A 72,089-nucleotide genomic window follows, 5' to 3' on the forward strand; every position below is an offset into this window, starting at 1 on the left:
TTCAGCTACACATTTAAGTGTATTTAGCAACTAAATCCAACCAAATTGATACAAACTCAACAAAAACTACTTTCATCACATCAGTGTGTATCACACGCACGTTTCAATAACACAACTTCTTTGTCTTTGTCTTTTCATTCTATTTCTCCGGTTCCTCCTCCTTTTTCTCATCCTCCTTTTCCTCCTCTTCTTCCTCCTTCTTTCAAATTCACGTATGTAGGTTCACGCACGCAGATTTTCTTTCGTTATTGTAATCACCAACAACACCAATATTTTGCTAACAAAAACTAACATTTTGAATTAAATTTGAATTTATATAATGGACAATATTCAGTTCATTTAATATTATACAGTGGTTTCGCTTTGATAATATTTTCGGTTCATTCTAGACGCAGGTGTTTCTGAATTCGAATTTATATAATGTACAAATGTTCTATTCATGTGGTATTATACAATGGTTTTGTTTTGATAATATTTTCGGTTCATTTTAGACGTAGGTGTTTCTTTATTCGAATTTATATAATGAACAAATGTTCAGTTCATTTGGTATTATACAATGGTTTCGCTTTAATAATATTTTCCGTTCATTTATTTGCAGCCTATGTGTGTTGTCGATGAATAATTTGTCCCAATTGTTGGAATAGCTTTTAAGACAAATTAAATGGAATGGAATGAAATCTAATACAATTGAATAAATTGATAATAAATAATTTCATTCTTTTTTGCTAGAAAAAAGACTCAATCATTAACAAAAACACATCAAATTTATTTTTGAATCCAAATGAATCTCAATTAAACTAAGAAATAAACCAAAATTACTTAAGAAATAAAATCAGTAGTATCAAGTGAACATCAATTAATACACAAATAAATCGAAATAAATTAAAAAATAAACCAAAATAAATTAAGAAATGAACCGAAATTATTTAATGATGGCAGCAGAAAAAATCAGAACTAATAAGGATGTTTGCAAAATATTGGTATTATTGGTAATGAAGATAAAGAAGAAGAAGAAGAATCGTGTGCGAATTTAGAATAAGAAGAAAGAGAAGGGGAAGGAGAAAGAAACAGAGAAGGAGTACGTGATTTGAAAAATTGTTATAACAACTTGATTAGACTTGGTTAAATATTTTGCTTGAATGTAGAATTTTATTCTTTTTAGAAGTCCTCGTTTATTACTCCCATCATATATAGATTGGTACCTCCGTCCTTTATTTTAAAAGAATCTAATTTATCTTAGAGTGTATTTTTTAGAAATTTAACTATTTTATTAAAGATTTATTTGTTCAACAAACATATTAAAATTTTAATTGAAAATAACAAAAAATCAATTTATTATTTAAATTTTTTGAAATCTTATTTATTATTCATATCTTTTAAGATTAATTTTGTCTACGATGTAAAATTTAGGATCTTATTTTATAATTTATTCTAAAACATAAATTGGATGAATGAGATGCTCAAACAAATTATGATATTTATTACTAAAATATAATTATGTGTAATTTATAAAAGAAGTTGTTAGAAATAAAAAAAAATCTGGTTTGCGTGTTATATTTAATTTTTTGTAAGAAAATTATTATTATTATTGTTAATGTTATTTTAATTATTGTTATACTATTATTACAATAATTATAATTAATGAAAATGATAACTATAAATTAAAATGTTTATGTTATTTTTAAATGTTTAAATAATATATTTTTTTTTTATAAAAAAAAGTTTATAAATGGACTAATCAATTTTTGTTTAGAAAAATAAATTACAACTTTTAGAAGAGAATGAATAATTAATAAGCTTTTTTTAATAAATTTTTCAATGCTTATTGAAAAAGAGGCCAGTCACACTAGTTTATCACAATCTCAGTTCATCCAACACGATAATACAAATTAGCTATAGATCAAATAATATTGTAATTTTATCTGTCTCTTGGTGGGTGAAGAAAAGGACAAATCTCTTCTTCACCACCATGCTCATTGGTGGATTCCATCATTTGAGTTTTGAGATTTTATACGTATTAAAATTAAAATTAGAAATAGAATTAAAATTGAATGGGTTAAACCAAATTTAATTTAAAAAATGAGTTTATAAAGTGAGAAATACATTTTGGAGTGTGAAAATTTGTAGGTGAATAGCTTAATAATATTAAATCAAAAAAATTTATTTGAAGTATAAATATTTGTTCTAACAACATTAGATTAGATAATTATAATACTATATTGGAATTAAAATTAAATAAGTCTAATTCAATTCTAAAATCTAATATATATATATATATATATATATATATATATATATATATATATAAAAGTAATGATGTGTCACATTTATAAATTATCTACAAACATGTAATATTATGAGCATGTTAGTTAGCATTAGTATTTTGTGGTGATTTTAATTAGGTAAATGTTATGGTATTTAAAAAATTGTGTTTATTTATTAAAAAAAATTAAAAATTAATATTTAATTTAAAAATATAAAAATAAATAATTTTTAAAAAATTAAAATTTACTATAAAAAATAGGTATGACAAAATTTAAATACCAACTCATAATTATAGTAAAATTGGCCTTTTAATTACTCATCCGTTATGTAATAAGAGGGTACCGGTGCCAAGTTGGAGCATAGGCTCTCAGTTTGAGAATTTCTTCTTATTGTTGGATAACTTTTGGGTTTTTTCCCCTTAAAAATAAACTTGACTGTCCCTCGTGTATGTACGTTTTGGACCAAGCAATTAACACAACAAAATAAGTTTATGTGATATTGATTGACATATAAAACATTATACAACAGTATATTGCAATTAGAGATTGTCAGAAGACTCTAATTGCATGAACCGAAACATGACTATTCCAAGATTATTGTGCCAAACAACTTACCTTTATTGGATTTAATAAAGTGCTCTTATTTCTTCCATTTCCCTAACAACACTAGCCATGGATGGTATTTCTTTCCGTTGAAACGTACATTTCTCTGCCACTTCCCTCATCTTCCTGGCATACTTTTTATAAATTTGACTAATTGCACTATCATACACAGGAAAGCCGTCAATAGCAAGATCCTTAACATGTTTTGGTAGATCATTATACTCTGATGGCACTCTTCCAGTTAGCATCTCAAAAAGAAGTACACCAAAGCTATACACATCACATTTTTGGGACAGTTCTTCCTTCATTGCTTCCAACCACCAGCCTTCGTTTTGTTGGTAACCTGTTTTTCTAAATTGGTCGAAGGAGTTACTTAGTGAATACGCCATTGAGAGATCTGATATGCAACCTTGATGATCATTTGTGACAAGCACATTTGATGATCTTACATTGCCGTGGACATAAGTTCCTCCTTCAAGAGAGTGGATGTGAGCAAGACCCTTGGCAACTCCAAGTGAAATCTTCATTCTTGAATTCCAATCTAATGGGACATCTCTATCTTCGGATGTTTCTGTCATCAAGTTTCATAGTAGGTCCAATAAGAAAAATAACCAAAAAGTTTCAGAAATTCTCAATATTTTCCTTCAAACGAATATTCAAAATGATAATAACAAGCATCAGATTTACCATGCAATAGCTTCGAAAAGCTGCCTGTTGGCATGTATTCATAAATCAGTAGATTTTCATCATTGGAACAATAGCAGCCAAGAGGAGACAGAACATTTGGGTGCTGAGAAATTCTTTGCACAATCTTTATCTTCTCTTCAAATTCTTGCTTGTCTACCACCACATCTTTTAATCTCTTTATAACTAGTGTTACGCCATTCTTCATCTTTGGGGTTTTGTAGGTAGTTGCATAACTTGTATGTCCAAGAACTTCAGCAGAACCTCTCAACAAATCCTCAATATCAAATTTATAAGGACACCCTTCAACAAAAGTGAATTTTCCACCACTTTTCTTACGTCGAATTGGTGTTATAGGCAGACATATACCCATGAATCTCTTCTGATCTGTATATGATTGATCATAGGATTTGACAGTCGTGAACTGCTTTTCTTCTTGACTATTATTTGCTTCTTCTTTAGTCTATATACATAAGGAAACAAAAAATGAATGATGAAGAAAGTTAAGTAATGTTCTGAAAAAAGTATTCGTAATGAAATAGAAAACCAACATTGTTTAGTCAAAACTTAGTGGAACTATTTCAAATTAATAAAATATTTCTATGTCTAGAGAGGCGTACAACTTTTTTACAGCAATGGTAAAGGGTGAAGTTGTGGTGTTGGAAGGAGGAAGAAGAAATGTGAGAAGAGGTAAAAGAATAATTTAAAAAAGCTTTAGTGATGTTGGTCGAAAAATAAGTTACTAGTTGGATTGTTGGTATAAATTTATTTAAAATTACACGATGTTCAATGATTTTTCACACCTAATTCTTTATACATAGTGTTGCACTCTACTGTCTTAAGAGTTTTAGTGTAGTTTTCATCACTCACCCAATCCTTCTTTCCACTTTTTGATAGAATTTGCTCGGTGCCTACTATCAAGTGCATAAATATACAATTCTGGTAATAACTATCTTTTGACCTAAATCTCAATCCAGTTTTTACTATTTTAGTATTTTAAATCCAAAATTTATTATACTAGTATTCGAGATTTAGATATGAATATCATATTGGCTCTTGAATTTTTTCTAACAATAAACGAAGTGCTAATCTGGCTCTGACTTATCACGATGTGTTTTAGTGCTTAAACAAGATAAAAACAAGAAGACAAAGAAGACTTTATATAATATACAAATCATTTTATCTTCTTTTATTTTTCAAACAAAACGTCATTTAGGCGTGTGTCTAGTGTGACAAGTCAAAGTTAATTCAGCATTCCATTCGTTCACTTAACACTAGAAAAAGTCTAGAGATCAATATAGTGCCAGAAGCTAGATTTCGGAAACCCGTATAATGAATTTTAAATTTGAGAGACTAAAATAACAAAAGACATAAATTTTAGAAGCCATTATCGAGATTAATCATTTGTTTTTGTCCTATGTTAAATCTAACAATGTTTTATCCAACAATGTCCTCTAATAATTTAAAAAAATGGCATGATTACGAGAATTACAGTAGTTAGCTTTGGCATACGCAATTATTTTCAAATTTAACTTTAGCATCCAAGTAAATAGTAAACAGTAAATACACTTACTTGGCTAGCAATGTGTAAGAGTCTAGTGACATCTTCCATGACTTGCTCAACAGAATCATTCCGAAGGGTCTCCAACTGGACTGTGATTTCCGGAACAGAGTTAGTTATTTCCGTTACATTCTCATCATTTTCCTGCTGAATTGTGGCTGTAGTCTCATCATTTACATCTATCTGATTCAACTCCACAGGTACATTAGCAGAACCAGAACCAGAATCAGATTCAGAAACTGAACCACCACCACCAGCAGTTTCTTCATTGCTATTTGATTGCATCTTATTAACCGCACTGTGTATTCTTCTAACCTTCATCAACGTCTCTTTCAAATCTCTTGCGTTCTGAGCCTGCATATCAATGATAAAGAACCTCACCAGAGACTCCACCAGTGCTACCAATTGTTCTTGGTACCGAATCCTAGCTGGAAAATTCAGCTTGTGGATTTTGGAACACTTGTAAACAAGCTTTGTGCCTTCTTCCATTTCCTTGATCAACAACTCTAGCTCGGCGTTCGCGCGACCCAGTTCGTTGTTTTGTTGTTCTATCTCCTTGATCACCGGATCAATCGCCGTTAACGTTGTTCTGAGGTATGCTAAGGTTGGTTTGAACATAACAGCTCTGTCTTTCATATCTATAACTGCTTTCAGGAGTTCTCCAAACACAGCTCCTATGGCAGCTCCTCCTACCAATGATGCCGCCATAACTCGCTCTACCGATCAGTCTCAACGAAGTGCAGAAGTTATGCTAGGTCGCTTTACTCGGTCAACGCGTCTGAGACATGACTACTCGGTTTACTCATTTATGGTCTTCGTTCCTCCATGCCTAGTTGTCATGTGTGATACGATGGTAACTAAACTATTTCTAAAAAAATTGAATTAACGATTAGAAAAAAGTTAAAAACAATTAATTTTGGGATTTGTAATCATTAATTAATTATTATTAATATTTTTAATAATATAAAATAATATAAAATAATATAAAATTACTTTTTTTTTATTAGTTAAATATTAGTTAAAATTTTAATAAATATATTAACATCTAAACTTCATCTAATGATTAAATAATAACAAAAACAATAAATAAATTCTGATACAGACAACATTTCTCTTTTCTTATAGGCTATAGCTACAACCTTTGACATTTCAATATCTTGGTTGGAGATGGATCTCTACTAGACAGCTTTAATGAGCATTTGCTTTAAATTAAAAAGTATATCAGTAATCTTAGGAAGAGAGTGAAATAAAGTTATTTTATTTAATTTAATATTTATAATTATATATAATATTAAAAATTATATATTTTTATATCTATGATTATGTATTTATTTTAAAAATAATTAATATATATAAAATAAAATAATTTTGAGCTAATTTAGATTCATTTTTATTGTCTTTTAAATATTTTTAAAATACATTCTAAACAACTATATTTTAGAACTATTATATATTTAACGCTATAATTTTTTTCTTAAAAACCAAATTTTAAAATTTTAGACAAATATTGAAATAATATATTTTCATAAACAATTCTCATAAATAAATTAAAAATGTTTAAAATAAACTCTCACTAACTAACTTTGACCATTATAATAAATTAACTCTCTTTTAGCATAATTTTATAATCACATAGAAAAATGTGCAATTACTTGAGAAATAAAAAAAAAAAAACAAGTTCAGCGCAAGTCAGAAATTAATTTTTATATGGAGCAAATTGATTATTAGAATTTATTATATTAGAATTGAGTTGATAATTAATTAATGATTAAAAATAATAAATTTTAATGATTTGTATTTCGTGTATCAAAAATATTTTTAATATGTCAAAATTAATTATTAAAATTAACTATTAATATATTTATATATAAGTATATTTATAATTTAATTGATTTTTAATATGTATTTATATTTTAATATATATTTTATATTAATTAATTACTTCAGTAACAAATTTAGTATATAAGTAACATAGTTGTTTATGTATAAGACTATGGCTCATTCTTAAACGCTCCTTGTTAAGTATGGAGTGCTGCACATCTTTTGAATTCGTTAAATCTAAATTCTTCATTTGTTATATTTTATTTGAATGGTCTGGATTTAAAAAGGTAACATATTAATCAGGTTAATCATTTTTTACGAGTTTTAGAATTTTTTTATAAATCTCAAATATTGGGCTGAAATTTAAAATAAAAAAATAGTATATAAATATTAAAAACAACATGTCTGTAAAAAAATTGTTGGACTTTAGAATTAAAATAAATAATATATAAAAAATAAGTTAAAAATTTATGTACTAAATCTAAAAAAAATTTAAATAATATTAAAATTTAAATAAATTTTATTTTGTGTGAAATAAAATTCTAATATTGAATATAAATACAATGATAAAAAATTGTGTTATATATATATTTTATGTATATAATATTAAAATTTAAATAAATTTTGTTTTATGTGAAATAAAATTATAATATTAAATATAAACACAATGATAAAAATTTTTGTGTTATATATATATATATATATATATATAATTTTATTTTGTGAGAAACAAAATTAAAACATTAAATATGAATAGAATAATAAAAAATTTTGTATTATATTAATTTAATTGAAAAAACCATATATATAACATAAAAAGCAAACAAACATATAATAATTTTATTTTGTGCGAAACAAAAATTCATATAATTTTTTATTAACAATTTTTTTATTGAAATATGTCATTTTACTATATTTATAATATATTATTTGGGATAATTATATTATTTTAGTTAATATATATTATTTAAAAAAATATTTAAAATTTATTATTTTGTATTAAAAATATTATTAAAAATATATTGTTAGTTTTTCTTAAAATAATACTTTCTTTTCTTTGGTTCAAATACTATGATAATAAATTTTTTTTACGTAACTGTGTCTACTCAATAAATATTATATTTATTTATTTTTATATAATATGTAAAATAAATAATTAATGTTTAAAAAAGTTAATAAAAAAAGAAGTATTCTTTTTTTTCACCAACTTTTAGGTGAATATAGAGACTATGTCATTTGAATTATAACTCGTCGACATAGAAAGAAATATTTTTAATTATATTTAAATAGAATAATTATTTATTAGGCTCATTCTTATACAAATAAAAATTTTTCTTAGTTTTATATCTGTAATATTTTATACCAATTAGCTTCAAAATTTAATTATTTTTTAAATAAATTAATAAAAAATAATACAAATAATTGTTTAAATAAAATTATATTTTAATTTTTCATTCTATTACGTACAAGTTGAGGATAATTTGAAATAAAAGATAATAGACTTGTTATTTTGTGCTTTGACTGCGTCATCGTCTGAGAATCATGACGCCTTCATGGAGACCGGTTCTTCTACAGAAGCAGTTTGGAGTTAGCCAACTAGCAACAGCGACAGACAGCGTCTTCCTTTTCTATGGCAACAATTTTTTCGGCTTTGAAGGTCCATTTATGGTAGAGGTGGAATGGAGTGGGTTCAAGAGCGTCAAAATCTGTGGTTAGACAGAACAATAATAAAAACACCTGCTAGTAAACAAAACAGTGAAAATGCTTGAAGACATCACATCAGCAATAACAGAGTAACGGAAGAATTCGATTAAATTTTTCTAAGTATTTTTTTAGTGTAAAGATAGTCCTCCGTTAAACGAGCGAATTAGTTTTTTTTGTTAGTGTCAGTTTATTTGTTCACTCATAACAAAAAAAATAATAATAAATAAATTTAATTAACCTGATCACTTTTGATAGTAAATTAACTTTTAAAGAGTGCTACACTTCCTATTTCACCTAGAGTGCACTAGCTTTCGCCATAAGACTATTAGTCCGATTATGAAAATACTGATTTCCCGCATGGTGCGAGAAGCTGACCACATGTATGGAAAGACGAGATGCGTATGGAACCCGTTGTACTGTCTGCTGTCACTATTCGCCAACTTGTAACTTCGGTTTGAATTTCAAACCGTACTAGACCCGCACGGGTCCACGGTGCACCCGTGCACTGCCGTTCCATGCTAAGAGAGCCCGTCTAATATTCTCCAAAAATGAGTGCAGGGAGGATTGAAGTAACCATAATACGCACATCCTCTATTGCCACTGGGCCAATTTGCTTTTCAAAATCTTAGTTGACAAAAATTAAATTTATAATAAACTATAAATGAATTTTTATTTTTTTTATTCTTTTAAGCATGATTGATATGGATACCAAATAAGTAACCACACATAGTATATAAATATATTGATATATTTATATTAATTGTGTTATCTTTTATTTTTTCTCTTATTCATTTAAAATGAGAAAGTATTTTGTACTAGTGACTAATTTATTATCTCTTTTTACACCATAAATTATATTTACGAATTGATATTTGATTGTTATTAATATATTTTTGAAAATATGTATTTGATTTTTAATTTTATTTCTATAATTTTATATTTTTATTTAATTATAACCGGGTCAACCGGGTAAATCAATGACCCACCGGTTGAACCAGTAACCCAGTTACCCAGTTGTATGACCGGGTTTACCGGTTCGGTTCTGATAACTATACCTCAATATTTTTAGCTGTCTAGAAAGTAACAAAAAATTTTTTTTGATTGGGCCGTTACAAATCCAATATCGTAAATCGATATAATCATTCATAACTCGACATTATTCACGTTATTATTTAGAAAGTTGGCGTTATAATTCGGCATTACAGTTATTAATCGACAATAACGTCATTAATTGGCCACTTACGTTATAACTCGGCTCAATGGACTGCTTTCCAAATATGAAACGTCCAACCTAATTATTGCTCTTTAATATAGGCAATAAAGCAGGAGCATAACCGACTTGTACAGAGCCACCCATAAAAGGTATGATCTTCCATCCTAAAAGGTACACTGAATTCTCAGTATTAACTTAATCTTCGAAGTGCCTTTGTAGGTAACTCTCCCCCTGTTTCTTACTCAAAGCTCTACGCGATTGGACAACCTCTTGGAGTAAAGATCGGATTACCACAAAACTCAAAGGTCAGCACCGAAGATAACAACTTGGCGTCGATTCCCAGAGACTGAGCTCTCCCTCCAGGTATCCATACAAGAACAATAGGCGCCCACCGTGGGCCGAGAATATAATCCCTTCCATATATCATCGGCCTCGAGGTTCTCACCTGAGTCATGGCTGAACAACTTCCACCCACACCATCTGAACTCTTCCAGATGGTGACCGAATTACGGCAAGCCAACCAGCGCATGATCGAGGAAAACCAAAGAATGGCACAGCAAATTGTCAACTTGAATAACACCCGAACCGAAAACAACAATGATTGGCAAGAACGGACAGAGGAAGCCTAGCTGCAGTCAGAGCCAACACACGTCTCTGACACTGCTCAACAAGAAGAGGAGCAACCCGAGCATAATGAGGAAGCTCGGCCAGACGACGAGGATGACAATCAGGAAAGCTCCCCTGGACCATTCACGGCCGAGGTGATGAACTTCGTGCTACTCAGGAGGTTCACTCTGCCGACCACCCTAACTCCCTATGATGGGTTAGGTGATCCGAAGAAATACATCAAGAAGTTCACCTCCATAATGATAGTAAACGGTGCATCTGATAAAGTTTTATGCCGTTGCTTTCCATCTTACTTAGACGGTCATGCACTTGATTGGTTTTGTTCTTTGCCTGCATGTTCTATTTTCCGATTTTGAGACATATCAAAACCCTTTGAGGAACACTTTGCTGGATCGGCCATCTACCTACACGACTCCGACTACCTGAACACAATCAAGCAAGGCCAGCAAGAAAGCCTTAGGGACTACATGACGCGCTTCACAAAGATAGCCATGAGTATACCCGACCTCCATCTTGAGGTGGAACAGCACGCAATAAAAAGTGGACTACGACCAAGAAAATTCCAGAAAACTATTGCCGTAGCCAAACCTAAGACTATGGCCGAGTTTCGTGAAAAGGCCAAATGTCAGATCGACATTGAGAAACTCCGACAAGCTCGGAAAACAGAAAAATCACACTACCGAGACAACGACAGAACGCGAGACAACAGGAAGAACTCCAAACCAGCTTTGCGATATGAGTCTTACACTCAATTCAACACCAAGCGCGACGATATCATCAAGGAGATATTGAATTCGAAGTTGATCAAACCACCAAGAAAAGCTGACAGTTACCCAGATTCAAAAGGCACGGACAGATCAAAATACTGCTCCTTCCACCAAAAGCACGGGCACACTACCGACGAGTGTGTCATCGTCAAAGACCTTCTGGAGCGATTAGCTTGGCAAGGTCATTTGGACAAGTACATCGGTGGCTATATACAGCCACGAACAAATTCCTCTGGTGAACAAAACTCAGCGACACAGCATTGCCGAGATAAAGATCGGCCAGACACCAGCCATCCCGACAAACTAAGACGTATCATTAACTGTATTTTCGGAGGTTTTGCAGGTGAAGGAACCACAAGCTCAGCAAGAAAGCGATCTTACCGAGCCATGCTTTCCATAGAAGCCAATCAAACTCAACAACAGACACTTCCGCAGTTTTTGCAGATAACATTCCAGACAGCTGACCACAACACTAATGTGGCAAATCTAGATGACCCGGTCGTAATCACCCTGCAGCTCGGAGATCTCCTAGTAAAAAAGGTATTACTAGACCCAGGAAGCAGCGCCGACGTTTTATTTTACTCCACATTCCAGAAAATGAAACTAAGCAGCAACATCCTCCAACCTTCCACTGGAAACCTAGTAGGTTTCTCAAGTGAGAGAGTCCCAGTTATGGGCTCACTTGGTGAGTTTCCATCATCCAAAACTTCTGATATTCAATACTTGGTGGTTGACTGTTTTAGTCCTTACAACTTAATACTTGGCCGACCTTTCTTAAATAAGTTCGGTACTATAGTATCTACAATTCATCTTCTTAAGTTCCCTTTGCAGGATAAGACAATTGCAACCATTCACAGTGACGCCCGAGAAGCCAGGGAATGCTACAACAATAGTCTCAAAAGACCTAACCGAAACACAAAAGCCCATGTTCACAACATCGGCAACATGAACGACCAACCAATGCTGGCCGACCTTAATCCCAGAGCGGGAACACTTGAAAGGCCAACCCCAACAGAAGACCTACATAAAATCTATTTCACAGAAAGCACGGACAAATTCACATACGTCGGTTCAACATTATCCTCAGAAGAAAAATCCTCATTCTGAGCATTCTTACAGTAAAATGCCGACCTGTTTGCTTGGACCGCAGCTGATATGCCAGGCATCGATCCATCCATCATATCGCACAAGTTGGCATTAGACCCAGCTGTCCGACCAGTAGCACAGAAAAAGAGAAATCTCGGCCATGACCGAAAACAAGCCTCCCTGGAAGAAACCAAAAAGCTCATCAACGCGGGTTTCATCCGAGAAATAAGATTCACAACATGGCTGGCGAATATCGTCATGGTTAAAAAACATAACGGTAAATGGCGCATGTGTGTTGATTTCACCGATCTCAACAAAGCATGCCCCAAAGATTCCTACCCTTTGCCTTCTATTGATTGCTTAGTTGATAATGCCTCTGGTTATGAAAAACTCAGCTTTATGGATGCATATTCTGGCTATAACCAGATTCAAATGCATCCATCCGATCAAAATAAGACAACCTTTATTACTGAATATGGAAACTGTTCATACCCTGGGTCAAAGCTGTCTGACCCGGGATGTTCCACAGACAAAGCGACCGATCTCTTCAGGTCAGGATGACCCGACCTCTTCTCAAAGAGCTCGGCCAAGTCACAGGAAAGCCCAATAAAAGGGCCCAAACAGAGGAACACGTCCCGAAATCCAAGGGCAGCCCAAAGCCCGTAGAGATAAAGGCGGTTCCCTTGAAGATAAGATGACCTCACTTGAAGATAAGATAAAGATAAGATAAGATAACTAACTTATCTTATCTAAGAAGGTCACTCTACGACATTATAAATATACTGGAGCACCCATGTATAACTCATACTCTGATTCTACTCAATACCTGCTTAATACCCTTGCTAACTTAAGTATCGGAGTCCCTTGCAGGTACCCCCTACCCTCCGAGGACGAAGGAATCAGCACCGCCACCCAGTCCAACAAGTCGGACACAACAACTTCGACAAGTACAGAAGATCTCATCCGAGATCGACCTATAGTTTCAGGTAACCCTCGGAACATTGGCGCCGTTGCCGGGGAACCTGGAAGTCATCCCATCACCATGGCAGACGACCATGACAACGACCACACCTCAGATCTAGAGGAAAGAACACCGCATAAAAATGCGGACACCACACCAAAAGATACTTCCCAAATCAACAACAAGAAGAACTCCCCAAACAAGAGAGCCATGGATGCATTTCAAGACCGGTTAAAACAACTTGAAGAAGAAGCCCTACGTCAACGAGAGGCCAAAAAAGACCTACAAAGAGAAATAAGGTGACGCCGGAAATTGGAGAACAAACTCCTAAAACTTGAAGTCGATGTCAAGACTAAAGCCAGCCGATCCACTCCCGAAGATAGCTCCTGCAAAGAAAATAGTGGATGAATAAATATTAAAGGAAGGAAAAAATAAATTTAAAGAAAAAAAATATTGCCTGATTGTTGGGTGAAAAAAGTTGGTTCTCTATTTTTCAATCAAATATTCAAAATGATACTAATAAGCATGAAATTTACCATGCAATAGCTCGAAAAAGCTTCCTTTTGTCATGTAGTCATAAACCAGTAGATTTTCACCATTGGAACAATAATAGCAGGCAAGAGGAGACAGAACATTTGGATGCTGAGAAATTCTTTGCACAATCTCTATCTTCTCTTCAAATATTTTCTTCTTTACCATCACATCTTTTAATCTCTTTACAACTAATGTTACGCCATTTTCCAAGAGGATTTTGCAGGTAATTGCATAACTTGTATTTCCAAGAACTTCAGCAGAAGCTCTCAACAATTCCTTAATATCAAATTTATAAGGACACCCTTCATAAAAAATCATTTTCCGACCAATATGATCATCATAGCATCGATTACAATATAAATATGTCTCAATATCTTCCGTGTGTGAGGTAGTATTTTTCTGAATGATACTATCACATGACATGCAATGAACAGAGGGCAGTTCTAAGGGGTTAAATCCACCACTTATCTTATGTAGAATTGGTGTTATAGGCAGACATATACCCATGAATCTTTTCCTATCTGGATATGATTGATCATAGGATTTGATAGTCGTCAAATGCTTTTCTTCTTGACTATTATTTGCTTTTTCCTTATTCTATATACACAAGGAAACAAAACATGAATGATGAAGAAAGTTAAGTAATGTTCTGAAAAAAGTATTCATAATGAAATATAGTGAACCTAGCTTCATTAAGAATAGGTAATGCAGAAATCATTTCTTTCATTCTCAAATAATAGATGTAAGAAATTAACAAAAATACTATTTATACTAGTGACCCATTTTGGTGGTTGATTTTAATGTATACCTATCATAGTTGAAAAATTAATTATTTTTGTTAATACAAAAATACTTGTTTATGTAAAATCCTTTTCAAAAATATTACTTGTATATTAAAATCTGTCACTATATATTTATGCATAAATATATGTGTTGTTTTATTTATTTTTAATATATATTTTATATTTCAACATATATTTTATACTAATAACTAATTTTTGTGATTATTTTTAGTATACATCTAATATAATTAAACTCTTTTATATTGAAATTCTATATTAAAAATTAAATGTTTACAAAAATAAATATTGACATGACTAAGACCGTGTTTAGTGTAAAATATATTGGATTGAATTGTGTTTAAGTATTATGTTTGGTTTAAAATAAAAAATATATTAAAAGATTATCAAAATTTATTATTTTTTACCAACAATATTTAAAAGTGTAGGTTAAAGTATATTGTTTAGTTATTAAACTAAAAAAATTAGTTTAATGATTAAAAATATAAAAATAATGACAAAAATAATAAATTTTGATGATCTTTTAATATTTCTCTTAAAATTTAAAATAAAAAATTAAATAAAAATATTTTTAAAAAATTATTATTAAAATTTTAGTTTTCAATTCTAAAATTACAATCTCATTTGTTTTTACTTTTTAAAAATATTAAAAAAATTTGAATATTATATTCTAAAATTAAAATTTTAATTTCAGTATCTGTAAACAAGCACAGACAAAGAATTACATTACTTAGCTTCTACATACACAATTGTTTGTTAAATTTAACTTCGGCATTCAAGTAAATAATAAATGAAAAAGTATAGGGATTGATAGTAAATACACTTACTTGGCTAACAACGTGGAAGAGATCTTCCATGACATGCTCCAAGGAATCATTCCGAAGGATCTCTGACTCGACGGCTATTTCTGGAACAGAGTTAGCTATTACTGGAACGGAATTAGTTATTTCCGTGACACTCTCATCATTTTGCTGAATTGTGACAGTAGTCTATCTCATCAGTTAAGTCCATCTGATTCGCCTCCACAGCTACATTAGCAGAACCAGAATCAGAATCTTCAGAAACTATACCACCACCACCAGTTTCTTCATCATTGCTATTCGATTGCATCTTATTAACCGCGCTATGTATTCGTCTAACCTTCATCAGCGTCTCTTTCAAATCTCTGGCGGTCTGAGCCTGCATATCAATGATAAAGAACCTCACCAGAGACTCCACCAGTGCTACCAATTGTTCTTGGTACCGAATCCTAGCTGGAAAATTCAGCTTGTGGATTTTGGAACACTTGTAAACAAGCTTTGTGCCTTCTTCCATTTCCTTGATCAACAACTCTACCTCGGTCTTCGCGCGACCCAGTTCATTGTTTTGTTGTTCTATCTCCTTGATCACAGGATCTATTGCTGTTAACGTTGTTGTGAGGTAAGCTAAGGTTGGTTTGAACATAACAGCTCTGTCTCTCATATCTATGACTGCTTTCAAGAGTTCTCCAAAAAACAGCTCCTATGGCAGCTCCTCCTACCAATGATGCCGCCATAACTCACTCTACCTCTCAGCCTCAACGAAGCGCAGAAATTGAGTTAACTCGCTTTACTCAGTCAACGCGTCTGAGACATGATTATTCTACGATGGCTGTTTCTTGGAAACTGGAACATCGTTGTTTTTCTAGTGCTTTTCTAGCAAAAATAGTGTACTCAACTATCGTCCTCGGTTTTCATTCCGTGCCTAGTTGCGATGTGTGATTGTGACTAAATTATTTCTAGAGTAAATGATAAATAAATTTTTAAAGATTTATATTTTTAAAAAAATAATAAAAGTTTTAGAATAAGTGTAGATATATTATTTTTAAATTAATTTTTGTAATTAAAATAAATATTTTAATTTTAATTTATTTATTTATTTTATTAATTATTTTTTAAAATTAATTTATTTAAAATATAAATTTTTAGAGATTTATTTATTATTTTATATTTATTTTTAATTTTTTATGGTTACTTTATTTGACCTTTGACTTTTCAATATCTTGGATGGTGATGGATCTCTACTAGACAGCTTTAGTGAGCATTTGTTTTAAATTTTTAAAAATATATTCAAAACAGTTATACTTTTAAAAATATTACATATTTAATGCTATAAATTACAATGCATTTACTTTATTATACATATTTATAGAAATAAATTCTTAATTTCTAAAATAATCTTAATATCAATAAATAAATAGATTCTCTGACAAAGAATATAATATTTGAAGGACACCAAAAAAATAATAATCGAAGAATATAAATATATAGGATTTTATATCTCACTTCTTATTCTTTTGACATAAAATATCAAATACACATCATCTTTTATGGGAATAAAATTTTATATTTTAAAATAATCTATAGTCTTAAGAAAACGTCATACACTCGCCGTTGAAGAATTTAGTGAAAGATTTAGGCTAATTTTTTTTTGCATATGATGCAAGGTTTGGTGTAACGTCTGTTTATGGAGTTTAGAGGTGTTTAACAAGTGTGTGACGGCAGTTAGTTGACGGAGAAAAATTGGACAATTCGATTTTTTGCAGGGGTGAGGGGGTACAAATCGAACCGTCCGATTTGTGCGTGGTGATGTTGCGTGCATAGAAGTCGGACCATGCAATTTGTAGTATACGAAAGGTTGTTTTTTTCTTTTTAGCCCAACGAAATCAGACCTACCGATTTGAGGGCTGCATTCAAAAAAAATTGTAGAGCACCCAAATCGGATCCAGCGATTTCTAGGTTTCAAAAATTTTTGGCCGGACTGTCTAATAATCGGACCGTCCGATTTTTTAGTTCTAAAAATTTCGAATGGCCATGCATGCGGTCGGATGGTCCGATTTGAGTGTGATATATATATATGTACCCACCCAATTTGAGCAGCTCATTTCATTCTTCTTCTTCGGTGTTACAACTCTCTAAACCTCTTCTCTGCAGATCTCTTCTTCTTCTTTCTTTGTAGATCTATTCTTCTCTATTATCATGGATGATAGAGTAAGATTAAAAGTGTATTATCATTGCCAAATTTTATTACAAACATCAGAAGGAGTAAAATTTGTGTGTAAAAATTCGTTAGATATTATGATTCCATTCACACTGTCATTTGAACAATTAAAAGGTGTCATTTGTGAGAAGATGGATTCTCAAATATCTAGGAGAGTGTCGTGTATTATGTACAGATATCCTATATCTGTCTTTGGTGGGTTCGTGCAATTTCAAACGAAATACGTGACCGACGAAGCGAGCATGCAAGAAATGTTTTCAGTGTATCTTGAAAGTCGGTCGCGAATATCGTTTATCGAACTGTATATCGAGTTCGAGCAATCTGCAGCGGACCGAGATATTGAATTGGAAGATTACAGCAGTGATAGTGAAGAAGATTTCGAAAGTAACTACGAAGTCGTTGATCCGGGTGTAGACGAAGATCAAGCTGACGAGGCTATGGTAGCAAATATGGCGGATGTGGCAAATGCACTAGCAAATCAGCAGCCGTTTGTGGAGCCGAGTTTCATGCGATCGTTGGATTTGGAGGCCATACATGCACCGGAGTTTTCTCAATATGTAAATGCAGGTGCGGCATTAATTTAAATTAAGATTTGTGAAAGTATGATTTGTGCATGGGTTTTAAGTTTAGGACAAATAGTTAAGACAAGGGTAAATAGGCAAAATATAGCATGTAATTAGTAATTGTTTAACGTTTAATTATGAAGTGAACATGTAGGCTGAGAAATGTAGTGTTTTCCGTCGGTGTTGATAAAATCAGACTGGAATAGCCGGTTCGACCGGAGCAGCCATTTGGACCGGACAGGCCGGTTCAACCGGACGGCTGGTTCGACCAAATCGGACAATTTGACCGGACCGGCCAGTCCGACCAGACAGGGCATTATGATCGGACGTGCTGGTTTGACCAGACCGGTCGGTTCGTCCGACAAATTGGTAAACCGAATCTTAGACCGATCCGGTCCCATGATGAGACCGCAGAAGGCAACGAAAATCATTGAATTGTTAGTGAAATTTTTTTACTATGCTTTATTTTTTAATTACATAGGACCGGGTAAATCGGTTAAACCAGTGATCTGACTGGTTCGATTTTGACAAGTACGTTTTTCATTGTTCTGTACTTATTAGTTTATTATATTATTAGTTCTGATAACTCTAATCGATCTTTCAATGCTCAAAACCAAACCAACTTGATGAAACTTCCCTTGCAGTCTGCCTTCATAGGTGCAACACCAAACTGATCCAAGCATTCAGCCTCTAAAGCCTCATAACTGCTCAGTGTCAGTCCCGTAACTGGCAAATCATTTGTCGAAAGACCAAGAATTAACACCACATCCTCCAGTGTCACAGCACACTTACCAACTGAAAAGTGGAACGTGTGCGTCTTAGGGCGCCATCTCTCGACCAGAGCATTAACCAATGCCGACTGACATTGGACAACTCCAATCTGTGAAACATGATAAAAGCCGGTGTCCCATAAATACCCCTCTCCACTATTGGATTATACTGATTCGGCGGCATGTAGTGGTCACATTGCAACATTCGAGAACCCTAAACACAAATATAATATTAATTAATTAACAAATTAAATTTATCAGATCAAACTTTCATTACCAAATAACCAGTAAAACGTATCCACAACCACAACCAATAAAAATAACTATTAAATAAATAACTATTATATTATATACTAATACTCAAGTAACTATTCAATTATGTTCTAACAACATACATACAACAATAAATCAATTATTAATCTTTTATTAAATATTTATGTTATACTTATAACAAAAATAATTAATTTAATAATTTTTAAATCATAATATTTATTTTACTATCCTACGAACGCTTAAATCATAAATAAATAAATAAATATTATTACTACAAAAAAATTATTTATTACTAACAATTAATACTAACTAAATGTTTTATTATCACACGTTGATATCTATTAGTGCCGTATTCTAATAAAAATAATTAAACCATCAGTATCAGTTGTTATTATTATTATTATTATTATTATTATTATTATTATTATTATTATTATTATTCCAATAAATTCAGTAATAATAATTAATATTAATTATTTTATTTATCATATCTCCATTTTTAATAACAGTATTATTATTATTATTATTATTATTTTAATTATCTTATTAATAACAATAATTAATTTATTATATTATCATAATGTACTATAATCCTTCCTTCTAAATAATATTATTACACTAATTCCTAATCTCTGCATTATAATCTAACATTACTATTAATCCCTAAAATTATTTTAATCAGATTAAAATATTCAAACACTATTACTACACTAATTTCTAACATTATCATTATAATAAATTACTAATCTCTAACATAATAATAATTATTATTTTAATTAAAATAAAAATTTTTAGAATAAAATAAAAACTTACATAGTTAGGATGATCAAGATAATTAGCAATGTAGAGCTCCGGACGATTAACATCTTTTATTCTTCTTCTTCTTCTAGACATTGTTAAGGAGTGGTCCAATTTTTTTTAATTTAAAGCTTTATGAATGGAGGGCCATGGAAAAAGCTGGTGGTGGGGTTGAAGGAGAAGAGAGTTTCGTGTTGCTGAAAGTGAAAGAGAATGGGGAGGGGGGCGTTCAGCAATCAGCAAAGTGTTGCCTTTACTTGGTGGGGGACACTTGCATGCGTGACACCTGGCTGGGGGACACAAATCGGACCGTCCGATTTGTGTACCCTCCCAGCCCCGAAAACGGACCGTCCGATTACCGTGGTAAAATCGGTCCGTCCGATTTCTTCATCGCAGCCGTCACATCTGCATGAAGCACCATGGATGCCCATAACCTTGTTATACACCAATTCCCCCCCCAATATGTAAAATAAAAAAGTGGAAGATCTAGGGCGTTAGCTCGAAGCTCATAGAGAGAGAGAGAGAGAGAGAGAGAGAGAGAGAGTCAAAAGCCCATAGCACTGCAATTTGCAGGAAGACCAAGGTCTCAAAAATTTCAAACAAATATTTGAGTTGTTCAGATTGTATGGCGTGTGCAGATGTAAGGAACAATAATATCAACTTTTTGGACGCAACGTGGAGAGCACCTTTTTTGGAATGAGTGCACTATCACTTTATAGAAGGTTGCGTATCACTTTGAGTTATGTATCAATGTAGAGTCAATAAATGGTTTTGAAGGACTTCCAGACGTGGTACCAGCACCCGACATGAGAGTGGGTAGAGGAGTTCCTTGGTGCTAGATCTTCACATGCTCAGCAAGAGAGAAAACGGAAGAAGGAGTCATTTTCTATCAAATTGACATGGTTTCGGGACGAAGTGTAGCATATACCAACTGTTGTAGATTCGGCCACTCTTTGCCAGCACATGAAGTGCTACATCCTACTGCTAATTCGGGGTTACCTTATTACAGATAAGTTGAACAACCAGGTTCATATCAGGTGACTTTTGTTGTTGGCGGACTTTGGTAGGTGTCACAGTTTGTCTTGAAAATCTGCCATGCTAGTATGGACGTATCATTCACTGTGCTCTACAGCACATCGAGCCACTACTGCCTTTTGCTTGGACTATATGCAGCATTCAACAAGTATCGCTTCCCCTCTGCATTAAAACGGGTCATGAATTTCGTTGTCATGTGTCTAACACAGTACGCATGAAAAGTACTACGAGAAAACCACTGTCATCAGCTGTCAGTGCGGCTTTGATTTCTTAGGACCTATTAGATATAATCAAAAGCTTATCTAAAGGTGTGACATATCGCCGTAGGTTGGTAAGAAAGAAGGACCACGACTCAGTCGTCTCAAACTCTACGATAGCAAAAGGAATAAAAAGGATGCTACTGTTACCGTCTTGTGCCACGACAATTAGCAATACACCGAACTCCTTCTATCCTCAGAAGAACCACTCTCATTGCTATCAACAATGTACTATTCATCTAACTCTTTATTGTCCATGTTCATGTGTTCCATTGAACTAGCACAGTGCAGAGATAGTGGTGCAAGAGGTTGGTCATCTTGGATAATGTTCGAGTGCTCAGAATCACCCCCACCTATGTCACTAATCTCCGCAGAAAGTTCAATCACTTGTTGATTGGGCCATGATTTTTCCGTGAATATCAAATATCAGACGCACATGCTCATCGCCATCAAGCCAAAAAATACGAAATCGAAATACTCTATTTTTCATTGGTGCTAACAACCTATACCCAATTCTTCCAACCTCTTTTGTTCTATTACCACCCATGCTCGTCAATATTAGGCTTTTCAACTCCAACAGAAAGCTTAATCGATGAGCGTGAAAAAGAATAGTATTATCACATTCAATGAAAAATTCTAGCAACAATTCATTTAAATGGAGGACACATTAACATAAATAAACAAAGCTCTGTATAACCATCGTAACAAATCCCTCTTTTATTTTCTACCACACATGCAATTCAAAAATCAGTGTATGAACCCTAATAATTTCCATATGTATATGCTATCAAATTGTTACCTTTGCATAGAAGCACAGCTACCACTATGAACGAAAACAGCCGCAGCAATGGAGTGCGACCAGTAGCAGCAACACGAACTGAACTGGAATGCGAACAGGAATAGCAGCTGCAACATGCGAACGCGCAGAGCAAAACGAACGCGAGTAACAGAGACACAACGGCAAACAACAACAATCAATGAAAAAATGCGAAGAACGAAGCAGTTACAATGTTAGAAGAGTGGAAGGAGTGGAATTGGGTTTCGTGGGAGGAAGAGGATTTTGCGCCTCCCAAATTATGTTAGCGAATCTTTTTTAATTGAAGGGGTTGTTAAAAATTCTGTTATTTAAAATTAAAAATTCCGTTAATAAATTTTTTAATAAAATAAAAAAATATTTTATTTTTAAATTTAAATTTGCAAGAATTTTTTAAAACCTCTATTAATAAATTGCTATATTATAGCTTTTTTTTTGTAGTAACTAGACATTTTTGCTAAAATTATTGATAGAACCAAAAAGATGAATGAAAAGAAAGAAGTGATTTGTTTATAAAAAATGCTAACACTTGCAAATCCTTTTATAGTTGTTGTCTCATTTAAACTATAAACAAAGTAATCTTCCAGATATAGATAAGTAATAATACATAAAAATATAAATTATCACTAAATTATTTATTTCAGTAAATAAAAGAATTAAAATATTTATTTAAAAAATCCCAAAAATCAAATTGCTACTAATTTTATCATTAATCAAATTGCAACTAATTTTGCCAAAGATTAGTAATTAGCAATTTGAACAATACACTCTTAAAAATGTTAACTTTCTGCATGTAATATTTTATTTTTGTTTTTATACCGTGATCTTTCAATTATTTTTGTTGTTATTGTTATTATTGTTAAAGAGAGTGCTTTTATATATAGATATGTTGTCCAATAAATAATATAATGGATGTAAATGAAAAAAATCGTACAAGTATGATTGTCAAACTGGAGTTAAGTCCTAAAATTTTAAGCATTTACTAGTTTAAATTAAAAAATGAGTTCGCTCATTTATTAAATCGAATCTAAATAAACTCAGTTACTCAGGTAAACCGAGTAAAATCGCATAAATTTGCAAAAACCTGGGTAAATTTTCATATTTACTTTTTTAACCCATTTTTTATATTTTATCTTTTAACTATCAAAATATGTAATTTTATAAGAAATATTTTTAATCAAAATTTTTAAAATAAAAAGAATTTTAGACAATTTAATTTAATTTCTAACATGACACATTCATTATTTATTTATTTTTTTAATTTTGTATTTAATATTATATGTCTTTTATTATTTTATTATAGTATTATTAGTTAATTAATAGAAATAATTTCTTACGATGAATTTTTTTACCGTAATTAAATTTATATATACTTTATTTTTATATTAGTATAATTAAATTCATACAAATTTACAAGTCGAATCTATAGACTATTGAAACTCTTTGAGTTTGCCTTTACTTGCATTGCAACTTATTAAAAGCTTTGTTGTAAAATAACTCCTTTGTCATTTTTAAAGAATTGTTTATTATATGAAAATTTAAGTAAAACAAAATATAAAAAAAATGAGCCGATAAAATCTAAATGATGTGTATGCATAACCTCTAAATTTCATTCATTACATTTCGCCACAATTCCATTTTTTGAATTGCTCGTCCTATTTGCAATATTTATTTAATATTAATTGTTTATTTCAATTTATATTTGATGATAAATAATTGTGATAAGCTAAGAATACAAAAAGCAGTGTGTTTAACTTTACACACTTGCCAACACAGTGGTGATGCACCTTCAAATAATATTACAATTCAGACACATCCACAAAACACTTCCATTAAACATAGTCATAAACAAAAATTGGCAGAAATTGGTAAAGATACTGTTGATAACATAGTAGAATTGTTCAGCAAAATAGAACAACAAAAATTAATACCAAAAAAATTGTTTTGAGTTAGAATGTATATTAAATTTGTGTGGGAACTATTTTCCTTTTTCCTACATTCCACTTCAACCATAGCTTTCAAATGACTGACACCCCAACACAATTACACAAGCCGTGCCTAATAATGTGAACCCAGCTATAAAGCACAGTGATCATTTTCTTTAGCCTTAAGTGGGTTAACGGAAGAATGGATTTCATCTTCCCCATGGTCTCCTCCAATAAAAACAAGTACCGGGAAAAACATTGCAAATTTGCAAGATAAACAGGTCCCTTGGTGTTATTATATTGCTCTGTACCGCTGAATGTTTAAGTGACTAAGTGCATTACAAAACACAATCAGGAACTTAAATGATACCATAATGTCATCATCATAACAATATAATTCTTAGTTGCCAAAATAAACTCTCAAAACAATTCGACATTAGCTAAAACAGAAAACATAATATCAAAAACTGATCCGATTCCAACATCAAGAGAAGAACAGCACAATCTAGAATTTACTTGATCTTCTTCTTTGGCCTCAACTGCAAGAGTTAAACAAAATTTCAGTTCAGCACAGATTTTCAACAATTAAGCAAACAGAAAAAAAAGAGAGCTTTCATGTAAATTTTCAGCATGGAAACCAAAAACAACACAATCATACACTAACCTGGTTACTGTGACCACACTTCTTCTTGCGGCAGTTAACCGCCCTTGGGTGAAGGCGAGCATAGCACCTAAAATAGTAAAATAATTTAGACACTTGAAACAAACACCTTGGAAAAATGCAAAATAACAAATTGTTCTCCAATTGTCAGAAACCTAAAGTATGAAACTCCACTCAACAAACAGAATAAAGGATCTGAGATAATAGCATGCATGCACTAGGTAGAAAAATAATGTACCAACCTTGAAAATCAACTGGTAATAAACTAAGGCCAGCTGACAAAGTAAGAGATGGACTTAAATGTAGGGAACAAGAATAACCCCTAGAGCAATAGAAAAAATCTAAAGGGGCTAAGTTATTGTCCCAAGGAAGAGTAAAATTGAAAACAAAATGGGAATGAAAAGAATAATTACTTGCGGCAAATCATCTTGTCTTGATTGTACTTGCGGGCCAAAGCCATGAGAGAAGGCTCAATGATGCCACCGCGAAGCCTGAGGACAAGATGAAGCGTTGACTCCTTCTGAATGTTGTAGTCAGCCAAGGTGCGTCCATCTTCCAGCTGCTTCCCGGCGAAGATCAACCGCTGCTGATCCGGTGGAATCCCTTCCTTGTCTTGAATCTTGGCTTTCACATTGTCGATTGTGTCGCTGCTCTCAACCTCGAGGGTGATGGTCTTACCGGTTAGGGTTTTCACGAATATCTGCATCCTTAGGGTGATGCTCTGCGCCGTGCAAACAACAAAGACCACACTTCTTTTATACTTCTGTTTCTAGGGTTTCATACTCTTGCCATTCTTGTTTTTTTCTTTTGGGTCAGATCCAGGCCCATAACCAAGGAAACGCGGTTTCAACCCGGAACCCGACCCGGATTTAACACTTCACCCTTCTCTAGGCCGCTGCGGGTGTGAGTCGCAATAACACCTCCGAACTCCCAAGCAGACCTTCATCCGCCACGAACATGCCACCGTCGCCCGCTTCACCCGCTAGGCCGGTTGCTGCTCGTGTTCGCATGGCCGTCGCGACCGTCGTTGGTTCCGCAATTGTCGGTCTTTCCTTTGCTTCGCTTCTCTGGTTCCATTGCAGCTTCCGTGACCACTTCCACACCGCCGTTCGCGTCGCTGTCCACCCCGCCATCTGCCTAGCTTCAAATGGTTGTCCTCTGTTCCAATTGACTTCCTTCTTGTGAATATGTCACCTCTGGTTATCTGAGAATGTCTCCTTCTTCACCCTGTCGAGCTTGACCTTGATGATCGTTGATCCGCGACCAATTCATGCGATTGTCATTTCGGGGATGGCTATGGGTTTTGGGGCGAAATAAAAAAGAAATAACGGAGAAGTAGAACTACTTTAGACAAGAAAAAAAAGAATACTTTGACAGCTGTGGGATTTGAACCCACGCCCTTTCGGACCAGAGCCTAAATCTGGCGCCTTAGACCACTCGGCCAAACTGTCAGTCGGATGCTACGTGAATGAAACTTAGACTTATATTAGCATTTGTATTCAATTTTTAAGTCCGCATTTATACCCCTATCCGAAAAATAAGATTACAATACGTGAAAAAATATTAGCATATGAAAGTATTTTTTATTTTTACCTTATTTAATTATTGTGAAAACTTGTGTGTTTGATAAATAGAAGGCATCTCTGATCTCTAGCAAGCTATACATAAATTATCGGGGTGAACAAACAAATATGCCTATTAGAGAATGAAAAAAATATTGAAATGCCTTTCAATTAATTTAATCCAAAGTTTTAACAATAAAAGAATGCTTTGATATTTTTTTTTGTACAACTTTTAATTATATTTTAAAACCTATAGACTTGCTTTTCAAAATTTTTACAAAAAAGTAATTATAGAATAATTATCCATAAGAAGTGAAGAGTATAATGAGGGGTATTAGAAAAAATATTAAAGTTAAGTGTGATTTGAATTTGTAACATAAAATAATAATAAAGAATGCAATTTGTTAGGAAGTTTGGAGTATGATTTATTAACAAATTTCAAATAATATATTTATTCTTCTAATTTTTTAGTATAAAGAGGATTAGAAGATGTTAAGTATAAACTAAGGTTAGGTTAATTGGTATAAGAGTTTAACTTTTTTCTTTTCACCTGCTATTTCATATTCGAGACTTAATTGTATTAAGTTGTATGTTATAATGTTTATATATAGTTATCTAATTTACTAAAAAAATAAAAATTAATATTTAAATTAAAAATATAAAAATAAATAATTTTTTAATATTTAAAATTTATTATAAAATATAAATTCGGCAATTCTAACATTAAAATTATAGGCATAAAAAAATTTGCCTTGTATTAATAGGAAAAGACTTAGTATATACTATTTCTCACAACGTCCCTGCCTCAAGTGGCGCGACCCAAATTCGACCAAAAATATTAAGGGAGGTTATTCGTCATTTTCAAAAAAATTGTACTATGAATTCATCATTTTTTCCAATCAAATTTTTTATACAAAAAAGAAATAGCTAATTGAATGTAAAAAATAAAAAAAGTCTGCTATACTAAAATTTAAGTTCGTAAATTAGTTATGAATAGAAAATGTATTAGTACCTATATTATTTGCTTTTAATATTTATTTTTTATTCTTTTATTATTTGTAAATTTAATTTTATTAGTCTTAAAAAATGTATAATTTATTTATCTTGATTACCTTGATAACTAATATATTATATTTTAATAATTTTAACCAATACTTATGGTTAAATTTAAAATAAAAACTTTAGAGTCTTAGAAAGAATTAATTTAATTGGTAATGTGATTTTTTTCTCATTTTCATCATAGACTAACTAAAAAAATTGGGATAATATGTAATTATTCTAGTTTAATTGTGATGATATTTTATTTTATTTATTATAGAAGTTATAGTAAATTCACACTTCGCATCAATCTTAGTTTTGAGTATTAAGAATTTATCATATTTATTTAAAAAAGTTATATTTGAGTATTTTATTTCTTTTAAAACAATTTTGAATTTATATCTTTTTTATTATTTTTTATATTTAATTTATTATTTTTCAGTGAAAGAAAAAAATCTAAAAATAAAGTATAAACAAAATCTTGAATGGACTACTTTCACCAAATGAGGTTTTTATTAAAAAAACAACAAGAAACACTTGAAAACAAATGCATTAGAAGCAAGAATAACAATAAAAAATAAAATAGAACAGAATGAATAAAATAATAGAGCCTGAAAACGTTCACATATTTCTAAGACACACACCAACACCACAATATTTAGAAACACAATATCTTTCAAACTTTTTTTTATTTTTTCTTTTTTACTCTTTATTAATAATCTTTCATAAAAGATAAAACATATCAATAAATCTATTCATCCAAGCAAAATACTTAACTAAATCTAACCAAATTGTTATAATAACTTTTTAAATCGCGCATCTCCTTCTCCTTCTATTTCTCTGTTTCTTTCTCCTTCTCCTCTTTTTCTTTCTTCTTCTTCTTTTTCTCTTTCGTTATCGTCATCACCAATAACACCAATATTTTGCTAACATCTTTATTAGTTCTGATTTTTTCTAATGCCATCATTAAATAATTTCGGTTCATTTCTTAGTTTATTTCAGTTCATTTGTATGTTAATTGAGGTTCACTTGATGCTGCTGATAAGTATTGACCAATTTTTTTATTTTTTAAGTAATTTTGATTCATTTCTTAGTTTAATTGAGGTTCATTTGAATCCAAAAATGAATTTGATATTTTTTGTTAATAATTGTGTCTTTTTAACGGTTTGTTCAAATCTGAACTAATTTCGATTCATTTGTGTGCTAATCGAGATTCACCTAATGCTGACCAAATTTTTTAGCAAAGAAGAATGAAATTATTCATTATCACTTTATTCAATTGCATTAGATTCCATTCCATTCTGTTCAATTAGTTCAGTTTTGAACAAGTAGTAAAAAAGACTCAATCATCAATAAAATCACATCGAATTCATTTTTTTGATCCAAATGAACCTCAAATAAACTAAGAAATGAACCGAAATTACTTAAGAAATAAAAAACTTGGTCAATACTTAACATCAGCATCAAGTGAACTTCAATTAGTTCATAAATGAACCAAAATTAGTTTAGTTTAGAACAAGCAGTCAAAAAGACTCAATCATCAATAAAAACACATCCAATTCATTTCTGGATCCAAATGAATCTCAATTAAACTAAGAAATGAACCGAAATTACTTAAGGAATAAAAAGTTTGGTCAATACTTATTAATTGCATCAGGTGAACCTCAATTAACACATAAATGAACCGAAATTAGTTCAGTTTTGAACAAGTAATAAAAAATTCAATCATCAACAAAAACAAATCGAATTCATTTCTAGATCCAAATGAACTTCAATTAAAAGTAGAAAAAGAAAAAACGTAGCAACAACAGCAATAAAAGAACGACGATTGAGAGAAAACACACGAAAAAGAAGAAGAAGGAGAAATGCGAAGAAGAAGAAGGAAGAACGCGAAGAAGAAGAAGAAGAAGAAAGAATGCGAGAAGACGAAGAAGAAGGAATGCAAATAAGAAGGTTTAATTATTTTACAGGTCCATAGTTTTACCAAATTTTCAATTAGATCCCTATATTTTTTTCTTTTCAATTGGGTCTCTATACATTAATTTTTTTCAATTTAGTCCCTATTAACTTAAACGTCAAACATCAAAAAAATATTAGTGAATTGTGAAATTACTTATATATCCTTAGGGACCAATTGAAAGAAAAAAATATAGGGACCTAATTGAAAATTCGGTAAAACTATGAATATTCAATGAAAGATGTTCCTATAATCCTTATTCAATGATGTTACGACATAAAAGATATTCCTATAATCTCTTTTATTTCTTCACTATCATTCTTTTACTTATTTATATACAAATTGTATCAAAAATACTTTTTTTTTTACTTTTAAAATACCTTATCTTAAGAACATAATAAAAGAAATGGATAAAATAAAATAAAAATAATAGTAATAAGTATATATAAAATTCAGTTCCATCATTCAAGTTTTCATTATGATCATATAACATTTTATATTTGTGTGGATTCATAGATTCCTGACATACGTTACATATATGGTTAAAAGGTGGCTCAAAATCAAGAGACTATCCATAAGTAGTGCTACTTTCATCCAAGAATACGTGTCTTTTTACCAAAATTCAAAAAGAAAATAAAAATTGTATTCAACGCAACTTTTCTCTCTTATCTCAACACATGTCTATCTTATCTCTGTAGTCTATCTGTATACAATTATCAAACATAACCTAGAAGACACTTAGTTTTGGACGGAAACAAATTAAAAGATACCTTGACAATAATAACAGGTGAATTGCCAATCGGGTCTATATTGGTTATTGGTCCTTTCTCCTCAGAAAAATACTTCCTTAGCACTTTCTCATACTTCTTTGGCTTAATATAAAAGAAAGGGAATGCAGCTTTAAGATCATCTCTAACTAAGTTTAAAATAGGCTTGACAATTATATGATCTGACTCTGACATTAATATATAACTGAAAATATGCAATACAAATGACATTAACAAAAGTCAAAACCCAAAATTTCTTTAACAAAATAATGATTCAAAGTATAGCACATAAAAATTTGAAGTTGAAAATAATTTCATATTCTTCTTAATTTTTTTACAATAACTTTTAAATACCTTAAAAGAAAAATAGCATACGCATTTACTATTTTCTTTCTGAAAACAGATAGTAATCAGGACAAATAAAATCCAAAACATTTTATCCAAAAAAAAAGCACAAGGCATAGCACTGAAAATACCATACTTCAAGAACAAGTGCAAGGCATAACATTTATACAAATTATTCACAAATTGAAGCACACATTTTCTAATTATCTAATTCTATAATAACACAAATACAATGGACAGAACCTAATTGTAATTTGTAACAGAACAAACATACACACTTCATAGGAGAAAGGAATGAAAACCAAATCATAACATTAGCATTTGTGTACACTCTTTCTTTTAAATAATCAACTTAAAATCTTCAAAATTTAACTCCTCACTCAATAATGTCATGACTTCTAAATGTAAAGCATCAATTTTTTCCAAAAAGTCAAAGCATTCAATCACCAATTTTCTATTGATAATCACAAAAAAAGCAACCATAAGAGAAACATAATTCAAAATTCCAAAAAATGAAATCTAAACCAAAAAAAAGGAAAAAACCTTATCCACGCCAGCTATAGCAAAGGCTGAGCCACAAAGGTAGATATCTCATCCATGAACTGATCAGGCTTTCCAAAATAAAGAATCCTGGTGAAGCCTCGAGTCCATTATCTAGCAGCAGCAATTTGAAAATTTTGCCGATCTGTGGCTGGCAGTATGCGTATCGATGAGTTTGGGGCAAGAAAGAGAGAGAAAATTGACGTTAATTGCAATGCTGTGCTGGGACTTGTGGAGAGTTCGGAATGCTGAGATATTTGAAGGATAAAGAACCACAGCTCAAGTGATTTTTGTTACAGCATCGAAACTCCAAGATTTATTGGTAAAACTTCCAACCTTGATTCATCTTCGTTCCGTCGACTGCTGCTGGTAGTGGATGAATGGTCTTCTTCTAGTGGCGACAAGCACGGGAGGAACGTCGAGCAGAGGAGATGCCGCAAGACGGGACCTTGCGGTGGATCCGGCGAGAGCTCAAGAAGTTAAGGCTACTGGGTTAGGACTAGGTGAGTGTGGGACAAAATAATAAAGGCTTTTTGGAAATTTTTAAAATATGAGAGTGTCTTTGATTAGATTTTTTTAATTGTGAGAATATTTGTATTTTTAACAGAATATTCTGTTATTTTAAACGTTTTTGTCATGATAAGGACTAAATTGAAAAAGTTTATATGGTATAGGAATCTAATTAAAAAGAAAAAAAGTATAAGGACCTAATTGAAAATTTAGTGAAACTATAGGGACTTGCAGAATAATTAAACCGAATAAGAATAAGGAATAACGTGAAGAGAAAGAAGGAGCGCGAACAGTTTTTGGTAGTGAAGCATGTGTTTACACGCCGGTGTAATAAAAGTAATTTTTGTTGAGTTTGCACCAACTTGGTTGGACTTGATTGTTAAAAAGATTTGGATATGTAGTTGGACTGAAAACTAGGGGTGTCCATGGATCGGATCCGATCCGCATATCTGCGGTGTTTATCCGAATCCGATCCGAAAATGGCGGATATGGATCCGATCCGCAAGGCTTTCGGATCGGATCGGATCGGATCGGATCCGCACACTAATCGGATCGGATTGCGGATTTTGTGTTGGTATCCGCATATCCGATCCGCATATCCGCGTATCCGCAAAAATAAAGAAATAAATAAGTAAATATTCTTTTTATGTTTTATTTCAACTAATAATGATCATATATGTTATATTATTTTAATTTATTATTTAAGAAAATATGTTTAATATTATTTTAAAAGTAAACATATTTAAAAGAATAGAAAAAATGAATTTTATTGATATTTTTTTAATAAAAATAAGCTTTTAAAAATATTTTTGTGTTTTGCGGATATATCCGATATCCGATATTCGATCCGATCCGCACATTTGCGTGATCGGATCGGATCTGATCGAAATTTTGGCCATATCCGATCCGATCCGATTCGCGGACACCCCTACTGAAAACATATAGATAGATCAAAGAAACAAAGTTTTTAGTATGTCCAAAAGAGAGTTTAGAAAAAACTCAGGTTAAAAGTAGAAGGTGTGTGGCCGAGGCATTGCACCAATGGCCAATATGTTGGCATCACAGAAGCTACATCTTAGGTTCGAATCCCAGCTATAGCTGGGTAGTGATAGAACCTTTAGTGTGTGTGAGTGGGTGTGTGTTGTGTAACCTAGGATTGGGAGTTGTCCAATCCATCGACAAAAAAAAAAAAAGTAGAAGGTGTTGTCTAGGGTAAAAATAGAATACTTTTAAAATTCGTAACGAATTTTTTTTTTAATATTGGATCTATATTAGTATAATTCATCAAAATATTTAAAAAATTATATTTAACTTAATTGTGAAAATATATAAAATGTCATCCCCGTTTTTAACTTTTTTAATTAAAAAAAATCAAAAACCTCAAAACGTCATTGACGTTTTTCTACTCCCAATTTAAAAAAGTATCCCATATAAAACGGTTCTGCGTTTTGTGAAAAATATTTTTTTTTTTTAAATGAAAATGACATTGTCATTTTTTATTTAATGAATTTAAAAATTATTTTTACGTACAAAACATAGGTAATGTTTTATGTCTTTTAAAAAGTAAAAGAATATTCCATACAAGAATAAAATTCACATAGATTAAAATATTAAGACAAATCACACAATTTATTTCAATATAAAAGATTAAAATATTAAGACACATCACACAATTTGTTTTAATATAAAAAAAAATCAGTCAGTCTATGTTAACACATTGGAGCCATGATCAGCCAATTTTACTGGAAGGTCAAGGAATGGGAGCAAAAAATTTATTGGATTAAATGGGATAAGCTGTGCCAACCAAAATAGCGTGGAGAGTTTAGAGACATTGAAACTTTAATTTTGACACTTTTACTTCAGTTTAGAGATATTGAAGTTTTCAATTCGAGACTATTAGCCAAACAAATGTGAAGGCAAACGAAGGATTATAATTCTTAAGATGTGTTTGTTTTTGAAAATAAAATATTAAAAACAAGACATAAAAGATAAATATACAAAATTTAGTATTCTTATATTTTGTTTAATAATAAAGTAGAATAAATTATAAAAATTTAATTTTTTTTTATTTTTTTATTTAAAAAGTTTTAAAAAAATATATAATAATAAAAAATATAATTATAAAAAAATAAACAAATATATTAAAAGAAAAAATAAAAAATAAGTTGTTCTTTATTAGAATTTTTGTATTTTTACCGTTAAAATAGATACAAAATACACTAATTTAATGATTCTGTTTATATCTTATTTATCAAATACAATTTTGTATTTTTGTGTCGATATCTCGGTATCCGAAGTGCTAGAACTATTGAAAAACAAGTATTATAGAAAGAAAAATATTCTCCAATCAAACCTAGGTTTCACACCAAGCTACACTTAGGAGGAGCATCTGGCAAGTTAAAAACGTGATTGAAATTGGGGGATACTTGAAGATTTGGAACGGAAGGAACACTAGAATCTGGACTGATCTTTGGCTCCCAAAACATAATGTCTTTAAGCCGTGGATCCCTCCATCAATATTAGAACCAGACGCAACAGTATCAGAATTGATGCATGCAAAAGAACAGATGAAATGAGAAAATCATAACACAGATATTTCTATCCTTTGAAGCATAGCAAATCATGAAAGTTCTCCTACCTAGAATAGACCAAGAAGATAAATTCATTTGAAAAACAACCAGAGATGGAGTGTCCAGAGTGAAACTAACTTACAATGAACTGAAAGCCCAAAACCAACACATATCAAGCAATCCAGAGAGTAGGAATGAAGAAGAGTGTATTTGGAAGAAAACCTGGAAGTGGTGAAAACACTCAAACAAGGTAAGCTAGATGACACTTGGTTTGGTCATTCATTGCCGATACACTCTCTCTGATTGCTGAATTTAGATCACTTAGTTTCAATCATGTGAAATGAAATAGAAATAGGGTAGCACATGGACTAGCAAAATGGGCATTTACTAATCCAAATTTAGTGTGAATGGAAGAAGCTTCAAACCATATACAAAATACGGCAGGGATAAATATCATTGCTCCTCATGAATTTAACCCTCTCTTTCCTTCAAAAACAAAAGAGTATATAATAACCACTTTAAATTCTGCTCAATATGGAAAAGGCTTCAAACCATACACAATACATGACACAACAACTTGGACTACTTCCAGTTTCTTAACAACCTCATCCATGGAAGGTCTCAATTCAGGTGATATTGCCATGCATGCCTCTGCTAGTATCATCATCTTCTTTAGCATTCGACCATGCATGTCATCGCGAATCGAATTGTTAAATGAGCTCTGAAGATCATTATTATTATACTCAGATGACAATTTTCCAGTTAGTATCTCAAAAAGAACAACACCAAATCCGTACACATCAGATTTTTGAGTCAGAATTCCAGTTCGAATAACCTCCGGCGCGTAATACCCTTTATTTCGTGTAAAAAGGTTGGTTGATTTGCCACTGAATATAGAATGCAAGCCAAAATACGATATGCAACCTTTAATATCTGCTGTGACAAGTATATTGGATGTGCTAATGTTGCCATGAACAAATTCTCCTTCAGTTGATGAGTGGATATGAGCAACACCCTTTGCAACTCCAAGTAAAATCTTCAGTTTCAAATCCCAATCTAGTAGTGGCATTCCATTCTTCCTTTTCTCTGTAACCATATTACACATGGTATATAAGTTTAAGAAAGTCATGGGGCTATGGATCGAAGAAGTTCCTATATACCTTATGTAAATTTGATTATATTTTTGGTATGAGCAGAGTAATGCATTTTACATTGACCTCACTTTGCCGAAGCAAGTAGAGGAGTTTTAGTAAAAGAAAATTACTATTTTTTACTATAAAAAATTTGAACGCCAACAATTATGTAAATTAAATCAATATTTATAAAAAATTGAATTATTTTATTTATATCTTGTTTATTTGTTTATTCTTAGAAAAACAAGTAAAAGATATTTGTTGTCTAGACATTGACTTAGAAAAACAAGTAAATAAGATATATGTTGTCTAGACGTTGATTATATATATAATATATATACAAAATGGTAGGCAACCAACATTTTTTCTTTGTTTTTACTTTATATAGAGAACAATATTAGCCAATTTTCTATTTTTCTATAAGTATTAGTCCTAACTAAGGTAAAAACTAAAAAAATAGAGATTTTATGTAAAATTAAAAAAATAAATTAAATATGTAAAATATTATAGCAATATTTAAATCATAAAATTAGATTAGTTTAAATTATATAAAATAAATTCACTTATTTAAAATCATAATATCAAAATATTTTAAGAGCTCTCCGTAATAGTCCCTTATATATTGTTAGCCAAAAATACTTATCCTCTTAGAATTTATGTTAAAAGAATCCCAATGTAGAACCTCATGGCATGAGAGTAAGGGGTTGAAAAGCAGTTACCATGCAACAGATCGGAAAGGTTGCAGCTGGCTATGTAGTCGTAAATGAGCAACTTCTCATCCTTGGAATAATAGCCAGCAAGAAGGGGCATAATATTCGGGTGCCTAGAAAGCCTTTGCAAAATCAGCAACTGCCGATCAAACTCACTCTTCCCCACCACCACATTTCTCAGCCTCTTCACAACCAGCGTCGTCCCATCCTCCAACATTGCTTTGTAAGCAAACGTTCCATAACTCGTCATCCCAAGAGCCTCACCCGAAGCACCTAACAACTCATCAATATGGAAATTACTAGAAGACCCTTCGAAATCGGGGAACGTTATTGTAACAGAGTCAGTTGGACTACTTGACTCGGGTTTGATGTTTGTGTTGAAAATGGATTGGCTCTGGCGATTCACAAAAGCATTAGATCCCAAAGACGGCGAACTTGTTTCGTGTATCTCTAAATGGCCCAAATCAGCGGATAAAGAGACGCGACCAGAAGAAGAGCACCGTAAATGTGATGCAGAGGATAATTTACTCACTTCACTGCTTATTTTCCTGACCTCAAGCAGAGTCTCCTTCAAATCTCTGGCTGTCTGAGCCTGCAAGTCAATCATGAAGAACTTGACCAAAGATTCTACCAACGCCACCAGCTGTTCTTGGTACCGGATCCTGGCGATGAAATTCAACTTGCGGATCTTGGAACACTTGTAGACGAGCTTGGTGCCTTGTTCCATTTCTCTCATGAGGGATTCAAGCTCTTCCTTTGGACGACCCAATTCATTGTTGTGGTTCTCTATCTCTTTGACCACAGGAGCGATTGCTGTTAACGTTGTTCTCAGGTGCGCTAAGGTTTGTCTGAACATCATGGCCTTGTCTTTCATTGCCAGGACCGCTTTTAGCAGTTCTCCAAACACAGCACCTACTGCAGCTCCTCCTACTAGTGATGCTGCCATACTTAATTGTTTTATTATTTAGCTACTGATTGGTGTGAGGTTTGAGCAACAGATCAGAGAAAGTTCTTACTTGTTACTTGTTGGTGTACCAAGTTGATTATTAGCAAAACTGCTTTCTTGTATGGAGACAGAGTCAACGCGTCTGAAACATGATTCGAGAATGGGAGGCTTCTTGGTTCCTTCAAATAAGCTTCTTTTACTTTACTTTTCTTTTTCTTTTTATATTCACATCCATTATTTTTTATTATATCTCGGAAAAAAATATTAGAGATTATCGTATTTTATGATTTATAATTATTAATTAATTATTATTAATATTATTAATGGTATAAAATTACATCAAATAATGTAAAATCATTTATTTTTTATTATTGATTAAATAAGCAGAAATACATGTTGTTATATCCAACCATTATCATAAAATTATTATATTTAAATTTATTGAGTTATAGTAGCTGATAAAAAAATTAATGAAAAATTATTTAAAATTAAACATTTTTAGTTTTTTTATATATATTTTTTATGTACAAAATTTTTATAAATATAAATATAAATTATTGTTGATTAAATACTAATAAAAAATAATAATATTTATTGGCCATTTAGTATTATTTATTATAAATTATAAGTTATCTATACTTTTTATTTACAAATAAACAAATATTCAAAAATCATAAAACAATATATAAATTAAAAGATTACTAAACTCGAATTATATAGCTTCTAACTAACCTTGAGCAAAGTCTCCTTCAAATCTCTGGCAGTCTGAGCTTGCATATCAATGATAAAGAATCTTACAAGAGACTCCACCAGTGCTGCAAGCTGTTCTTGGCAATGGATCCTTGCCGGAAAACTGCACCTGCAGATCTTGGAACACTTGTAAATTAAACAAGCTTTGTCCCTTTTTCCATGTCTCTTATCAACAATTCAGGTTCTTCCTTTGGGCGAGCGACCCAATTCGTCGTTGTGTAGTTCATTCTCTCTGATCAAAGGCTGAATTGCCGTTAGAGTGCTTCTAATGTATGCCAAGGTTTTCTCAAAGCTTCGGGCTTTGTGTTCAATTTCAAGAACTGCTTTCAGTAATTTTCCGAAAGCAGCTCCTCCTATTAGAGATGCTGCCATAATTACTACTATTATTCGATAGTAATTAACAATCACAGGGCAAAGCAACAAAAGAAATTTTCCTAATTAATGTTCTTAGTTATTATATTCATAGTGTGGAACTAACCTGATTATTATTGATGAGTTTTAAAAATTTCAAATTTAAATTAATAATGATTAAACATTATTAATATAATTAATTGTAAAATTATTAATTTAATTTTAATTTATATGAGTTAATTAATAATTTTGTTTTTCAAATTCTGCTACTGGTCCAGAAAAAATAGCAAGCCCAAGATGTTGAAAATAAATCAGTCTTGGTTATAAAAATGATGAATGTTGTGGCTGATTTGTTTTTATTTTTGTTGGGCTAAATTTAATTATTATTAGCCCAAATCAATTTTGGTGGAGAGATCCACTAGCTTGGTCTATATTAAAAAATTGAGAAAGAAAGAACCATGTATGCTTCCACGGATATCATATTCATCTTTTGATAGATTTCAAATTATGTTTGAATGCACTTAACGAAGACATTGAAAATAGGAAAGAGAAAGTAAGAAAAGTGATTTGATTGCCTTAAGTGTTCTATACGCTTCTAGGTTTGGGTTTCGAAACAATTAATTCATTTCATTCTCTTTCTTAGTTTCACTAAAAGTATTTCTAAGTCTTTTCTCTTCTCTCTCATCTTTCTTCTTGCTTTCGGTCACTTCACAACAACTATGGAAGAAATTTTAAGCTACCATTTGAAAGAAGAAGAAGCTAGAAGAAAGCTAAAGACCATTATAATGATGGTAAGAAAAAGAAAACAAAAAGTATGTTGTAGCTGAGATCTTCACCAAAAAGGAGTAAGATTTGGTGAAGTAATCTCAAGCTCTTCATACCAAAAATGGAAGAAGATGATCTCGGTTAGAGGAAGAAGATCCTTGGAGGTATGGTTTGTCTCTGCTTTTGATCAACCACCACAGGAGGTAGCTACAGTAGCTACGTGATGGAGGATGCAGAAGTTAGAGCAGAAGAAGCTGTCATCATCAAGAGTGCATCAAGGGCTAGATATCCTTCTTAGAGTGCAAGTCAAGATGGAAGGTCTGGATTGATGAAGTTTGGTGTAAAAGGAAGACACAGAGGTAATTGCATGTTAGATTTTACATTCGGTTATCTCTCTTCTCTCTCTGGCCGAACCGATTTTGGGTTGAAGAAGAAGAAGTTTAGCTTGGTTCAATAGTTTCAACTGTGGATGTTTTCCCTTCTATAAATAAGGGAGAACAGCCAGGGCTTGAAGAAAAGGAAAAGAGTGAAAGCACAGTGTTCCTATAGCTACCCCAGCTAACAGAAGTTCTTCGCCTTCAATGTTCTTCATTTTGTATTTTTCTGTTTAATTTTGTCTGTTTTGAGTCTCATGAAAAAAGGCAAACAGTGAAGTTTGTAAGAAAAAATCATAGAGCGAAAAAAGGCTGAGAGTGCAAAATTAAAAGAAAAAGCCATAGATGTCTTTAGAGGTCCTTTGTACATCTGTGTTGTGTTTCATGATTCTGTGAAAATTCCCTTGCAAGTTGGGTTAGTACTTAGCAGTTGAAAGCTTGGTGGGTTACCAAGTCAAGTTCAATTTTGGAAATAGATTCTGGACTTGTCTCAGATAGGAAGGGTAGTTCTTAGGGATAATTGGTGTTTGTAATCAAAGATTATTATAGTGAAATTCCATCATTGTTGTGATGGAGAGTAGATGTAGGCTGCATTGCACTTAGCAGCTGAACCATGATATATCTTGGTGTAATTTTCTCTTTCTTCTACTTTATTTCTGATTCTGTTGCATAAGAGACAAAACTGAAAAATATCTCCTGACTAGTCACGAGACAAAACAAAAAAGTCTCTTGACTAGGCACGAGACAAAAACAAAAAATATCTTCTCAAGTATTCTGAAAGACAGCAAAAGGTACTAAACGAAAAAAGAGTTAAGATTCAACCCCCCTCTTAGCCACTAATAAACCATCAATTATATCAACACGTCATTGTGTTTGTTCTTCTCTCTAAATTATAAATAAGTTGCCAAATCATTCGAAATGTATGTATGAATTGGACTAAAAACTTTTTTTTTTTGTTTCTTTTTCTTTTCCATTGATCCTTCATAAAAACAAATATCGAATTAATAGATTTAACATTATATAATTAACCACTATTAATTTTATCGATAATACAAGGAAGACAAAAAAAACCTAAAATTTGCTTTATTTATCATTTATTAATTATTATAATAATTAATAAATGAATAATTAATGAATATTAAATAAGATAAGTTCTAATTATTTTTTATTAATTCTTTTTAATATATATTTTTGTAATTTTATACTATAAATCCAAAGTTTCAACACGTGGGTATGAGTAAATTTTTGTACAGACATTATTTTTTTTATTTGTCTTATATTTAAAAAAAAGTTTAAAAAATCAGTATTTTTATTAAAATTTAGTCAATATTTAATTAAAGAAAAAATAAGTAATTTTACACTATTAAATCTAATTTCACACCATTAAAAATGTTAATAATAATTAATTGATAACTATAAATTATAAAATTTACTAACCCCTAATACTTTTTTTTAATTTTTTTTCTAGGATCAATAAAAATTAAATTCTAGACTTTTAAACCATAGTATGATAATCAAGGCCGAGGTATAGTCAACGAGGTAGGAATCCTTGCTTTTGGGTCCTATAGTGACGAGATATATACATTGGTTACTTGAGAAAGATTAGAAAAGGAGGTTAGTACCTGAAAAAAAAATACTCCAATTTTTAAGTCAAAAAGTAATAAAAAGAGAGTAAAAATGACCTTAGTTTCTATTTTTTTTTTCACGTCCTTACCTTGTTATCTCATACTCTTATATAGAGTCGTACCTGGGCTTATGAGAGTAGGTTTTTCATTATCCAAAATTCGATGTATAAAGCAGTTTTATGGAGATCTTATATGTAGTGGATGAACGGTTATTTTAACTTGATCTTATAGTTGGTCGAGTTATAATAAATATGACCGACTTAAAGATACGTACAGATCAAAAGGTCATAGAAGTTCTAATATCATAATTGATATGACCAATAAAATCGGTTACGAGTTATAGTTTGGTAACGTACCCACAATTATAACCGAACATTTGCAATGATCAGCATTTATTTTCATAACGTCGGATAGGTAGTTAATTCTCTCCCCTGACGTTATGACTCAGAAAAAACGATCAACTCTATCCGAGCAAATATAAAAAAGAGAAGCAGGAACGAAAAAGGTAAGCAATCTTTCTGAATAAAACCTCCATACATACATTCTTCTACTAACTTGAGCGTCGGAGTGCCTTTGCAGGTACCCACCTCCCAGGCTCTTCCTTCGCTTCACATCATACCTCGAAAATAGACCGACCTTCTAAGAAGGACGACCTATACCTCGGCTCAACCCGGTAAGAACATTGGCGCCCACCGTGGGGCCGATAGCTTAAGATATCATCTACTGAAGGTCCTAAAGCACCCTAACATTTGCACATGGCTGACGCTCCTCCCCCTACCCCCTCCGAGCTTATGAGGATGGTAATCGAGCTTCAACAAGCAAACCAACGGATGGCGGAGGAGAATCAAAGGATGCAAAATCAAATTGCGCAACTGGTTAATGCCCGAATAGAACACAACAATGATCATCATGAGCGACAAGAAAACGACGAGCGACGATCGAACCCGACTCATGTCTCAGAAACACCCAGAGTAATGAGGAAAGAGGCCACCATAATGAGGAAGGCCAACCCGATGATGAAGAAGAAGAACGCGACAATTCCGCCGGTCCATTTACAGCCGATATAATGAACTTTCAGCTACCAAGGCAGTTCACCCTGTCGACGACCCTGACCCCATACGATGGGCTTGGAGACCCAAAGCAACATGTTAAAAAATTCCGATCTATTATGATCGTCAACGGTGCATCCGACCCAATTTTATGTAGCTGCTTTCCCTCATTTTTAGATGGTCCTGCACTTGACTGGTTTTGCTCTTTGCCTGCAGATTCCATATCACGGTTCCAGGAGCTGGCGAAGCAGTTCGAGGATCATTTCACAGCATCAGCAATCTATTTGCACGATTCTGACTACTTGACGACCATTAAACAGGGCCCGCAAGAAAGCCTAAAGGATTACATCACCCGCTTTACAAAGGTCGCCATGAGAATCCCCGATCTCCACCCAGAGGTCCATCTCCATGCCATTAAAAGCAGCCTCCACCCTGGTAAATTTCAGGAGACTATCGCCGTGACAAAGCCCAAAATTTTGGCCGAATTTTGGGAGAAGGCCAAAGGTCAGATTGACGTTGAAGAACTCAGGCAAGCACGGAAGACAGAAAGATCACCTATAAGCAAAGAGGACGATAAACCCTGAGATAACAAGAAAACATTCAAGCCAGTTCCTCGTTATGACTCGTACACTCAATTCAACACAAAGAGGGATGACATTATCAAGGAGATACTCAACTCTAAGCTAATAAGGCCTCCTCGCAAAGCTGGCAATTATCCAGAATGAAAAGGCGTTGACAAATCAAAATATTGCACTTTCCACCAGAAACACGGACACACAACCGATGAATGCGTGATTGCTAAAGATCTCCTCGAACGACTAGCAAGACAAGGACACCTTGGCAAATTTATTGCAGGACATATGCAGAAGAGCACTATCCCCGCTCCCGATACATCAGCAGCAGGCACATCCTCGAAAGGAAAGGAGAAAGCTCCGGCCCAACCTAAAGGAGTAATAAATTGTATTTCAGGGGGTTACGCTGGAGGTGGACACACAAGCTCGGCTCGAAAACGAACTTATAGGGCCATGCTAGCAGTAACGGATGCCCCCAACAGTCCTCAGCCGACGACGAATGTCCTAGAAGTGACCTTCAGATCAGCCGACTTAAATGGTGTCGATACCAACCTAGATGACCCTGTTGTCATCTCCATTCAGTTAGGAGATCTGATAGTGCGAAAAGTTTTACTCGACTCAGGAAGCAGTGCGAACGTCTTATTTTTCACCACCTTCGAAAAGATGAAGCTGAGCAACAATATTCTGCAGCCGTACCTCGGAGACCTGGTCGGATTCTCAGGGGAACGAGTTCCTGTGCTAGGATCAGTGTGGTTACAAACCACACTCGGTGAGCAACCGTTATATAAGATAGGGGTGTAATCGGTTCGGTTTTGGACCGAAAACCAACGGAACCGACCTGATCGGTTGTACGTTAATATCAACCATTCGGTTGGCTATTTTCTGGACAACCGAACTGAACCGAACCGAACCAACAGCGGTTTGGTTCGGTCGATTTTTTCGGTTTTTTTATACATAATAAACAGAATTTAAAATATCATAAAATGAAGTTTAAAACCTTCAATAAACTAGAATAACAAGAGTATATCACATCCAAATCTGATACAAATTCAACTTAATTAAATATAAAACAAAAGCAATTAAAAATGTCTAGCAAAATAACAAAAATAAACACATTTTAAACCGCAACAGTCACTTTAAAACAACTAAAAACCAAACAGCCACTCAACCACCATACTTAATCTGAATCTACACCGGACTCATCCTCATCTTCTCCGGTTGGTACAATTTCTACAAAAATAAAACAAGAAAATCAATATAGATTATACTTATAATATAGATTATAGATTATAAACATAAACCATGAAAAGAACTACAATTTTTTTTTTTTTTGCTTACCTAATTCAAGTTTCTCAAACTTTTCAATAAGTTCCTCAAAATCAGTTGTCATCGGAGAAGCACGAAGCCAATTTTGTGTGCATATCAATGCCTCAACTGTCTTTGGAGTTAAAGAACTCCTATAGTTGTTAAGCACTCTTCCACTAGTGCTAAAAGCTGATTCTGAAGCAACAGTTGAGACCGGCATTGCTAAGACATCTCTAGCTATTTGGGATAAGATAGGATACTTGCTAGAATTTACCTTCCACCAATTCAATATGTCAAAAGTATTTTGATCACGAGGCTTCTCTAAACCATCCATCAAATACAAATCCACCTCATTCTTGTTGATGATCTCATGAAAATGCACCTCCTTAAAAAAATCACCAGCCATGTCGCCATCAGGTACTCCCACATCTGATGCACCATCCATTGTTGTTGAAGTAAAAGATCTTCCCCCATTATTTGCATTTATATAGCATTCAAACATCTTGGAGAAGGTTTCTTTCACTTTTGCACCCAAAAAATCAGCATCATCCTTATCATATAGCTTTTCAAAGCTAAAGTTCACAAACTTCAACTTGTATCTAGGATCAAGAATCACAGCAACAAAAATCATCATATTGATATTTTTAATGTTACCCCAGTACTTGTCATACTTAAGCTTCATCCTCTCAGCCATACTCCCAAGTAATGGATCTCGACTACCACAAGAAGCCTTGAACACACGCAAAATCTTACAAAACTCATGAAAATATTGAGAAAAAGTCACAAGCAAACTACTAGACACACTCTTTGTAACATCATGAAAAATTTTCAAGAATTCCATAAAGTGTTTTGCATTGTCCCAATCAATATTCATCGGAATACCACCTTGCATTAGAGCATATTCTGTATCTCTCTCCCCTAGCCTCTTGAACGCCTTTTGAAACTTCAAACCACTTTCAAGCATGGTGTATGTAGAGTTCCATCTAGCGGAAACATCGAGTTGAACAGTACACTTGTCTTGTATCCTAGCTTCCTTAATGAAATTTTTGAACCTATTCATACGACTAGGGGAAGCACGCACATATCTAATAGCATTTCTTATCTTGCTAATAGATTCATGCATCTCTTTCAATCCATCATTAACAACAAGATTAAGAATATGTGCACAACACCTAACATGCAAATGCTCTCCTTTCAAAAGATGTAAATTCCAATCCTCCATTCTAGTTCTTAGGTAAGATATTGCAGTATCATTAGAATTAGCGTTATCAACAGTAATTGTAAACACTCTAGATATCCCACACCCCAAAAGACATCTCTCAATTTTTCTACCAATTGTTTCTCCCTTGTGGTTTTTAATAAGACAAAAATTGATAATCCTCTTTTGCAGTTTCCAATCATGATCAATGTAATGAGCAGTGAGACACATATAATTCAGATTTTGCACAGAAGTCCAACAATCAGTAGTTAAACAAACAGATTGATTCGGTTGCTTGAACTCAATTTTCAACCTATTCTTCTCACTAATATAAAGATTCCAACAGTCCTTAGCAACAGTAATCCTTCCCGGAAGTGGAAATCTAGGTTGCACAATACTCATATAGAATCTAAATCCCTCCCCCTCAACAAACTTGAATGGTAGCTCATCAACAATTATCATCCTAGCAAGGGCTTTTCTACACATTTCAGCATCAAAAGTAACTGCAGTAAATACCCCTTCACCCTCTTTTTTTTTTGTTGGAAGGTAAGGATTGTTTGACTAGGGTCACCCGGCTCCCTAAGAAATTTTTTACATTGGTTCAACAAATGATAACGCATATTAGTTGTACCATTTCTATGAGAATCATATGCATATGATGCACCACACCAATTACATTTAGCCCTAGAATGTGATGGCTTGGAATTAGGATCCTTTGTAAAGTGTTCCCAAGTCCAAGATCTAGGTCTAGAAGGTTTTTTGTTACCTTCATTAGCTTCATCCTTGCTATCCTCTTCATCAGTTTCCAGAGTGCTTGGAGATGGATTTGTTGGAGTTGCTCCCGGAGTTGCACCCACATTAGTTGAATGAACATTTCTCTTCTTTGATCTAGGATGGGGCGTGGGTTTGGTAAGCACGCCGCTGTCCGTTGAAGAACGTACCGTGGACTCAACAATTTCACCCCCAACTTCAGGCGTCCGCTCACTGGGCACCTCATTGCTTGTTGGATGCATATATATAAACAGAACAATAAAAAATTAGCATTTTTAATTCATGAACAGCACCAAAACAAGCTCTAACAGTACGACTAGCTAGGTTATTTGCATTATTTAATACTCATTAACTGCCATATAATCAACAGAATTTAAATTCATTACCAGCTCTAACAGTCTACCAAAACAAGCATCATTGGATATATTAATCTATGAGATTAAAAAAAAAGATTTTCCGACTCAGCAAAGTACTCGTATATATTATTTATTAATTAATTCAACGCATGGTTTCAACGACCTACCTCAAATTAAATAATCTAAAGAAGACTCAACTGGAGTATTAATCTGCAACAAGCTAAGTAGTATATGGGCACGTGCAGTTTGTTCTTCTTATGAAGAAAATGTCAACTTCAACTTTAGGTAGTGGTAATATTTTAAAGTATATGTATTGCAAAGTGCATATATAAAATAACTAAATGGGGATTAACAACATGATTATAGTGTGCATGCATAAACCTTGAAGTTATTAGTGATTCAACTTCGTTCTTTGTTTTCAAGTGAAAGGAAACATCCAACAATTAACTAGGCCGTCCGCCAACCATCTTTATGAAATTAAAAACCATAATAAATAAATAAATTTTTTATTTTTTAATTAGTCTGCTTCTATGTCATAGAAAAACAAAGGAAACAAATTTTAAGTAGCAGGAGTTAAGCTAGAATATTTACTAATACCGTGGAAGAAAATTTGCCTTCTGCACACCAAACTGGAATTTGCCAAAATTTCTCCCTCAAAAGGTCCTACACTCTTATATACTGGAATCATTCATAGTATATGCTCTTATGGTGTGCACACAATTTTCATTTGCTACCTGTATGTATTGGGGACTAAAGTGACATATCATTTTATTTTCTATTTTGTTGAGTGTTTCTGATATATGCAATGAAAAATCCAACTACATTGCAATTACTTGTTTTGACATGCCAAATGATAATGGAATAAATTCCAATCCTAGTGTACTCTAGTTCCATATTATGCTTTATGACTGAACTTGTTGAGATAGGAATCTGTTGGACAATTTGTTGGTCTATCTAGTATCTACCCATATTATGTGTTCTCCAAAGAGAATAGTAATCATATTAGCATCCATAACTGCTTGTTCAGAATCTAAAAATAGAATTTCTAAAATACATAACCACAAAGGCACAAACAGAATTTCTAAAAAACATAACCACAAACAATTGTTCAGGTTAAATCAAGCACAAATGCACAATATCACATTATCACTAAACAAAATCTCTAAAAACAATTGTTTAGAATTTCTAACCTCCGAAGAAGACATTGTGGAGTTGCTTTTTGCAGGAGATGGCTTGGTCCCAAACTGACAGGAGTGCTTTATGCTTATCGTCGCTCGAGTTGGAGTGTTGGACTGCGATGGCCAGTGGAGTCTTGTTAGCGACTGGACTGCTGCTCCGTGACAGGACTGCTGCTCGGTGAATGGAATGCTCCTCGGCGACGGCGACCCAGCGACGGCGAACCAGCGACGGCTACCATGCGGCGGCGATGACTGAATGTCTTCGAGCAAGGAGTGGCGACTTCCTTCATGGTGGACAGGGTCTCCTTCTCTCGAGCATGGAGGAATCGCCGAATCGGAGGTGGAACCATGGAAGAGAAGAAGAGAGCTCGGGACAGAATCGCCGTTCGCGTAAAAGGGAAGAAGAAAGCTAGGGTTCTGTGTGTGATGACAAGTCATCTTAGCCTAGTTTTACTAGTCTTTTTCTTTGTTTTTATTTAGTTTTATGCACTTTCTTAAGCCATAAGTAAGCCAATTGGGTTGAAATTCATGTTATCTTTGACTCAATCAATCATGTATAAAATGATGCATTTTCATGAGATATTGTGCTATAATTGTCATATATTTTGGAAGAGAAACAATCTGATGATTTGAAGCATAGCTTTGATGTTTTTGATTGATTGATGATAGGTGACACAAAGCTTGGAAGGAGGGTGCAAGAGGCTGAAGAAGAAGCTCCTGGAAGGCGACGTTTGCGCCAACGTTTGACCTCAAACGTTGAGGCAAACGTTGGTGCCAAAAAGAAGAAAAAGGGCATTCCTGGAAGGTGAAGTTTGCGCCAACGTTTGACCTCAAACGTTGAGGCAAACGTTGGCACCTAAGAGAAGACAGATTGAGCTTTAGGCAGTGACGTTTGAGCCAACGTTTGACCTCAAACGTGAGGTCAAACGTTGGCTACATTTTGGCAAATAGGAGCATGGAAGAACACCCCTGATTGATGAGCTAATTGAGCCACGTTTGCGCCAACGTTTGACCTCAAATGTTGGGCCAAACGTTGGCCAAAAAGAAGGCATGGGGGATCCACGTTTGAGCTCAAGTTTGACCTCAAACGTTGAGCCAAATGTGGATGACAGCAAAGAGAGGCCTGCTGCATAATTTCACAAGGCAACGTTTGAGTCAACGTTTGACCTCAAACGTTGGCTCAAACGTGAAAGATGCATGGCCCGGTTCACAAGTGGATTTCTTCCCAACACCAAGAGCAATCAACAGAGGCCACTATCAACCCAATTCCATCAAGGCCAAGGCCCAATTGAAGGCTCTAGGATCATGTAAAGAAAGTGTATAAATAGCTTAGGATTTGAAGTTTTAGGAGAGCTTTCCTTTTAGTTTTCATAGAGAGTTTTCGGAGAGCTTTTGGTATTGAGTGAATTTTAATTTCTAAGTCTCGGGGAAGGAGAATTGAATTCCCTTCCTCTCAGTTTTCTTGCTTTCAATTTCAATTACAATTGTCTTGGATCTTTGGTTGGAGAATTGAAGGAATTCTGTTTCAATCTCATCCTAAGATCTCTCTGTTTCATTTTACTGCATAATTGAATCTCCGTTTCTGTTATTTGCTTCTTCTTCTACTTTCTTTGCAATTTACAATTCCCCATTTACTTTACAATTGTTTTTGTTGGATCTAGGAAGGCGTTGAGATCTAGACTTGGTTATCTAGTCTCTTGGGTCCTGAGATCTGAATTCCAATTTTACATTCCCTGTTTAATGCTTTTCAATCTCATTTACATTTCTGTTCTAAGATCCGATTCAATCCAAGTCATCTTCTATTTCTCTGTTTGTTGCAATTTACTTTTCCTTGTTTAATTTCTGCAAATCCAATTCCCAGTTCCCTTTATAATTCAAGTCATTTACATTTCTTGCAATTTAAGATTCTGCAATTTACATTTCCTGCGTTCTAAGTTTTTGCCATTTAATTTCTTGCACTTTAAGATTCAGCACTTTAAATTTCAGTTTTCTTTAATTTCATGCAATTTACCCATTCCTTTTACTTTCCATGCAATTTAAATTATGCAAATCACAAATCACTCAACCAAATCTTGATTCGCTTGACTAAATCAACCACTAAACTAAAATTGCTCAATCCTTCAATCCCTGTGGGATCGACCTCACTCCCGTGAGTTATTTTACAGTCAACTCTAGATAAACCAAGCATTGATGCATTTAACATCTTGAACATAGTTAATAAAGACAGTTGGCAACAGTCTTACATTCAATACCTCCGTTTTGGGTCCATTCCTGAGGAAATTGAAGATAAGAATAAATTCCGGCGACAGGCCTCCTTTTTTACTTTGTTGAATAACACTTTGTATAGGCGAGGTTACTCTCGACCTTTATTAAAATATTTGGATAGGCCAGAGGTCGACCTTGTTCTATCCGAGGCCCACGAAGGCATTTGTGGAATACACTTCGGGGCTATAAGCCTCGCGCAGAAAATACTTCGAGCCGGTTTTTATTGGCCAACGATATGGGAAGACAGCAAACACAAAGTCAGAACCTGTGACAATTGCCAGAAGCATTCGCCGACCATTAATATGCCTGCAGAGCATCTCCATCACTCAGTGATAAGCTGGCCATTTGATAAATAGGGAATCGATATTCTTGGGCCATTCCCTATCGCCCCAAGACAGGTAAAATATTTGGTAGTTGCAATCGATTATTTTTCGAAATAGATTGAGGCACAACCTTTGGCAAAAATCACATCAACGCAGATGATAAGCTTTGTTTGGAAAAGCATAATTTGCAGATTTGGTATACCAGGTCACATCACAACCGACAATGGTCGGCAGTTTATTGGCCAGAATTTCAAGACTTTTTTGCAGAACTTAAAGATAAAGCAACACTTTGCCTCCGTAGAACATCCACAGTCCAATGGGCTAGCAGAAGCCGCTAATAAGGTAATCCTCCAGGCGCTGCGAAAAAAGCTTGACAACGCAAAAGGATTATGGGCCGAGCTTGTCCCGGAAGTATTATGGGCCTATAATACTACGGCTCATTCGACAACCAAAGAAACCCCATTTCGTTTGGTATATGGATCAGAAGCAATGATTCCTATAGAGGTGTCCCAGGGCTCAATGCGGACATTGGCCGAACAACATGATCAAGCTCGACAAGCAGAGCTCGACCTAATTGAAGAAGTCCGAGAAACAGCAGCTGTTCGGCACCGAGCATTACAACAACAACTTAGCCGATGATATGCACGGAAGGTAATCCCAAGATCCTTCAACATTGGTGATCTAGTACTGAGAAAAACGGAACAAGCTCGCCAACCTCCCTCCCATGGGAAATTCGCAGCAACTTGGGATGGTCCATACAGAATATATGAAGTCCTAGGCCGAGGAGCTTATAAACTCGAAGAGATAGATGGAACCAAACTTCCTAATACATGGAACATCAATTCTCTGAAACAATATTACAGCTAATTAAGCAGCATGCCAGTACTCTTTTTCCTACCATGAGAATTTTTTCCCAAAAGGGTTTTTGCTCGTGGAGGTTTTAATGAGGCTGGCTTACCTAAACGAGATTGTACAGGTACTGCTATTAATAAAAAATAACTTTTTCATTCATGCATATTTTACTCCTTCCTCTTGAGAGGACTTATTCTGTGCAACTTTACCCTCCTTCAAAGGAGGAACTGATCGGATAAAAAAGACATTAAAATAATATGAATGCACAAAATCAGATAATTATACCTGTCATATAAGCCAACTCAAGGCTACGAAATACATGATTAGGAAACAGAAACCCCTAATCACGACAGTTTTTTACAAAAAGTACCTAAGAACACAATATCAGTTCCAACAACAGGGTACAAAACCCTCAAAACACAAAAAAAAACAAACTACTTATGTAATACATCAGTCGCCCAAATTATCATCCCCTCCTCGGCAGCCTCCTCGTCATCAACAAGCTTACCATCCCGAATTATCTTGCCAGGATCCATAGCGGAAAAATCTCCATCAGGAACAAGAAACCTCGCTTGATTAACAGCTCGTTGAAACCCCTCTGCGAAAGCATCTAGGATATCCAATTCCCTGCTACTCTCGAACTCTTTCATTTTTGCCGAAACCTCGATAACTTGATCACTTAAAATCGTCAAGTCATTTTCTTTCTTTTTCAACAAATCAGAAATCTTTTCATGACATTCTTTTTCCACCTTCAACTCAGCTTCAACTTCAGACACCTTCTTCTTCAAGTCAGTCAAACTTGTTTTCTTCAGCAATAGCTGTTCCTTTAGCTCGGCAACTTGGGAAGTCTCACAGATTGCCTTTCTATGTTTTTTCTCCTGGCTACACCCGATACTAGCCAATCGAAACCCTAGTACCTGACGATTTCAGATCAGTATTTAATTGTCAGACATTTTCCCTTCAAAAAAAAAAAACACACAACAAAAACAATAATGCAGGCAATAGATAACCTGTAAGAATTGGTCAACGCCTATATCCCCAACCTCCTCTACTCGTTTTATGTCTGTCATAGTCTGAATAACCTCGTCAGCCACAACGCTGAAAGGAAACCTCTTATTCCACACTGAAGAACCCTCCCCTTCTTCTTCAAATGCGTGTAATCTCTCCTGTTTTGTTAAAAAGCTCGATAGATTTTCCAGTCGCACGCTTCCATCCTTACCTTGTACCTCATCTGCCAGAGTTAGTTCTGACTTCCTCTTTTTGAAAACAATAGCCTTCTTTCTCGGTGGGGGCTGATTAACTTCGGCACCACCATCCATCTTGTCTGGATTGGATGAAGATCCCTCAAAATTTTTGGTCTTAAGCCGAGACCTTAAGCTAGATGCCGTTACCCCAGGGAAGCTACCAGCTGCAACACAAAAACAACATTGATCAACCCATCAAAAATACTAAGGATCAGAATAAGAAAACAAACTTTTCAACTCCTTACCAAAATACTTTATCACAGCGGACTTATCTTCTTCCCAGCAAAGCAAATCAGAAACAGAAATTAAACCACCTTTACCAACCATCTCAATCAGAAATGAAATAATACATTCATTTCGACTGTTAATAAATTCAGGACCCAGTATGTGTTGCGGATGACAACACCAGTACATGGGAAATTTTTCCCCCAAATGCTCATCAAGATAAAACGGAAATTCATTATCAACTGATTTTACCTTCAGAAACATTTCTTTGAAATCCTTAAAGGACGATTTATAAAGTTTGAAAACAGAAAAACCTAGAGTACTATTTAAATTAATCCACAAACCCTTCCATACCCCTTTGGCTTGGAATAAGGAAAAAAACAATTCCAGCTCTGCTTCAATCTCAAGGAAATCCGTCAGAGCTTGGAAACATCTGATAAAAGCCCAGCCATTCGGGTGTATTTGAGAAGGAGCGCAATTCATTTGCTTCAACACATTACATTCAAAGCTAGTAAAAGGAAGTTTAACCCGCAGTTCCTCCATGACACAACTGTACATATAAAAACTTTGAAAATTATTTTTTCTGTGAAAAACACGATCAGACCGACTGCATGGCAGCAGTCCAGCCGAAAACCATTCTTCACAACCCTACCCAAGTTTACCCTGTTCACACTCTCAATATCAGAAAACAACGAAGCCCGTATCTGAACGTCTTTATCAACCCAGTTATAATCTTCATCATTTTCAACTTGAGGTAACAATTTTTTCTTAATCTCACCCATTCTCAATGAAAACACGAAAGAAATACTGGAAACAGTAAAACAAAAAAGGTTTACTAACCTCTTGTACTCATGCTTCTGTGAAAACTGCTGCCTCCCACTTTAACACACTATGCAGAGAGTCAGTTTTGAACCTAAACCACTAATTTAATAAACCTTTCAGTTCCATGATTCAATCTAAGCCGTTTAATTAAGGCCACTTAAAATGGTCAAAAAGGAACATTGGAAGTTGAACCAAGTCATAATAATGACTACGCACAACGCCCAATGACATGAAATATTTCAAAATCTCTCTATATACCAAAGGTAAACCCGAAGTGAGCCACGTTGACCTGGGGGCTCCGTATACCGAACTATAACTCGTCAAAAGCTCAACCTGCCTCCTCAAGGCCAGGCCAAACTTGGGGGATGTGATATGACCAATAAAATCGGTTACGAGTTATAGCTCGGTAACGTACCCACAACTATAACCGAACATTTGCAATGATCAGCATTTATTTTCATAACGTCGAACAGGTGGTTAATTCTCTCCCCTGACGTTATGACTCAGAAAAAACGATCAACTCTATCCGAGCAAATATAAAAAAGAGAAGCAGGAACGAAAAAGGTAAGCGATCTTTTTGAATAAAACCTCCATACATACATTCTTCTACTGACTTGAGCGTTGGAGTGCCTTTGCAGGTACCCACCTCCCAAGCTCTTCCTTCGCCGGCGTGGTTCACATCATACCTCGGAAATAGGCCGACCTTCTAAGAAGGACGACCTATACCTCGGCTCAACCCGGTAAGAACAATAATATAAAATCATTTTTCTCAAAATTTTAAGTTAATAGGAGGAAAATATAAATAATTATATTTTTCTAACATCATTATAGTTTGAATATATTATTATTGTATTTTGAACATATTATTGTATTTTATGTTGTCATATTTTGTAAATTCCACTTTAGTTACATTTTATGCTATGATAGATGAATATATAACTTTATCTACAAAGTATCAGAAAGGTGTTTCTCTTAAAAGTCGGGATGGCTTGACTAATTTAGGTTCAGAGGATGAAAAAAAGAGAACATGGACATGAGATGATGATTTAAAGTATTTGAGTCTGAATTACATCAATAAGTTCATAGTTATGGCGCTAACATGACACTTACACAATAATAGGGTCCTAAGTCATTTCTATTTTTATTATCTTCAAACAAAATTTCAGGATGCAAGAAAAAAATACGAAAAGTCTAAAAAAGAGGTAGAAGATTCGAAGAAATAAATTAATCTCATGACAGGAATATTTGAGCAAATTGGATGGAAGATTGCCTATATATAATTCAAAGAAACAACAATCTTGTTTCACTTAATGATCGTTCAATGTTTTGGCTAGTTATTTATTTATTTAATTTTGTATTTTTGGTTTTACCTACCCTGTGAAAGGGGATGATTTTGAATTAAGGTCACTTTTAGTTTTAAAAATGGATTTTGATTTTTTTTTTAAATTACAGGAGATTTTTCTATTTTATCTTACAAATTTAGACGAGTAGAAATATTACGGAAAAAAAAAAGAAAAAATGTAACATTATCACGTGTATCTTGATTTAGTTTTTAAATATAATGAAACATATCTATATTCAATATCCACTACAAACTATTGTAAAATTACCACTATAATCATCACTTGATTACAATCACTAATACACAGACAAAAAGAAAAAACTAAAACCGATTCTAACGCCAAAACAAACGAAGCTTACTAATCCCAAACTTCTAAAAAACTAAGATAATCCAAACCTGAGTCAAAAACACAAAAAAAAAAAATCTAAACCAGAATTCTTTTATTACAAATTTATAATTCGCAAGAATCTTATTAAAAATAATTTCAATAAAATCATAAGAAATGATCATATTAAACTTATAAAATATAAAAATAAAAAGACTTCATTATATTATTACATTCTGGATCATATAAATTATGATCCTATTTGCTACATTTATTTGAAAATGATTTCATAATAAGTTTTCACTACATTATCTGATCGTAGTTTATTGCCACAGATAGATTTATATAGAAAAGACTCACAAAATAATAATAATAATAATAAAAAAAATCAACACAACTTACTAATATACTTGCCATTACTAAAACCCTAGTGGAATATAGAAAGGCATCTGATTTTGCATTGCTCCAGTAATTTTTTCGATTGTAAAAGGTAGACTAATTTGCATCTTTCAATACACTCATGTAAGGTTTTTCTCCTAGCTGCAATAATATAAGATGTAGTCCCAGAGTGTGTAGGAATTATATCATAAAAGTTAGCAATAACAACACAAATAATTACTCCAATCAACAACATTGCTAGTGCTCGTGTCATACCGACAGTTCATATAAACATATTATTTCTCTTTTCTTTTTGGTTGTAATCACAAACTATTTATATACACCGGATTTTATACATGCTTAAATATCTTTTTTAATATTATTATATGCTGTATGAAAAAGATATAAGATATTCTTCTCGTAGTTAGCGTCCCCTTTCCTGTATTAAGAGCTATATAGATTGTCAATATAACCAAAAATAAAATATTCTTATAGTGACAAATGTTCTTTCAGAATAATTTATTGTTTTGATCAAGCTTTATATTGCCTCTTGAGTTGAATTAATTTTTAGAAACAGTCCTTATATAATATGGTACTTGATTGTGTAAAAACTTATTATATGATACATTGGACATCACATGATGTGAAATGTAAAATATAGGCCGCAAAAATGTGAAGGTAAAAAAAAATATAGAAATATATAGGGATGGGGAGAGTCATGTATTGGTAATGCAGACAAAAAGAAAGGGGGATTAAGCATATATTGGAATGATGATTTCTTTATTATCATGGGAGGAATTGGTGTGTAAAATCTCATGTAGATGAGAAAAACAAAATTCTCTTATGTGTAAATATTTTTCTTATAAAAAATATAACACCTAATATTCAAATTCTTATTCTCGAGTCAAAAGTTAATGATATTACGGTGGTACGACTCTCAGGTGGATTTTTAATATATAAATATAGATAATTTCGAAAGGAGTATTAATCGAGAAGTCTAAAAATAGAGTAAAATAAAATCGCAAAGACGTATCACTCGCATCTCGACAACTAAAAGATAAAGCGTGAAGTCGAAAGCGATATAAGGATAAAGACATAAATAGAAGAATAAGAGAAGGACAATATATAGATATATAACATAAGTAAATAGCCACTAGTCGCGACCCGCGAAGTTTAGGTCGGTTAGGGTACAGTATAATAGTAGTTGACAGCAGAAACTCCTAATCTCTCCCAAGAGAAACATAGGAGCCTCTATAGACAAATTCAAAAGAGTTCAATACATAATATAAGTTCTTCAAAATAAAGGTGGAGAGATTCTAAGCAAAATATAAAGTGGAGAATGTAAAGATCTTCGCCATCTCTCAGATGAACCACAGCTCACTTCTGAGTACCTGGACCAGTATCTAAAAAATAAGAGATATATACAGAATGAGAACTCCCGACCCATGGGTTCCCAGTACGGTAAAAGTGACAAATAAATATAATGTATTGCAATAAAAACTCACTAAGCATTCTTGATGAATTTGAAAAACTCTAAATTAATATTTGTGATGACTAAACATTATTAAAATAATTAAATACAAAATTATTAATTTGATTCTCACTTAACATATATTGATTAATAATTTTGTTGCAGGTTTTAATATTGGGCCGAAAAATTTCTGGTGCAAGCCCAATTACATTCAGCCTTTGGTTTTGATAATATATGATAAATATGACTGAATTGATTCTTTATGTTACTAATTTAATCAATTATAGTTACAAGTCCAAGTTGAAAATGCTTTCCTATTTGCTTTATACATGATCCAAAAATTCATCAGGAAAGCAAATGTTACTATTGGGTCAGAATTAAATGATTGAAACAACTAAGCCCAATTTTAATTCCTCATGCATGATCCGAAACAAATGGAAGAAGGAAAGCAAAATTGCTTCCAACGGATCCAAGCATTTCACCATGTGATGGATTCCAAAATTCATTACATTGTCATTTATTGCATGGGAACTATGAGAGAGAAAGCAAGACAATTGATTTGATTGTAGCACTTATGGCTACACGCTACTCAGCAAGGAAAGAATTATTTCATTTAATCTCATTCTCTTTTCTAATTCAATGCTTTTTAAATTTCTCTCTTCTCTCTCTATTTGCTTCTCTTCTTCGGTTATTACCCAGGAAACAATGGAAGCTATGTTCAGCTACCAAAAGAAAGAAGAAGCTGCATGCATCAAGACCATCAAAATGATGATGGCAAGAAAACATAAAAAACAAAAAGTATGTTGTGGCTGAGATCATCACCAAAAGTGGTAAGATTTGGTGAGGTAATCTCAAGCTCTCCATACCCAAAAAGAAAGAAGGAGATTCGGCCAGCAAGTAGGAGATCTTTGGAGGCATGGGTTATCTCTGATTCTGCTCAACCACCACAGGAAGTAGCTAGAGTGGCGAAGTGATGGAAGAGGCAGAGATTGGAGCAGATGAAGCCATCATCATCATGAAGCATCAAGGGCCAGAAATCCATCTTGGAGAGCAAGCCAAGGATGGAGCGCTCGGATTGATGAAGAGTGATGACCAAGGAAGAACTAGAGGTACTTGCATGTTGAGTTTTGCATGAGTTACCTCTTCTCTCTCTGTGGCCGAACCGGATCTGTTTTGAAGGAAAAGAGGTTAAGCTTGTTTTTGTTTCAACTATGAAGACTTCTCTTCTCTATAAAAGGGGTGAACAGTCACGGTTTGATTCAAGGGAAGAAAGTGAGAGTGCAAGGCACAGAAGTCTCATAACTACCTAAGCTTACAGATTTTCTTCTCCTTCAATGTATTCTATTTTGTAATTTTTCTGTTTAATTTTGTCATGTCTTGAGTCTCATGAAAAAAAGACAAACAGTGAGGTTTGTATGAAAAAGCCATAGAGCGAAAAAAGGCAGAGAGAGCAAAATTAAAAAAAAAAAGCCATAGATGTCCTTAGAGTTCCTTTGTTCATCTATGTTGTGTTTCATGATTTTGTGGGAATCCCCTTGTAAGTTGGGTTAGCACTTTACAGTTTGTAATCTGGATGATTATAGTAAAATTCCATCATTGTTGTGATGGAGACTGGATGTAGGCTGCATTGCACTTAGCAACTGAACCAGGATATATCTGGGTGTAATCTTCTCTCTCTACTACTCCATTTCTGTTTCTGCTGTACAGGAGCTAAAATAAAAAATATCTTATGCCAAGTGACGAGACAAAAATAAAAAGTCTCGTGGCTAGGAACGAGACAAAAACAGAATAGTCTCCTCAAAGACCAGAAATTGTATTAAAAAAAGGGGCTAAGATTCAACCCCCTTCTCTTAGCCACTGAAACCATTAATTGGTATCAGAGTTTGGCCTCAAAGAGATCAAGCTTTGCAGCTTGGAGAAAAGATCCTCATGGTAGAAAGCAGTGGCTCAAATCTGGTGTCCTACAATCTCACAAAGGGACAGTCAAGCAACAGACCTCCTCTTTTCAATGGGAAAAACTATACCTATTGGAAGGAGAGAATGAAGATCTTTGTGCAAGCAGTAGACTACAGACTTTGGAAGATCATCCTAGAAGGACCACAGTTTCCTACTAACACTAGTGCTGAAGAAGTAGTCACTCTTAAACCAAAAGCAAGCTGGACAGAAGAAGATAGGAAGAAAGTGGAGCTAAATGCCAAGGCCATAAATCTACTCAACTGTGCTATCAGCTTCGAGGAATACCGACGAGTATCATGATGCACAACGGCAAAGAAAATCTGGGATAAATTACAAATCACTCATGAAGGAACCACCATTGTAAAGAAGACTCGGATAGACATGTTAAACAGGGAATATGAAATGTTTACAATGAAGGAAGGAGAATCCATTGATGAACTGTTCGAACGGTTCAACACCATCACTGTTGGCTTGGATGCTTTGGGAGTAACACATTCTGATTCTGTGCTTGTGAGAAGAGTGCTGAGATGTCTCACTAAAGAGTGGGAAACAAAAGCTTTAATTATTTCTGAGAGCAGTAATCTTGATTCCATGACACTTGATGATTTGAGAGGAAACCTTCTTGCTTTTAAAAACACTTATTTGAAAAAAGAGTCAAAAAAGAAAGGAATTGCATTTTCTTCTGTAACTAACCCTCTGGATAATGAATCCAGTGATAACTCCTCTGAAAATGAATTTGTGTTGTTTGCCAAAAAATTCAGGAAAATGGTGAAGTTCAAAGGCAAAGGCGGCAGCTCAAGGAAAATGAAGAAAGACCTTATCAAAGTGACTTGTTTCAACTGCAAAGAAATGGGGCATTACAAATCTGATTGTCCCAAGTTAAAAAGGGAGGAGAAGAAAAAATGAGGGAAGAAGAAAGGTCTGATGGCATCATGGGAAGACTTGGAAAATGACTCAGATAGTGATGAAGAATCTGAGACCAAGTCACAACCTTGTCTCATGGCAAATCATGTAGATCAGGTATTTTTTCTAAACCCTGACACTGAAGACCTTCATCTTATGATAGATCACCTTTCTGAAAAAATAAGATGTTTTCTGACTGATAATCAAGATCTTGAACAACAAATTTTCATTCTTAAAGCTGAAAATGATTTTCTCAAAGAAAAGCTAAGGGAGGCCGAAACTGCTTGTGATCTTGTGGAAGAAAATAAGCAGTTGAAAGCTCAACTTAGAAGTTGTGAAAGTGATCACTCGGTAGTTGCATATATAAACTGTTTTAAGAAAAATGAAGAGTTGCTAAAAAAGGTCAAAAGTCTTGAAAATGACTTAGCCAAATTTACTCAAAGTTCTGAAAATCTAAATCAAATTTTGGCTAGTCAAAAACCACTCTTTGATAAAGCTGGTTTGGGATTTTATAAATCTGATAAGAAACCTTCTTTTAAAGATAAAGCTTGTTCATCCAATGACACAAGGTTTCAAGATCCCACCTACTTTAACAAAACAGCAACTCTAAGGTTTTGTAGGTTATGCAACCGAAGCGGTCATTTTCCTGTTCAGTGTTTCTTTGGTGAAAGAATGATTGGTGATAAAGTCTACAAAGTTATTTTTGATTACAATGATTTGGGACATAGGAGATGGTTTAACGTGAAAGGATCCAAGAAAATTTGGATACCTAAGGTCACTTGAGCTTATTTTGTAAGTATGCCTAGCATCCAAGAGGAAGGAAAATATGTGGTACATGGACAGCGGATACTCTAGGCATATGACCGGAAAGACAACCTTCTTCATAAAGCTTGATGAATATGATTGAGGACTTGTCACTTTCGGTGATGATGGAAAAGGAATGATAGTGGCCGTTGGAAAAGTTGGTAAAAACTTTTCATCTTGTATAAATGATGTTCTTCTTGTAAATGGTTTGAAACATAATTTACTTAGTGTAAGTCAATTGTGTGATTTATGATTTGAAGTAATTTTTAGAAAATTTGTGTGCTTGGTTGTTTGTGAAAAAACTGGGGATATTCTTTTTGAAGCTAAGAGATGCAACAATGTGTATGGATTAACTCTTGAGGACTTGAAAGAACAAAATGTAACATATTTTACATCTCTTGAATATGAAAAATGGCTATGGCATAGAAAGTTGGGTCATGCTAGCATGTACCAAATTTCTAAGCTAGTGAAGAAAAATCTAGTTAGAGGAATTCCTAAAATTAAATTTGATAAGGATCTTACTTGTGATGCTTGTCAATTAGGCAAACAAGTCAAATCTTCTTTTAAACCAAAAGATGGAATTTCAACCAAAAGGCCGTTAGAGATGTTACACATTGATCTTTTTGGTCCAACTAGAACACAAAGTCTAGGAGGTAAACACTATGGTTTGGTAGTGGTAGATGATTACTCTAGATTTGGTTGGGTACTTTTTCTTGCTCATAAAAATGATGCTTTCCATGCTTTCTCAATCCTTTGAAAGAAAATTCAAAATGAAAAAGATTTAAAAGTAGCTCATTTGAGAAGTGATCACGGAAAAGAATTTGAAAACCAAGACTTTGAAAAATTCTGTGATGACTTTGGAATTTCTCATAATTTTTCATGCCCTAGAACACCTCAACAAAATGGGATTGTTGAAAGAAGGAATAGAAGCCTTCAAAAAATGACTAGGACTATGTTATGTGAGAATGATGTTCCAAAATTTCTATGGGCTGAAGCTATAAATACAACATGTTATATTTTGAATAGGACAATAATTAGAAAAGGGTTGAAAAGAACTCCTTATGAGTTATGGAAAGGAACCCCTCCAAATCTTAAGTACTTTCATGTTTTTGGATGCAAATATTTTGTGCTTAACAACAAAGAAAATCTTGGTAAGTTTGATCCAAAATCTTATGAAGGAATGCTTGTTGAATACTCCACCACTAGCAAGGCCTATAGGATTTACCTTAAAGAACATAGAACTATAGAGGAATCCATACATGTTACTTTTTGTGATTCTAACTTAATTCCCAGTACTGTGATAGATATTGATTCAGATTATGAAGGAGCTGGAACAAGCAAAGAAAATCCCAAGTCTGCCCAAATTGAAGAATCTGCCAGTCCAGAATTGTCTCGTCAGATTGGAGGAGACATTTCCATTTTGTCTCCTGAGGCAGCACGAGAAACTGAAACAGTGAGACCAACAGAAACTCATCAAAGCTCAACACCACAAAGGAAGCCTAGAGAATGGAAGTTTATGAGGGGTTATCCTCATGACTTCATCATTGGTGATTCCTCCCAAGGAGTGACAATAAGATCCTCAACCAAAAGACAATCCGAACCAAGCAACTTTACATTTTTGTCACAAATGGAGCCCACTAATGTGAAAGAAGCTCTTGAAGATCCATCATGGGTCAAGGCCATGGAAGAGGAGCTTGCTCAATTCGACAAGAATGAGGTTTGGACTTTAGTACCTCATCTGGATGGTAAGAAAGTTACGGGTACTAAGTGGGTGTTTAAAAATAAACTTGGTGAGGATGGACAAGTTGTTCATAACAAGGCTAGATTAGTGGCCCAAGGTTACGATCAAGAAGAGGGAATAGATTTTGATGAGTCTTTTGCTCCGGTAGCTAGAATGGAAGCAATTAGGTTGCTTCTTGCCTATGCTGCCCATAAGGGTTTCAAAATGTTTCAAATGAATGACAAATGTGCTTTCCTTAATGGCTTTATTGATAGAGAAGTGTATGTGGCCCAACCCCCCAGTTTTGAACATAAAGATTTTCTAAATCATGTTTTTAAACTTTCAAAGGCTCTTTATGGCCTTAGGCAAGCTCCAAGAGCTTGGTATGAAAGGTTTAGTGCCTTCCTATTAGAAAATCAATTTCAAAGGGGTACCACGGACACAACTTTATTTATTAAAGCATCTAATGATGATATTCTTCTAGTTCAAGTTTATGTGGATGACATTGTATTTGGTTCGGCCAATGAATCCTTGTGTGAAGAGTTTGGAAAACTCATGACTAGTGAGTTTGAGATGAGTTTAATGGGAGAGCTTACTTTCTTTCTTGGCCTCCAAATTAAACAAACTCCTAGTGGTACTTTTATTCACCAAGGAAAGTATGCAAAAGAACTTATCAAAAAGTTTGGCCTAGAAAATTCTAAACCAATGGGAACACCAATGCATCCAAACAATAAACTTGAAAAAGATGATAATGGCAAAGAAGTGGATGAAACACGGTATAGGGGAATGATTGGTTCATTAATGTATCTTACCTCCTCTAGACTGGATATTATTCAAAGTGTGGGTGTATGTTCAAGATTTCAATCTCACCCAAAAGAATCCCATCTTTCGGCTGTTAAGCGCATCATTAGATATATTAAGGGAACTTGTGATTATGGCTTGTGGTATCCAAAATCTGATGATTTTTGTGCAGTAGGGTTTTGTGATGCAGATTATGCGGGAGATAGAGTGGATAGAAGGAGCACCTCCAGCATGTGTTGCTTCCTTGGAAGCTCACTCAACATGTGGTCAAGCAAAAAACAAGCCACAGTAGCTCTATCCACAGTTGAAGCTGAATACATATCTGCCTCTGCATGTTGCTCACAATTAATTTGGTTAAAAACGCAGTTGGAAGATTACAAATTAAAAATCAATAGTATACCATTATTTTGTGATAACATGAGTGCTATAAATATTTCAAAAAATCCTGTTTTACACTCAAGAACAAAGCACATTGAAATCAAATATCATTTTATTAGAGAACATGTGCAAAAGGGTACTATTGATATTCAATTTGTAAAATCTGAAGATCAAATTATTGACATTTTTGCAAAACCCCTCTGTGAAGATAGATTCTGTTCTCTGAGAAAGAGCTTGGGAATGTTTGATTTAAGTTTTGTTGAAAATCTGTGAAATTCTTACTCTGCTCAGTTTTGTCTCGTAGGAATGGACGAGATAAAATTACAAGCATGTTAGAGAAGCTGTAATTAAGGGGGAGGCTGCACAGACTTTATTCCTCATGGGCCGTACAAAATCTCTTTGACCCCACCTTGACTTTTTGATTGATCCCTCATTTTATGATGATCAAAATCTTTTTGTTTTCATATCAAATCCTATTGGAAGTGGTTATTGTTAAATCAAATCCCTCTCTCTATCTAATCCCTTGATTCTAGGAAACCACTTTTTTAAAATCCCTTGGTTAATAACCGTGCCATGTTGATCATTAACTTCCCTTTCCAATCAACATTTAATGCACCTCTAACCTCTCTCCACTCTCCACACTCTTCGGCCCTTTCCTCTTCTTCCAACTCCATATCTTCTCTTCATCATAAAGAAGAAAACAGCCTCTAGGAAAAGTGAACGCATTCGCCTTTCTCAAAAGACCCCCTCTCCACAAACCCACACTCATATCCACATTCATTCTACATCCTCATCTTCTCCTTCACCACCATCCAAACGTACTTCTACCATGAGAAAGAAAGTAATTGCCCAGAAAAGTTCAGGCCGAGGCAAAAACAAGGAGCCGAGTGTTGAGGAAGAATCATCTCACACTTCACCCATCGCATCACCACCACCATCACCGAAGAAAGCCACACCTGGGAAGAGTGGTCAGAAATCAAAGGGCTTCGTTCTACACAACACCATGGAACTGGCAAATCTGGAATCCTTGGAGTTCAAAAATAAATTTGCCAAGAATCACTCCCACTTCGATCCTGCCAGATTCAACTCTTGCACTTCTTATGAATTCCACAAGGAAGTCATACAAAAGCGTCATCTTTGTTTGACGTACCTTGTCAATCTTGAGACTCTCGCCAACAAGGGAATAAATGTCTCCCCTCTCTTCGAACTGCTTCAATGGACTCCTCTGCTTCAAATCCAGAAGCCAGTTTATCCAGGACTGGTCCGTGAGTTCTATGCTAACATGCGCCTTATTGATGGCACCATCCATTCATATGTGAAAAGAGTTCACATCACCCTTGACACTGCCACCATTGGAACTGCCTTGGGATACAAAGATGAAGGGCCGAGAGCATACATGGCCGAAAGGTGGGACTCACAAATCGGCGTTACTCATACCGTGGTTCTTCAACACATATGTGAGCGTTTCTCAGGCTTGGATGGAAATATTCCTACTCACAAGGCTTTAGGCTCCACCAACTCATTGCTTCACAGGATCATCACCCACATCTTAACTCCTCAAAGCGGGTCTCACAATAGAGTAACATATTCTGACTCCCTCATCTTATTTGCACTTATTACATCTACTCTCATTTCTTTTGGTTATATTATGATCCGCCATATGTGGGACTCGGTCAAGAGCACCAAAAAGGCAAATCTGCCCTATGGTATGTTCTTAACCAGTATCTTTGAATTCTTTAAAGTTGACATTTTGAATGAGAAAGTAGAGAACAAAGTGTCAATGGTCAAAGGAGGCGGAGCAGTGAAAGGAACCAAAAGCAAGAAATCCATGGCTTCAGAAAACCACCAAGTCCATCAAAAAAATTCTCACAGAATTTTCCAATATGTCAGAAGTCATGGTGCAATCTCATAAGGCTGCACGTAAACTAGCATATGAAACTGAAAGAGCGTGGATGAGATGCAAAGATAGAGTGGGTCTAATGCTGGAAAACTTGGAGAACAATTTGGGAGGTGATAATGAAGAAGATGAAGGAGAATCTGATCTGCACCTGTCTGATGATTAACTTTCTGCTTAAGTTTAGGATATTGGCTTAATTAGGCTCAATCTGTTTCTCTGTTTTGTGTTAAGATACTTTGTGAAACTATGTTTTGTTTGGTTATATCTTGCATATCCTATTTTCTGTGACAAAATCTTGATTGCAGGTGCCCCTTTGATGACAAAAGGGGGAGAATAAGCTGAAAAATTGAAACTGGAACAGGGGATTTGAGAACAGGGGATGAAATTTTCATCCTGTGAAAATTCATGATCACCTCTGTTGATAAATAAATAATGCATTCGGCATTCGGTTTATGTTGATTGAGAATGCATTCGGTTTATCTTGATTGCTGCCATTATTTGATGTTATCTTGGTAAAATAGGTGTTTATTGTGTTTATAATACATTTAACTTACCTTGATAAAATGATTTTTGGTTGGAATTATTTTTGGCAGTTCTTAATGATGAAAGTTGCTGTGTTTGGAAAGTTTAAATCATGAATAAAAAATATTTTTCCTACCAAGATTGCTCTGATTTAGTGAAAAATATTTTTGAACAGCAAGTTTTCTACCAAAAATAGTTTCTTGAATGTTTATGGCATGTTTGAGCATAAAATTAAACTTGTGATAGCAAAAAAGGTTTTGTATATCATTCAAATCTGCTCATAAATCAAGCATTTAGCATCATGGAATGAATATGCTAAATATCACTGTTACTTGAAGCTTGATTAAATTGTTACATGTATAAAGCTTCCCTTGGTAAAAATGACATATATTAAGGGGGAGCCTTGTGACAACTTGAAAGGGGGAGAAATTCAAAACATTCAAAGGGAGTATTCTATACTCAAACCTTTAATTTCTTTCCATTTCAATTTTTAATAATGTTTGTCATCAAGGGGGAGATTGATGAGTTTGAAAAACTCTAAATTAATATTTGTGATGACTAAACATTATTAAAATAATTAAATACAAAATTATTAATTTGATTCTCACTTAACATATATTGATTAATAATTTTGTTGCAGGTTTTAATATTGGGCCGAAAAATTTCTGGTGCAAGCCCAATTACATTCAGCCTTTGGTTTTGATAATATATGATGAATATGACTGAATTGATTCTTTATGTTACTTGGGCCAATTTAATCAATTATAGTTACAAGTCCAAGTTGAAAATGCTTTCCTATTTGCTTTATACATGATCCAAAAATTCATCAGGAAAGCAAATGTTACTATTGGGCCAGAATTAAATGATTGAAACAACTAAGCCCAATTTTAATTCCTCATGCATGATCTGAAACAAATGGAAGAAGGAAAGCAAAATTGCTTCCAACGGATCCAAGCATTTCACCATGTGATGGATTCCAAAATTCATTACATTGTCATTTATTGCATGGGAACTATGAGAGAGAAAGCAAGACAATTGATTTGATTGTAGCACTTATGGCTACACGCTACTCAGCAAGGAAAGAATCATTTCATTTAATCTCATTCTCTTTCCTAATTCAATGCTTTTCAAATTTCTCTCTTCTCTCTCTATTTGCTTCTCTTCTTTGGTTATTACCTAGGAAACAATGGAAGCTATGTTCAGCTACCAAAAGAAAGAAGAAGCTGCATGCATCAAGAGCATCAAAATGATGATGACAAGAAAACATAAAAAAACAATGTTGTGGCTGAGATCATTACCAAAAGTGGTAAGATTTGGTGAGGTAATCTCAAGCTCTCCATACCCAAAAAGAAAGAAAGAGATTCGGCCAGCAAGTAGGAGATCTTTGGAGGCATGGCTTGTCTCTAATTTTGCTCAACCACCACAGGAAGTAGCTAGAGTATCGAAGTGATGGAAGAGGCAGAGATTGGAGCAGATGAAGCCATCATCATCATGAAGCATCAAGGGCCAGAAATCCATCTTGGAGAGCAAGCCAAGGATGGAGCGCTCGGATTGATGAAGAGTGATGACCAAAGAAGAACTAGAGGTACTTGCATGTTGGGTTTTGCATGAGTTACCTCTTCTCTCTCTGTGGCCGAACTAGATCTGTTTTGAAGGAAAAGATGTTAAGCTTGTTTTTGTTTCAACTGTGAAGGCTTCTCTTCTCTATAAAAGGGGTGAACAGTCACAGTTTGATTCAAGGGAAGAAAGTGAGAGTGCAAGGCACAGAAGTCTCATAGCTACCTAAGCTTACAGATTTTCTTCTCCTTCAATGTATTCTATTTTGTAATTTTTCTGTTTAATTTTGTCATTTCTTGAGTCTCATAGAAAAAAGGCAAACAGTGAGGTTTGTATGAAAAATTCATAGAGCGGAAAAAGGCAGAGAGAGCAAAATTAAAAGAAAAAGCCATAGATGTCCTTAGAGTTCCTTTGTTCATCTATGTTGTGTTTCATGATTCTGTGGGAATCCCCTTGTAAGTTGGGTTAGCACTTTACAGTTTGTAATCTGGATGATTATAGTAAAATTCCATCATTGTTGTGATGGAGACTGGATGTAGGCTGCATTGCACTTAGCAGCTGAACCAGGATATATCTGGGTGTAATCTTCTCTCTCTACTACTCCATTTCTGTTTCTGCTGTACAGGAGCTAAAATCAAACATATCTCGTGCCAAGTGACGAGACAAAAATAAAAAGTCTCGTGGCTAGGGACGAGACAAAAACAGAAAAGTCTCCTCAAAGACCAGAAAGTGTATTAAAAAAAAGGGGCTAAGATTCAACCCCCCTTCTCTTAGCCACTGAAACCATCAATTGGTTCTAAACTTCCTTTCACCAAATATTCACCCTATGTTCTTGCTAATCCATAAACAGGCAACTGTCATAAGGGAATGCTAAATCTAATTCATCTTCCTCATGCTTCCCAACTTTCTAACTCTCCAACGATTCAAAATTAGAATCATAAATAAAACCATCACCAGTTGTTCTGTCTTAGCAATTATATATCAATACATCATATCCTCACCTGGAGCAAGTGGAATCACTTCACTGCGTCTACCTAGGGAGCTCAGATTATCTCATTCAATAGTCATCGTCGTTATTCAATTACATAATCAACTCATCTCATCAAGCACAGCCCTTAACGTCCACCGACACCAGCATGAGGGACCTCTCAGTTGTACAAACACAAGTAATATAGACAAGTAATACACAATGAACAAGTAGCACATAATCAGGTAATAACATAGCATATATGAAATAGCAATCCAAAACAAATAGGCAAACCCAAACAATTCAAACATATGCAAATGATGTATGCATGCCCTACGACTGATGATATTATCTGTCGGTTATATAGCCAACCCGACACGTCCTGGTAGCTAACCATGGACAGAAACACCTATTGCGGAGCAAGTAGGTTCGAGCTACAACCCCCTTGCTACTACCCGCTCAACCCAAAGCCAGTGAAATAACCACTACTGCGGCTACTACCCAGACAGGTGTTTAAAATCTCAACTTGGAGCGAGTGGGATCACCATTACTGCCGCTACTACCCAGGCGTCACAATCTCTGACCTGGAGCAAGTGGGACGAACCACAACCCTTGCTACTACCCAAGATCTCAAAACATACATTCATTTAGTTCAGAATCGATCATCATTATTATCAAATCTCAAACATTAACCTGGAGCAAGCGGGATGAGCCACCACCCTTGCTACTACCCAGGTATCACAAATACACATTTATTCAAAACTCCGTAATTAAACTCATTTGTCATAATCCTCCTTCCACATCTCATACTCGGAGCAAGTGGACAATGCCACTGCCTACTACCCGGGGTCACACATTACATTCAATATTTTCCATCATTATTCATTTACCATATCCATTCATTAATCATATATGCATCTCTGGCATACTCGCCACATGTTCAAGCCTCCTCCATCAATCATAATCATTTAATCATTAATCATATAAATATACATACTCAGCCATAACTCAATGCTTATCACAACCATCCGACTCACACTATACACAGCACTTTCACCATCATCCTCAGCAACTCATACAACCATCATTACTCATCATTCATCATTTATTCTCACTTTACATCATCCACAAGTTACCACATGTCCTAACTTCTTTTTATTATAGACATACTATAAGGATTTATGACATAGAGGATGAAAATGGAGGCTTAGAAGTCTGAAATTCGATTTTAAAAACCCAAAAACTAAGTTTCGCTGAAAACAGGGTCACGCGCGCGCGTCACCCATGCGCACGCGTGGAAGCCAGAAAAACAACGTGACACGTGCGCGTCACCCACGTGCACGCGTGGTAGTTAGAAAAGCAAAGCGACGTGTACGCAACAGCCACGCCTACGCGTCAGCGACGCATACGCGTGGGTGCATTTTGTGCTCCTCGTACAAAACCAGCACAGTATCCGCACAACTCTCGGGATTTTCTAAGGGGCATTCATATCAGTGCAGCAACGCTAATGCGTCGGCCAGGTGCACGCGTGGGTGAGTAAAAATCGAGACTGACACGTGCGTGCCGGCCATGCGTGCGTGTGGAAGCACGATTTTCCAAAATTTTTACTAAGTTAAAAAGCTGCAGAATTACACTTTTAAACCCTAAACTTCCAAAACACATAACTTCTTCTACAAAATTTCTTTTTCAACCATTTTTGAACCGTTGGAAAGATCTTTGAATAAACTTTCATAAAAATTTATTTTTGAAGGATTTCAAACTCTGTGGACCGAGTTACGAACTGTCAAAGTTGGTAAAAAATCAGTTTTTACCCAAATATAGAAATCATTAATTTTTCCAATGTTCACAAGCCAAATTCATTTCCACTCATCCAAATGACCACAATCCAACCACATTCACATAATTACACTCAACTAAATCAAACCTACCTCCGCTATACAATTTCACCCCAAACTATCAAATTCTACACCTCAATTTCCTCAAATCTTATTGTTCAATAACCAAACCAATTATTCATACATTCAATATAAAAAATCCATCCAATCTCTTATATCATCACACAATACACACATAAACTTACCTTCCTTACCTCTTTCTGGCCTCCGTCCCAAAATTCACGGCCTCCGGCCCAAATTCAAAATATAAATGCATACTCCACAAACTAATACTCACTATCCAATTCATCAAATTCTCAACACACCAAACATACAATTCACACAATTCTCAACCCAATCATTAATTTACATTACATATCAACTATACATATTAGCAATAACCATTTACACAATCCAAACTTAATCCTAGGGGCATCTAGCCTAGGAATTCTCATCACACCACACGATACTTAAATGAAACTTAAACCGTACCTCTTGAAGGCAAACCAATTGAGCCTCTTCTTTGGAAGTCTCCACCAACCCTTAGTTCCAAGCCTCACCAAGCTCCACAAATAACATCAACCTCCCAACTGTGCACCAAAATCACCAAATACACTAACATAACCAATTTCACATATACATCAACCTAGGATTCATGAAAATAATATATCACAAGGGTTGGAGGGTTTCTTACCTTAACCAACTGAAGTTTGTGATAAATATCACCCATGGCTCATACTAAAGCACTCCTAAACAACCAATGTAAACCCCAATAAATTAGTAGATAATTAGTTAATAAATTAATTTTTAATAAGAAAGATTAGAAATGTGAATATTATATCAAATTAGGATAGAGCTCATCGAAACAAGAATTTCGACACTAATTTCGAAGAAAACGGTCCAAGATTGGACCAAATGGGCCGAGCCGGTTGAACCAGACCCATGGGCCCAACCGGCTCAGCATTTAATTTAAGTAAGCTGAGCCCTTCTCCTCCCCAATTCATTATAAGATACGCTGAATGAACGTAAATAGGGGAGGAAAGGAAGGCAAAATTCCCAAACCCTTACGGTGAAATTCCGATTCCCGTAACTTTTTCGTCCGTGCTCCGATCGCCGCACCATTTGTGGTCACGTGATCACCGCGTCGAGCTCTACGTTTTTACCAGAACAATTTCACAAGTAACTTGTTCTTTTATTCTCATCCTCTTCTTCCCCAATTTTTGAAAAATTAAGTGGAGGTATTGAATTTCTTTGTTCTTTGATGTTTTAGGATCCAATTAGCTTGAGGAAAACGTTTACTCTTGCTTATGTGAAGTTTGGATAAGGTGAGGATATAATAATTCTATCTAAATATTTTGAATTTGTGATTTGGAAATTAAATTGGGTATATATGTGTTATGAATGTGTATTAGGTTGTAAATAAATAATTGGAGCTTGAAATTGTGGACGTTGGAATTTTTGGTCGAGGCTGGGCATTAGTATTTTGTTGGGCTTTGGAGCTGTGTTTATTGTGAGTGAATTATTTTGGTCACTACGTGAGAACGGCCAAGATATGGTTTAAGTTTCTTGCATTTAATATATATTGTTCTGTGAAAACTTAGGCTAGATGATCATAGTATAAGTTGGATTGTATGTGTATATTTAATACTTAGTATCCTGTTGATGAACATGGTTGGTTTGGTGCTTGTTGATTAACTGGTGATTTGGTGAATTATTGATTTGAGGTATAACTATTGTGGAGGTTGTTGTGATAATGAGGTATTTTATGTTAAAGGCTTAGGATTTGTGAACTATGTTTCTTAGTTAAATTTTGGTTGTTGGATTTGAATATTGTATGAGTATAATTGTTGATCTGAAGTAGATTTATTGTGGTGATTATTATGACGATGAGGAAGGGTATGTTGAATTGAAAAGAATGCAGGTTTAATTTGGACCCGAAAAGGGTGGCAAAGTCCGAGTTTTAGAGGAGATGCTGCCGAAATTTTATAAAGATTAGAGATTTTGTTTAGGTGATTATTTAAAAAGATTTAGATTCAAAGGTTATATGGTTTGATTTTGAATTATTAAGAAAATGAGTATGTTTTAAGTTTGATTCATTTAGAAAAGAATGAATTATGTTTTTAATTGGGACTATTGATGGACGGAATGGGAGGTGTGATAATGAAGGATAAAGATTAAATATGATTGATGTATGATGATGAATGAGATGCGATTGAGAATGATGTGGATGTTGATGAATTATAATTGAATTATTTATATGGCTTATGAATTTGAACGATTTGAGATATGAGATTTCCTGGGTAAAGTACCGTGGCTTGCCACCACGTGTACCAGGTTGAAAGCTCGATACTC

At 34.1% G+C, this 72,089-nt stretch overlaps 6 protein-coding genes and 2 non-coding genes across 9 annotated transcripts; 2 read left to right on the forward strand and 6 right to left on the reverse strand.

Moving 5' to 3' along the window:
• Positions 1–2,734: 2,734 nt before the first annotated feature.
• Positions 2,735–6,012, reverse strand: LOC130962911 (probable inactive receptor kinase At5g67200). Its single transcript, XM_057889066.1, has 3 exons — positions 5,125–6,012; positions 3,555–4,014; positions 2,735–3,438 (listed from the first exon to the last, which is right to left on the reverse strand). The coding sequence occupies exons 1-3, from the start codon at positions 5,818–5,820 to the stop codon at positions 2,891–2,893; spliced, it is 1,704 nt and encodes a 567-aa protein (XP_057745049.1). The 5' UTR covers positions 5,821–6,012; the 3' UTR covers positions 2,735–2,890.
• Positions 6,013–8,392: 2,380 nt separating this feature from the next.
• LOC130961803 (probable inactive receptor kinase At3g08680) lies at positions 8,393–15,690 on the reverse strand. 2 transcript variants are annotated; one of them, XM_057887816.1, is made up of 4 exons: positions 15,453–15,690; positions 13,828–14,422; positions 13,578–13,677; positions 8,393–8,639 (listed from the first exon to the last, which is right to left on the reverse strand). In XM_057887816.1, exons 1-3 carry the CDS (start codon positions 15,480–15,482, stop codon positions 13,619–13,621), a joined length of 684 nt encoding a protein of 227 aa, XP_057743799.1. In that variant the 5' UTR covers positions 15,483–15,690; the 3' UTR covers positions 8,393–8,639; positions 13,578–13,618. The 2 variants fall into 2 exon arrangements, with proteins under 2 accessions (XP_057743799.1, XP_057743798.1); XM_057887815.1 differs by lacking the exon at positions 8,393–8,639 and having other exon boundaries at positions 13,456–13,677.
• Positions 11,074–12,351, forward strand: LOC130963376 (uncharacterized). The gene has a single exon (XM_057889500.1). The coding sequence runs from the start codon at positions 11,074–11,076 to the stop codon at positions 12,349–12,351; it is 1,278 nt and encodes a 425-aa protein (XP_057745483.1).
• An 8,653-nt stretch (positions 15,691–24,343) lies between the features above and the next one.
• Positions 24,344–25,505, reverse strand: LOC130961246 (ubiquitin-60S ribosomal protein L40). Its single transcript, XM_057887011.1, has 3 exons — positions 25,153–25,505; positions 24,743–24,809; positions 24,344–24,617 (listed from the first exon to the last, which is right to left on the reverse strand). Exons 1-3 carry the CDS (start codon positions 25,443–25,445, stop codon positions 24,591–24,593), a joined length of 387 nt encoding a protein of 128 aa, XP_057742994.1. The 5' UTR covers positions 25,446–25,505; the 3' UTR covers positions 24,344–24,590.
• On the reverse strand, positions 24,970–25,070 carry LOC130964690 (small nucleolar RNA snoR99). Its single transcript, XR_009080775.1, has one exon. It is a non-coding gene; the product is annotated as a small nucleolar RNA snoR99 (small nucleolar RNA).
• A 605-nt stretch (positions 25,506–26,110) lies between the features above and the next one.
• Positions 26,111–26,190, reverse strand: TRNAL-UAG (transfer RNA leucine (anticodon UAG)). The gene has a single exon. It is a non-coding gene; the product is annotated as a tRNA-Leu (tRNA).
• A 7,475-nt stretch (positions 26,191–33,665) lies between these two features.
• On the reverse strand, positions 33,666–37,735 carry LOC130961480 (probable inactive receptor kinase RLK902). The gene is made up of 4 exons (XM_057887411.1): positions 37,550–37,735; positions 36,888–36,996; positions 35,881–36,810; positions 33,666–35,114 (listed from the first exon to the last, which is right to left on the reverse strand). The coding sequence occupies exons 1-4, from the start codon at positions 37,592–37,594 to the stop codon at positions 34,558–34,560; spliced, it is 1,641 nt and encodes a 546-aa protein (XP_057743394.1). The 5' UTR covers positions 37,595–37,735; the 3' UTR covers positions 33,666–34,557.
• Positions 37,736–62,446: 24,711 nt separating this feature from the next.
• Positions 62,447–63,193, forward strand: LOC130963377 (secreted RxLR effector protein 161-like). Its single transcript, XM_057889501.1, has one exon. The coding sequence runs from the start codon at positions 62,447–62,449 to the stop codon at positions 63,191–63,193; it is 747 nt and encodes a 248-aa protein (XP_057745484.1).
• The last annotated feature ends 8,896 nt before the right edge of the window (positions 63,194–72,089 follow it).

The sequence above is a fragment of the Arachis stenosperma genome, chromosome 2 (assembly GCF_014773155.1).
Source record: "Arachis stenosperma cultivar V10309 chromosome 2, arast.V10309.gnm1.PFL2, whole genome shotgun sequence".
In the NCBI taxonomy this organism is placed as follows: Eukaryota; Viridiplantae; Streptophyta; class Magnoliopsida; order Fabales; family Fabaceae; genus Arachis; species Arachis stenosperma.

Bases quoted from the DNA above. Each gene is read 5' to 3' on its own strand.
- LOC130962911 (XM_057889066.1), bottom strand. From the start codon at position 5,820: ATGGCGGCATCATTGGTAGGAGGAGCTGCCATAGGAGCTGTGTTTGGA. The intron at 4,015-5,124 runs GTAAGTGTATTT...TTATGTATATAG, and splicing joins TCTTACACATTGCTAGCCAA to ACTAAAGAAGAAGCAAATAA. The intron at 3,439-3,554 runs GTAAATCTGATG...ACTTGATGACAG, and splicing joins CTTTTCGAAGCTATTGCATG to AAACATCCGAAGATAGAGAT.
- LOC130963376 (XM_057889500.1), top strand. From the start codon at position 11,074: ATGGCCGAGTTTCGTGAAAAGGCCAAATGTCAGATCGACATTGAGAAA.
- LOC130961803 (XM_057887816.1), bottom strand. From the start codon at position 15,482: ATGGAAGATCTCTTCCACGTTGTTAGCCAA. The intron at 14,423-15,452 runs GTAAGTGTATTT...TTGTGTATATAG, and splicing joins TCTTCCACGTTGTTAGCCAA to AATAAGGAAAAAGCAAATAA. The intron at 13,678-13,827 runs GTAAATTTCATG...TTTTCTTTGCAG, and splicing joins CTTTTTCGAGCTATTGCATG to GAGCTATCTTCGGGAGTGGA.
- LOC130961246 (XM_057887011.1), bottom strand. From the start codon at position 25,445: ATGCAGATATTCGTGAAAACCCTAACCGGTAAGACCATCACCCTCGAG. The intron at 24,810-25,152 runs GTAATTATTCTT...TTACTATTTTAG, and splicing joins GACAAGATGATTTGCCGCAA to GTGCTATGCTCGCCTTCACC. The intron at 24,618-24,742 runs GTTAGTGTATGA...TAACTCTTGCAG, and splicing joins AGTGTGGTCACAGTAACCAG to TTGAGGCCAAAGAAGAAGAT.
- LOC130961480 (XM_057887411.1), bottom strand. From the start codon at position 37,594: ATGCAAGCTCAGACTGCCAGAGATTTGAAGGAGACTTTGCTCAAG. The intron at 36,811-36,887 runs GTAAGAACTTTC...TAAGTATGGCAG, and splicing joins GGTACACCAACAAGTAACAA to CATCACTAGTAGGAGGAGCT. The intron at 35,115-35,880 runs GTAACTGCTTTT...ATATGGTTACAG, and splicing joins CCTTTCCGATCTGTTGCATG to AGAAAAGGAAGAATGGAATG.
- LOC130963377 (XM_057889501.1), top strand. From the start codon at position 62,447: ATGGGAACACCAATGCATCCAAACAATAAACTTGAAAAAGATGATAAT.